This window comes from Pezoporus wallicus, unplaced genomic scaffold (assembly GCF_028554395.1).
Source record: "Pezoporus wallicus isolate ANWC-B61680 ecotype Strahan unplaced genomic scaffold, APGP_CSIRO_Pwel_v1 contig_8490, whole genome shotgun sequence".
Classification (NCBI taxonomy): domain Eukaryota; kingdom Metazoa; phylum Chordata; class Aves; order Psittaciformes; family Psittacidae; genus Pezoporus; species Pezoporus wallicus.
Window position 1 is genome coordinate 503189 of NW_026642793.1, and position 60948 is coordinate 564136.

At 42.8% G+C, this 60948-nt stretch overlaps 2 long non-coding RNA genes across 2 annotated transcripts; both read right to left on the reverse strand.

Annotated features, from left to right (window-relative positions):
• Window positions 1-8675: 8675 nt before the first annotated feature.
• LOC130611518 (uncharacterized) lies at window positions 8676-12422 on the reverse strand. Its single transcript, XR_008975252.1, has 3 exons — window positions 12149-12422; window positions 11022-11073; window positions 8676-9451 (listed from the first exon to the last, which is right to left on the reverse strand). It is a non-coding gene; the product is annotated as an uncharacterized LOC130611518 (long non-coding RNA).
• A 10417-nt stretch (window positions 12423-22839) lies between these two features.
• LOC130611517 (uncharacterized) lies at window positions 22840-60471 on the reverse strand. The gene is made up of 3 exons (XR_008975251.1): window positions 60379-60471; window positions 33862-34109; window positions 22840-23253 (listed from the first exon to the last, which is right to left on the reverse strand). It is a non-coding gene; the product is annotated as an uncharacterized LOC130611517 (long non-coding RNA).
• Window positions 60472-60948: the final 477 nt, after the last annotated feature.

Sequence of the window (60948 nt, forward strand, 5' to 3'; positions counted from 1 at the left end):
AGCAAGTTTTGCACGGACAATGAACAAAGTGCTTTAAAAGGACAAAGAGGAAGGGGTGGGATAGAAGGGCTCTGCAGTACAGATCTTCCCACAATCCCAACTTTATGGAAGGGTAACACAGATCAATCTTGAGTTCTCTTAATATGGGACAGAAAGCCGAAATTCAAGCATCAAAGGGCACGGCAGGTGCTAAGAGCCACCCAGACCGACAGTGTCTCCTGTAGTATAAACAAGTAAACTAACTGATTTCAAGCTCCAGCTATTTTGCTCAGATACCCCTTGTTTACTGAGTGCTGAATGGCACTCAGCATTTACAGATGTAAAGCCCCTGACTGGGAAGGTCATTAAAATTGGCGCAAAGATTGGGTAAAATCTGAGAAAATCCACAGGGGAGCCCAGCTAATTAATTATGGTTTTGTAATGCACCTAAGAGAACAATGTCCAAAGCTCTGAGCTGTTTGAAGGGGCTGTTTAAAAGCAAATTAAAGCAGAATATCTACTGTAAATGTACAATTGAGCTGTATGCTAAACACACAGGCAAAGTTGTTTACCCAGCTCCTGGACCCTCTTGAGCATGGTAGGTTTGAACATTTGAACACAAATGTCACTGGACTGGGAGAGGCTGTGAGAAACGAAGCAGGCAAGGGAGGAGAGAAAACATCCACTGGAACAAACAGGAGTGAAATACTGCAGCAAAGAATGAAAAATAAATAGACACAAAAAAGGGGAAAACAAAATATTGAGATAGAACTGAGTCCTCTCAACACCCTCTACAGAATCTGTAGCTCTGTCTCTGGAAATATTATCTGTGAGGAGTCACTGTTAAGGTTTTGAAGAGATGATGCTGGGCCCTGGTGCTGGGCAGGCTGGGCTCCCATTCAGAGGTGGATGTGGGAAGCCAGGGCAAGCACTGATGCTCTGCACCCCACTGGCAGCCCATAGCATGGCAGATCTGTATCTGCCACATGGGTACCATTTGCCTGGGATCCAGCAATGACCAACCTCAGATTCGGGGAAAACAGGTGGACTGTGGTGAACAAACCATCAGAAGGTTTCCAGCTACCATTACACCCAGCCCTTATTCAAAGTATTGCTGAGCCACCCCAGTGAAAGAAGCATCTGCCTCCCATCTGCTCTCCCTGTTTGCAGGGGCATATTTTTTCCATAAGCAAAAGATTTTGCCTTGAGTCAAAAACCTGCCTTTTGGAACGGGCCACAACCCCTGCGCTCCTGGAGCTCAGTCACTCCCCATGGATGAGAGCTTGACTCCAGCAGTGAATGTGGCTTTTACATCTGACAGCGTAACCAGATACCTTTGGCAACTCCGGTTATGTCAGGAGGGGTAAAAATATAGCTCTTTCTGCTGATAAACTCATTGTAATTTGGCACAACCTGCTAAAGACTTTCCAAAAGGTGATGACACGTGATGCAAGACAGGTGAAACTGGCTCCTTGGAAAGCACATGTGTGTTCAAGCTTGTAGTACCTGCCCTTTCTAAACTGCTTGGTGGGCAGGGAGCAGTAGTGGCCCTGGAGGACTTCACAAGCTGTCAGAGGCAATGTGTGTGCATTCCTGTGAGGGGCTCAGATGACACCGAGTGAAGAGAGAAACCATTATGTAACTTGGAAGATTGTATTATACAATAACTTACACAGGCAAAAAAGACATATCCCAGCCAACTGCTCCAGTGTGAAAGATGAGATTCAGAAGATTAGTAAGGCCTCCTATCTGCCAAATCTTGCTGAGCATTACACCACATGGTGGAGTTGGGCTAACCCGGTGCATTATTATGACTCAGCTTAGTGGGAGAGGTAGGGCAGGGCAAGGCAAACTTCACTATCAGCATCTGCTTAGAAATCGAGCTATATTTACAACACCAGGGCTGATAAAATGCCTGTTGTGTTTGACTAACACCAAATATTGCAATACACTGCTTACCAGAAAGGGGCTGGATTGGCAGCTAAATTGTTTAATTAAGATCGAATTACCAGAGGGCTAGATGTGGGTTTCAAGATGTAACACAGAGATTTACTAGTAAGAAATGAGTTTTAATGTAAAAATAGCAGCTGCCACCAGGTACAACACGTAGCAGCAGGTGAGAGAAAACCAGTCTTTTCAACAGTGATCTTTGCCATCACCCATCACTAGCCTGGAATTGGTCCTGCGTTCATGCAAGGGACAGCCAGAGCAGGACAAAGGACTGGAAAGCAGGATTCGATGCTGTCCTAGGCTCCCACCCAGTTGCCATGAGTGCCCCGTGCAAGGCACTTTTTCCCCTGTTCTGGTGTTGAATGGTCCAACCTAGGGAAGGGGTGGTTCTTTTGCTTGTCTCTGCCCTGGGAGGTCAAGCCAGCCCAGTTTCTGAATGGGAATATACATGGCGAGAAGGAACATCACATCATCCCTCCCAGTAAAGGGGCCATTGAGTAAATTGATCCCATGCTACACATCCCCAGTCAGGAGAGGGGTTAACAGGCCTAATCTGCATTTAGGTGATCCTCGGAGTCCCTCCAGGCTTCCCACAAGGGACTTCAGTGCAGCAACAGCACCAGCTACCAGTTGCAAGCACAGGAATGAGCAGAGCCCAGTGCCTTGGAGTTTTGCATCCTTTTAGTATTTCTTTCTGTGAAGGTGTGAGCCCGCATTGCTCAAATCCCTTCCCCTTTTGGACACAATGAAAGGTTAAGTGGCCTTCGTCTGAGACCATAGGACTTCTGGCACCCTTCTTTTATTTGGCAGCCCCTATCCTTAAGTTCTATTTATTCTTGCAATGTATTTCTTTCTGTGGAATGTGAATAAATTTGACCAATGGATGGAGGAGTTACAAGGCAGGGTCAGATAGAGACAGAGACATGAATATGGGGTTTGTTTGAGCTTCATTTTCACAAGGAACCAGACTAAGATCCACCCACTAATGAAATGCCCTGGTCCTGCTTATCTAGTGAGACACTGGAGAGTCTCTTAACTTCCTGGTGCATTAAGCTTCACTCAGTGCAAAATCTGCCCATGACCTGGCATCACCTCTGCATTTCCTTCTCTCATAGCACCGCACGCAAAGTATTTCAAAAGCAGGATCTCAACTTCGGGACCCAGACCTCTGGACCCAAACTCTGCCTAGTTTTACCCACAAGTAAGCAGCCCTGCAGCTCCGACCAAAGCCAACGGGAGCTGTTGTACATGAGGCATGTTAGGTTATGGCAGTGTTTCTTAATGAACTGTTGGTTCTTTTGAGACTTGAGTTTCTTCGTTGTAGCTCAGTGCTCAGGAGAGAGGGAAGAAAGAGAAGTGTGTTGGTCTAACGCTGAAACAACTAATTTATGTAGTTACACTGTGACTTAAGAAAGTTCTGCTTTAAGTGAGTTTATTAAGTGGAGTCAGGATGTCTGACAGCTAGCAGAGCCTCTGCAAATAAGACAAGGCTGTTGGTAGTAAAAAGTAGGAATCCAGTTAAAAAATAGCTCCTCCAGTTACAAGACTGCTTGAAATATTGTACTCTGGAAATGTTTGTGTTTTAAGCTGTTTTAGTGTACAGTATAAGTCATTGATTTTTTTTTTCCCCCCTTGGTTTTGTTGCTGAACCGATGAAGGGAAATGTTTTTCTCCACTTGCTGGACAGCAGCCATGAATTAGTAATGACTGACCATGTTTCAAAAGTGCGTGTGTATTTTAATCTGCATTGAAAGCCATGTTTATCTTCTTTCTGGAAGCTTAAGGAACTTTTAATGTCTGTGCTGCTGGCAAAATGCAAACTACTGCAAGGAGGCAAGCCTGGTGCTGGGCTGAGCAGCTCCCACATGTGGATACCTTGCATCCCACTGTAGAGGTATCGGCTCGGCCTGCACGGCTGACAGGCAGCTCTGCTCTGCATCAGGCTTCATGACCTCGTCTCACTGCAAAAATTAACCTCATCCTGTTTAGGTAGTCTCCCCATTTCAGAACAATCCATCTGCATCCCTTGTTTTTCTATGTTTTCATGAAGGAAATGAAGCACCTCTATGCTGATGGGCTGTCATGGCCCTCTCATGAGGTTTCTCATGAGGAAATCACTGACGCTTTGAGCAACAACTCTACGGTACTTCCTGTCCAGCATCCTAGACCAATGTATTATCTGAGAATAAAGGTGCTTATTTCAGAGTGCTTGCTTTATGAATTTATTATGGCTGAGTCTGCAGCAATTATGTTGGTTCCTCTATGGAGGTAATTTCCTTTGTGCAGGGGAAACCGAGGTAGGGAAGGAGAACCATGTAGAAGCTGAAGTGCTAATCTGAGATTTGAGAGACCTTGTCTTAAACTGAGAAATTAATTCCCTCCACAGACTTCCTTGGATATACTGCAGAGTCTTCTACCCCAGCCATTTCCAAAATAAATGTTGGAGTTTCATCAAATTTGCCTTCTGGGGCAGTGAGCAAAACACTTGTGAGATAAACTAAGGTAATGGGGCTACATAAGTACCTCTCAGAGAGATCTAGATGGATGTGCATGAAGAGATTAAGCTCCTGATCTTCATCATCTTTATAGGAATGTGGACTGGGGGGATCCCTGCTAATGCAAAAGGAGTATGAGAGACAAGTGGGCTCCCATAATTTAGAGACATAAGGTCACGTAATGATTTCTCTTGATTCTCAGTAGCCTACTTGAAGCAGCAGAATATTTTTCCTAATTCCCCTTTGTTCAATTACACCAACTGCTTTTTCTGGGGACCAGACAAGCAGAAATATTCACCCCAGCCCTTCCACTGTTATTTCTTCTTCTCTGACTCTGCCATCAATACTCTGCTGTCACTAGGGAGGGCAGTAATAGCAGCAGCATCTTCATGGCTGCTCTACAAGTTTCACTTGTGTAAAATGTACTGTTCATTGTGAATAATTTATTAAGAGAAAAAAAGTCAAAGCTTAGAAAAACCCAACTTTGGGCTTTAAAAGTGCAATGAAATGATCACTCTTTGGCTACATCAGCTTCCCAGTAATTCCCTATTTGGGTGGAACAGGATAATCTGTGAAAGCCACACCCAAGTAATTCCAGTATTTCTGCTAATGTGTGTACACTTTGCTTCTGTAACCTGAACTAGCATGTTCCCAGCTAGCTCAGGTATTTCTGCATGGCACTTCATGGAATAAACACATCCCTAGGCCAATGTCCTCTCTTATGACCATCATTTATACCTAGCAAAACCATTTCTTTCACATTCTACCTCAGTTTTGTTCAGGTCCTGCTGAAGTTGACACTCTGGGTGATGGGTGATGGATGAATAGAGCAAAGGATGAAGACACTGTATACGAAGAGAAGTTAAAAAGTGGCCTCCAAAGTCCCATGGAAATACATGGGAAGAAAGGTCTAGGAGCACAGACATGGAGTCAAGAAGGATTAGGATGTTTGAGGAAATGCTTTAAGTTGATTAAACATGAAGGTTTTCCAGAGAGACCTTGAACAGTAAAATGGGGAGAAGCAAGGAAATTTGAGATGTCCAAGGGTGCAGCCCTCTAGCGATAATAGCAAAAGAAACATCTTAATAAGTGGAAAAAAAAAAAAATTTCACAGTACCTTGTAATCTCTGTCCAGAGTGAGAATGGATATAAACTGTTTTCTTCAACTGCAAGTGCAGTACTGTGGAGATCATGCTTTTGTCCTATGTTTGCATGAAACTAAGGAGCCCCAGAGATGTGGGCAGGACTGTATAGAGTCATACAGAGCTATCACATTCAAGAAAACATTGGACACAGTAAACTATGCTATAAAACACAAGATGTGTTTTATACAGAACAGATCTTTCTGTTCCCCAAAGTAGCTCAACTGACTTCATCTGCCATCTCTTGGATAAACCTTTCTGGGTTCCATCTGAGTCCAGTACTTGCCTGGGATGAGGACAGCTACATCACACAGATTATCAGTGACAGGTAAGGCTGAACTAGTGTGGTCCTCTTCACTCCATGCACACAAAGTTTGGAAGACCAGAGAGACAGTCCTGATAACAACAGAGGGGTTTAAGATTCTTGTAGCTTTCAGCAGCTATGATCCCAGAGCAAATCCACATGCTTCCTAATAATGATATACCTTGAAACTTCACTGTACCTCCCAATAATCATATTGATTTGGGTTGAGCCTTCAGGATTAGTGGATTCTGAGGTTTGGAGATTGCTGTTTCACAGATGTGTGTACTTAAAAATTGACTTGACTAGAGGCAGACTGATGCATGGCTGTATTTCTCTTTTCACATTGTTAGGTCTCATAAGTGTCCTGTTGATCCAGGTGAACAGAGCATGGTATAAAGTGGTTTCCAGCCCATGCCATGCAATCGGGTAATTCTGGCAAATGAACCTTGAAATGGCCCTTGGGGGTGTTTGCGGACAGCCTGGCACCAGTCTTGAGCTCTGGAGCTTGGTGTGGAGATGTGTTGTGGCTTGACTCATGACAGAAATGAGGGTAATGGCCTTCAGCTTGTATTGAGTGGACAGTGGCTTGCACCATAAAACCCACCACAAATATTTTATTACAGCCTGGTAAAAAGGACAAGTTTTTACTCGTGCAGAAGCTGGGGTTTTACTGAGCTGAAAACTGAAATACACCTCAGATCAGGAGTGTCCTTCACAGTTCCCACCAGTTGTTGTTACATTGCATGTAGCTCTGTAAGCTGCATGATCTGGATATTTTTCATGTCCTTCATCTTTCCATTTCTAGATGCTTACCATTTAGTGGGCTAAAGCTGAGACAAACATATATGCTGAACAATATCCCTTTTTCCCATTGAGTTTTTTGTTTCCTGTTTGGATTGACTAGTATATGGATGTTTTCGGGCCACCAAGTGAAAAAATAGAGGTGTTAAAACACCATAAAGCTTCAGCGGAAAAAAATCCCAAAACAAACAACAATTAAACAATGGACTTGTAATACGGCTGGATTTGACTCAGACTTCCAGTGTTCAGTGTTAGCCTCTCAAAAAGCTAACATTTATTCAGAGTATCTATTGCAGAGCCAAAAGCTAAACCACATGGTGGGGGAGGGCAAAGGGAGAGGTGGAAGCATTTTGCCAGTGGAAGACTGTGTGCATTATTCAGGCTTTAACATTGCTTGCATTCATGAAGCAATGCCCTTCAGTTTGGGAAAGCATCACAGGCACAGCTCCTGTTTGGCAGGATGAATGAAAGGCATCTTACAGAATCTGTACGTGAGACCATTAGCCTGACGTCCGAGCCACAGCAAAAGCTCCACTGATAAACCACACCTCTTGAAGGAGACTGGTATCCTTGCACCACTGACACAGGCAAAGCCCTAAAACCTGGGCAAATAAGGCCTTGTCTACTGGCTGCTCTCCTCGCCAGGACTTTCCACTGTTGCTACCCAAGGGAGGTAAATGCAGGGAATATCACAAAAAAAGAATGATTCTGTCTCATCATTTAAAAGGTAATTTCATGACTGGGTGTGGGTCTTGGAATTAGTGCCCTGGCAGAAACAAAATCCCAGTCATTTCATTGCAGTTCTCTTCAGTAGCTCTTTGAGTGCTTCTACAACAGAGAGCTGTACGGGGGACCCTCATTTTCTAGAAGGGTATGTGGAGGAGAAAGGCAACTCAGTCAAGGTTATGGAGCAGGCCAGGATTAAAACCAGGTCTCTAAATTCATAGCCTTACCCATGGACAGTACGGCCTCTCCAGAGCATGTTTAATGCATCTACAGTTGGAAAAAAATGAGTCAACAGCGTGTTAAAGATTCCTCTGACTGCCTGTAACCTTGTTGAATCGAAGTCCAATGTTGTGCTGAAGACATGGACGTTCTTCACCATAGTGGAACCCTGAATGCTCACAGCCTGTAAGTAGTCAGTTGCCATTAAACTGACTGATATTGGTTCACTGGTGGAGAAGTAGCCATTTTCAGACAAGTTTTGTAATGCAGAATTATATACCGGCTTCAACTCTTCTAAACATTTAAATACAGACACTGTTCGTGACCTTATATTTTATTGCTTTGTGGTTTTATTTGTGTGTCTTAAAGTCTTCCTGAAGCACTTTGGATCAGTAGCCCTTTGAAGCACAGACTTGCCAAGTCCATCTTCGAATAAACCTCATCACTTTCAGAGCACTGGTGTGGGTGTATTTGGAAGCAGTCCAAAGCAAATCCCATCTGAAATGCATAATTCTGGAGTAAAAGAAAAATATATGGGGTGGGAAGAGTTTATGGCGTTTGAGTAAAGGAGAGTAGAGGGAAGAGTGAATGAGAGAAAGCTTGTTAAGCGTAAATATGATGTGATCATAAGTCAAGCAAGAGGCTAAACAGAATGCTGTGCATCCAAAAAAAGAAAACTTTGTAATTTCTAAAATCAAAATAGGCTTGAAAGTTCAGGCTTCCACACTCTCACAGGATAATTGGTTACTGCAGGTGGGAAGCGATGTTAGGAGACCTCTAGCTCAACCACCTGGCCAAAGCAGGGCCAAACATGAGGTACTTCATTCTGCTCTCCCCTTCTTACATCTTTACGACTTTAAATGACACTTTCATGACAGCCCCCCTCTTCATGGTTGCAACAGCAAAAAGGAGGAGAATAAAGAGTAAAGCATTAGTGATTGAAATGATTTAGGGACTGTATTTTTCTTTCTCAAAGACAAGATGAAGTAAAGCACAAAACTATTCTTTAAGTTAACAACTCAAAAAAACTGTCAGTTGCGTCCAGTTGGGATATCATGGGATACCTGTTGGAGAATGCTTGCCTGAGTGGTCTGTGAGTTCTTCCACACTTGTGATGGCCTTGCCCTCACACTTTTCACCCACCACACCATGAGATAGCCGGAGAAACTTAGTCCAGGAGACTAAATGCCACTGACACTTTCTTTCCTTACCCATCCTGATAAGAGATATCACAGTTTGGAATCAAAATACCAGCAAAGTTTGCATCTCCCCCGCTGCGTGACCGCCTCGAATGTTCCTGCGGCTTAAATACACATCAACACAATTTGAGAAACCCAAGATAGAGAGGAAAGCATGTAAATTCCAGCTGGGCTAAGGGACACTAACAGATGTATGGTACAAATTATTTCTTAGCACCCTTGCTGTGATTGCTAATTCTGTCCAAGATTTCTAGGCCGGTATGAAGGGATAATTATTCACATAACCATGAGGATTCTGGGCTGAATACACCAGGACTGTAGTGCCTCTGTGTCCCAAATGCATGCCTGTTTGATGATCTAAGCAGTGGCTGGGTTAGTCAAACTACAGCTTTGAAGATATTCATGCACACCCTCGTGTTCCCAAAGATACTTTTTCAGAAGAGCTCGGATTGTATTTTTAAGACTTTTAATGCGAAGATGTGACATCCCAAAGCAAGTAGGTGCTTTCTGAAAATTGGAATGGTAGGGTGAGAAAAATCTCCTAGATTGTACACCCAGGCATTAGACTATGATCTTCTGATCACAAAGGAAAGCTTCTAAGTTCCATGAAGTGTTTGAATGATATTTGAGAGTAGCCTATAAACAAAGAAGAGTTTGGAGGCATTAATGTACTGTATGAGGAGGTTTTTCAACTAGGGTGGGAATAGCAGGGTCTCACAAAAATGAAAATTTGGGGAAAATTTACATTATAAAAATGACTGGTTCAGGAAAGACAGACTTACATCAGAAAAAGCTGAAATTTTCGAGTTATTTTGTAGCTTCTGTTGCTACCATAGTCCTACATAATTTTTTAAAAGTCCATGAAAGATACCTAATTCCCATTAGTTTCAGTGTCAATTAGATACCTAAGAAGCACCTATTTGGACCTTTCAGGTGCCTAAAGACCTTTATCAGCCTAGCATTTCAAAATTAGTCTGGAAAGGCTATGAACTGAATTTCAGGTATCCAGCTGTTATTCCACTACTGTACCAAATATATCAGTCTGCATTCTGAAGAAGATGGAACCTTGGAAAAAAGAAAGACATGTTATGAAATGTCAATGCTTGGAAAGCATTATAATTTATATTTACAAAAATTAGGTAGCCATTAGGGAAAACTTCTTGATGTGGGGCTCCTGCTAGGAAACAAGTAGAGTTTTCCACCCTGGAAAACCCAAACTGTTCTTCAATGGATTATCAAAAAGTCAACAGAAGATAATATTGATGCAATTTCATGTCAGTCAATTAGCTATTGTTCCTGCCTTAAATAGAATGATTATTTTCATGTTATGCTTGTTGCTAGCTAATAACTGTGCTGACAGATGTCTAGAAATAAGGCAGCACTCAGGTAGTTTCCAGGCAGAGTGATTCAGAGGGCTGTTGGCAGAGCATTTCTTAGGAGCTACTAAAAATATAACAATTCATTCACATTTCTTTACATTGTATTGCTTCATTGGTTTAGGAGGGTTTTCCTTAGCGCTGTTGTGGCAAATAATTTCTGTTTCTCTGATACTTTTTTGAGGACAATAGCTGGAAGCACCTCGTTTCCTTCAGAGGAGTAACCCTAATTACCTTAACACAATATGATTCCCGTCTCTCTCTGATTTGAGTCTCTGTAAGCCCCAAGCCATCCAGGTTGGCCACTTAGAAACAAACATGGCTTTTTTACACACAGTCAAACATGGTGGCACTTCCACCACCCAACTTTTGACACTTTACAGCCAGCACTGAGTGCCCTCAGCCCTGCTGCCTTCATTGGGTGGACCAAGTGGAGATCAAGCCCTTCCTCACACAGGACCTCACAGCAAAGTCATTTAATGCATCTGTTCCTCACCTCAATACCTAGTAAAACAGAGGTGGTAGCACTCCTTTGCATGTATCTGACACTTCCTATTATATGCAGTACCACTTAACATGATAGGAGTTTTTTTCCAATGCTCTTCATAGAAGTGGAGGCAACTCAACACCATTCAGCTTCCAGCAGGATACGTCTTTTCCTCATAAGTGCTCATATTTATACATTTTCATGTAATCAGACTGAGAAATTAACACCTCATGAGTCAAAACTTCCAAGCCACAGTATTCAAACTGGGACAGATCATAACTGTTTAATCCTCTTTATAATGATTCTGTAGTTATCCATAAGAGGACTAAGTTGACTAAGTTACCTTTTAATAAAAGCTGTTAAGTCATTCCCCTACGTCTGACCACATTCTTCTTCTGTAAAAGGAAATGGAAAAAGCGTGAGAATTTGAGTGTGAAAAGACCAACAAATTTACATTTCTAGGCTTCTACTTCGGGTTCTTCTTTTGATGTTGGTTTCTTTTCTGAAAGCTGAAAGGGCTGGTTTGTCTTTAGTCCCTGGTTCAGTTTTGCTTAAATTAGAGGTGATTTATTTGGGGTTTTTTGATGTGGCTTGTTTCCTATGACCTGGACTGAGTCCTCAAAATGAATTCTCTTTAGATATTTCACTCAAATTGAAAAGCCTTTCTGTTTAGAAGGGAGAAATTACAGAGATGGAAGAGGGGTTAAGTTTTATATAGTGCTCCTCACGACGTTATCCTCCTTCCTTACCCTCCATCCCTTTACAAAATAGCGTTTTCTTCTTGCTGTCTTGAAAAGACTGATCCTCATTCCTGTCACACATTCCTTCATTTCATATAAATACCAGGAAAAATACTGCAGACCTCGCATGGGCAAACCTCCCATTGAAACCAATGGAAATGTTACCTGAGTAAGGTTCTGAGAGCTTGGCCCTTCACTAGTAACTCAAAGAAATGGAAAAAAGTCACTGAGAAACCAAAATACTCTGTTCTGACTTATAAAAGAGTGGGCAGGAGGTGGAGGAAGGTTGAGGTAGGTTTTGGGGGGGGGTTATATTTAGAAAAAAACTTATTTTTGGTGTTGCTGCCAATATGAGCACATGGAGTTTCAATTTGTGGTTTCTCTTTATGCAGTACATTTTGAAATTGGAATTTGAAACAAAATATACATCTCCATGTCTGACTGTGTATATAACAATTTGTCATTTCTTGGCAGGAATTTGAAGCTATTTTTAGTGTTCAGAAATAGTCTTCTGTCCCTTTCCTTCACCTGCCTCCCCTCATCTTGCTTCCAAATTACTCTTTAATCAATCTTACAAGATTTTTAGAACTTTCTAAACTCCTGAAGTAAGGAAAATAGTGACAGGAAATTAATAATTATTGAGAAATGGGTCTATATTTTCATTTCCTGGCCCTTTGGAGTTAAATGTTGAGTTAGAGCCATTTGTCAAAAAGTTGAACAGAATGTTTACCTGTAGATTCATTTTAATGCACTCCATTGAAGAACAATGCTCTCTGAAAAAAATACATATGTCAGTAAGAGAATCAGGAAATCCTTGTAAAGCCAGAGCACTTGTACTTCAAATCGATGCTTGAATAAGAATAGAATCCCTCCAGGGAGAGAGCTGATGATGGAATTGATGCTCCGCTCTTCAAAACCTCAGGTTTTGGGACATCAGTATGGAATCCTTTGACCATGCGTAAAAGCTGCACCATATGCTGAACCCCAGGCATGGGAGAGCCATTACAGTTCTGAGCTGGATTACTTAACAATGGCATTGTGACCCCTAATGATGGTGTTGTGACTCTCTCAAAGCTGGTCACCATTGTTTCTTAACCCACCTCCACACCTCAGCAGTGGCCACAATCTCCCAAGCCACTGGTAGGTATCAATTGTATAAATCAAAGCTGTTTATTTTATCTTTGTATTGGTGCCATACCATACCTTGGAAGCTTCTTTATACATTTTCTAACTCTAGATTAGGCAAGACAAGGTTTTTAGGTAGCTCCAATTAATCTTTTTAATTAACCTTACTTCTATAGCTAGAAATACGAAACTGGCTTTTGGATCACAACAATTCTTTACTGCTTCTTTTTAGATCTTGAGAGAGTTTGTGTGCTCAGTAGTGTGTTTATGGCTTTTTTATGATTCTAGCTGGTCTAGAAAAGATATCCATCTACAGGTCTTGTTTGTGTACATCCACTTGCAACTACAGTAGAAGCTTTACCAGACACTTATTAAGATGGAAAATCTTGAGCAGCATGCACTATTCAAGATGTGTTTGTGCCAGAGATTTACAAAATAGCATAAGGATATTTTCTTTTTTTGTTCTCATTCCTCTCCAAATAGCTCTGAAAATCAAAGGTAGGGATTTTTTGACTGTTACTGAACATCGAGTTCCTTTTTATAGAACTGCCTGGCCCTTCCAAGATCTCTTTACTAAAGGATAATAGCTAAGAGCACATCTGAAGAGCATATCATTATGTATGTTAATTGAAGAGGGTTTTTTCTTAGGTGCATTACCTCTGATTTATCAACGCTGAATTCCATCTGGCTTTTTTTTGTGAGTACTTTGGAACTGATTTATTGCTTCTGCAAATCTTCACAGTAAGCTTTCATTTCTACCCTGCATAGTCCTGTCTAGGCTAGTGAGCAAGTTTGTACTTCTGCTGGACATCAAGGTCATTTATACGCATGTTGCACTGCCCAAGCACAAGCAAAGATTACTTTGAAAGCTCACTGGCAAATATTCAGGAGCTGACCACTATTTCCTACTCATTGTTCCTATCTTTTAGCCAGGTATCTATATTAAAGTCTTACCTATCTCACAATAGATTCTCTAACAGGCTTTTGTGAAGGACTTTGTTGAATGTATTTAAGAAATCCAGACATATTCTCCCTTTTCTACATTCTTCTGACTCCTTCAAAGAACACTAGTAGCTTTATCTTCCTGTTACAAAGTTGTTTGGATTATTCCCCTATAAATTAGTAAGTTATATTTATTCATGTCATGATCTTATCCTTTATTGTAAGCTCTACCAAGCTTCCTGGGCACACATTTCTAAACTTGTTCCTCCTTGTAGAATTTTGTTAACAATTACCATCACCATTTCTCTAATGCAAAGGCAGGTGTAAATGAGAGCTCACACACCACAGCTAGAAGATCCATTATTTCAACCTTGCCTTTCTTTAGAACCCTTTGAGGGCCAGTATGGGACATTGTCTTTTTTTTTTTTTTCCTGATATTTCTTAATTTGTTCCACTTTTGACACTGGAAATGAGGCAGCCAAAGTATGTGTTAAGGCCTCGTGGTGAATAAAAATGGAAAATAAAAAGTCATTTCTCTTTTACTCTGTTTTTACCTTTTTTCACTGCTACTTTCACACCTTCACTGTCTACTGGCCTGCAAAATCTCTGTAGGGCATTCGTAACATATTAGGTAATTCATTATTGGGTTTATGCCTTTCTTAAGTTGATCCCAAGCTCCTTTTTAGATTCATCTTTTTGCATCTCATATGTAATTTCTTGGAGATTGTTCTCTTCTTTTTTTCTTCATTTCAAAACAACTTCACCTTTTTTAGGAGTATGTCTTCTTTGTTCTAGCAGCCTCCCTTATTTTGTTGCTTAGCAATCCTGTATTTTGTTTATTACTTTGTTCTCTATATGGTTCATTTTAATAGGTAGTATGCATTTGATTTGAGCCATCAATAAGAAGTAATCCTCACAATTCTTTCATCTTCAAATATACTTTATGCTAGCTGGTGTTTCATGCCTCAAATAAACTGGAACAAGCATGTCCTTCACCAGTTGTCTCCTAGCCAATGCAGCTTTTGTAATTCTTTTCTTGTCAGTCTGTCTTTACATTTTTGTTGCTTTTATTTGAGTTCCTTCAGCTACTCATCTGCCTGTGAGGACTTGTATTCCTGATGAATCTTATGCTGAGGTTTAGCTCTGCTTCTGACAAATCCTCTGAAATCCAGGTAAAGTCTCAGCAGGTTTGAATAGATGTCTACTCACAGATGTCAATCACCAGCATGGCTCAGGTCCATATACTCCTGTTCGTACCTCCAGACAGCACCACAGTGCCACATGACTATATAAATAAATTTAAGAGAACATCTGAACCCATTCTTTTTCCAAACTCAATGTAAAGAGATGTTCAAGCAAGAACAATATGGACCAAGGTTGTCACTGGAGCAATTGTCAGAAGTATCCGGTGCCAAGAAACGCAATTTCATTTACTTCTCCATTTTTAATGAGTTCCTTTGTATTTCTCTACTCAATTAGTATCTAGTTATATCTTAGAAAGCAGAATATTTCTAACAGGAAAGATTGAGGAGGAAAGGCTGATGATCGTCCAACACACAGATGATCTGGGCTGAACACCTTGATCTGAATTAGGCAGATGGAAGGCCTGGGTCTCTGTCATTGCAAATGAGGTCTTTAACAACTTTAGTGCTATTGGCAGTGCTGGAATGTGATGGGGAGGCAGGGACTGATCTCATCATTCAGTTGGAAATTTCATCCACAACCTGGCAAAAAGTGCAGCTGGAACTTACATTGGAAAGTTTTAACTGACAATTCAGCATGTTTCTATCAAAAGCACCCTGGTTAGCAGTCTGGTTATCAAGTGACCTGGGAAGGTGGATACGTATCTCAAGAGTCTTGAAGAAACTACTTATAAGGTTTTTCAGCCTGGTTTATTCTTAATGTCAGTGAACCTCATAGCTATAAAATAGGACAATTCAGAGACAACTACTGGCAACTCAGGGGATAGTAAATCCATGCTATGTGATGAAATTTACCCTGCGGTGTTCACAAACGTGGGTCAACAGGAGGCTAAATGGATTCATAGGGTTTGGCAAGTGAGATGGAAACTCTGAAGATTACTGATGGGCTAACATCGTAATATCAAGAAATGACTCTTTGGAGTATCCATGGAAAGTGTACAGCAAACTCCTGGAAAATAAACTTTGATGTGAATCAGCCATCTGTCCAAAGTCTGGATTTATGTTTCAGCCGAGCTTTACTAAGTGTTCTAGGAGCACAAGCTCCGATGTGAAAGTTTAGGTTCCTTCAACAGGTGTTGGGTCTATTGGGTGAAGATCATAGAATCATAGAACAGTTAGGGATGGAAAGGACCACATCTATTGTGTTATATGAAGACATTTTAGGGTTCTCCATTTTTCAGTACCAGTTCTGAGATTTAAGAACTTACTGATCATTTTGGGGTGCCAAAAAAGTAAGTAAGTCATACTTTTAAAATCTCCTAGTGATAGAAATTGTCGCACAGTTTGAATCATGTAGCATAGATTATTATCCCCATACTACAAGAACAAAATTCCGTGGCTGTTTATGAATTAAATCAGTTCTCTTCCATGATATCTTTTCACCATCAGAGCTACTTTGGAAAATCTTTAATTTGTAACAAGCCTTTTTGGTAGAAAGAGAAGCATCACCTGACATTTTGGTCTGAGAAAGGGTCAAATCAGCCATGGTTTTCAGAAAAATCATGCCCTAGAAATGTGCACACACCACTGGGAGCAAAGTCAACACCCATGGGTGTCAGGGTCCAGACGGGAAGTGAAAGGGCTCTCCTCTGCAAAGAAGAGCTGGTGGTATGGGTCTCAAGACTCAAGGTCTCGCCAGTTCATACGCTAGGTCTTAAACAGCTCAAATCACTAAATATTGTTTACTCTCTCCAGTGAATTCCCACCTTAGCTGTTGGTTTGGGAAGTCTGGCAACTGCTACTAAGGACAAAGCCAGGATTAAATCATGGAAGTGTTGCTAAACAGGTTATGAAATTGTGCTCTTGCCTGCCCTCACACTGCCAGAAATCATTGCATAACATTTCTAATAGTTTCCTGGTTTGTACCGCTCAGATTATTTCTTTAGTTCCTAAACTGATAGCTCTTGGTAATAATGCGTCATTTACTTTTCTTACAGGTATGAAAAAGACTGTTAGCAAATATATTTTATACTATGATACAAATGATACTTTGACTTTAGAGGTACCCAGGTTTTAACTTTTAAACAGCTGATCTGGCAAGCTGAATTTGCTCAAATGTGGCAGCAATAATGTATAGGCTGAGGGAGTGGAAGGGATCTCCATATCCCTCACAACCTAGATATTGCTTGGTGTTGTGTCAGTCTTGATTTTACAACACTGCTTCTGTCATAAACACATCTGCATATCCTTGTTGGAGCACTTTGCTTTGGTGCTCATTTTAAATGAATATAACCTTGTGGTGTTTGAGAAATCACAGTGACAAAGCAAAAAACATAAAATTAAGTATAACTGAAGTGTTTGTTAAAACAAAACTGAAGCCAGCCTGGCACACTTGCATTTTACTCAGCCCTGCTGCTGGAATAGTTCCCTTTAGAAGAAAACCAAAAAGGTCTGAACCTCAAGAAGGAAAACAATTCAGTCCAGACTAAGAGTATTTCAGACAGAACTAGAAGAAAAACTCCATGTGAAGGGAGTTTTTTTAAGCAACAAGGGCTTTAAGTTATTTCCACGGAGTTTCAGGACTGTCACTTTCTATGATGACATTTATTCCTGCTCAATATGCCAACTGTTTCAATGTTATGCCTAAAGTCAAGCCTTTTCATAGGAGCCTCTGCTCCCAGCACCTCCAAGAGCCAGAACTGCTTTCATGTAGGAACCGAAATCCATACTTTTGTGTGTCAGCATACCTGCTTGTGAGTGAAGGCATATGATTGTAATGCTGTTTTCCTTGCTCAGAGGAAATGTATTGTTAATACCAGAGGGCCAAACTGCACAAAGTGAATTTGCAATAATTCAGCAAGGCCACATCCGCTTTCTGACAGGAAGAACCTAAAGAAAGGAATTAGCAGGATCGGATGTGGTACTTTCTGACAGAGACAAACCTAGGAGGCCAAAATAAGAAGGCAGTGTAAAAATAGATTTATGCTTAAATTGAAATGTGCACAATTCCTATCTCTGTCACTGCGCCCTGGATTAAGCGACTATTTTATGATAGTTTATAAATTCAAAAGCCCTGGGTTCAACAAACCACCCATTTCACCATAAATTAAGCTGCATTCGAGAATGCTATAAGTGGCAGCATTTCTAGTGGTATTATGCCTGCTTTCTTCCCCAAAAGGACAGGGGTGTGCATGAACTTGCTCAGTGATGAACATCCCAGGCCCTGCTTTGGAGCACCATGCAGCTACACCATTGCAGGCAGCCAACCCAGGTAAGTCTCACCACAGATTTCCCTCTCTCTTGACCTCAATCACCACCTTGCCCAGCTATTAAGAGCAGGGTGATATTCTTCAGCCTGGAAGGGAATTGTTCCCATTGCCTCAGATGGACCGTCAGAAGTGCACAGAATCCCTTTTCCTCTGCATATGAGGCTCTGCTCATGCAGACCACATAACCACAGCGATAAGTACCTGCTTCCTGAGGTGGGCAAGCAAATGTCTTGCAAGAACAGTGTCAGAACCCACATTTGGAAACTCAGCCTTAAAGTGCTGACCTGTGCTGAAAATAACCTTGACAGATTGCAGGGGCAGATTCATTGTTTTATCAAGCATCTCATGGCCTAAACTATTCAGCTGGTAAATATTCAGCTGGCAAGCAAGCTTCTCCTTCCAATCTGTCCCTTATTGCCTGAGTAGGGATGGTGCCTTGGAGTGAAGCCCCTTGTTCCAAGTGCCTCATGTTTAACCTGATCCTATCTTTCCAGGTCAGGCATCCCCAGAAGCAAATATCCTACAAATGGAATATATTTAACAATACTTTTAATGAAGGATCCAGATTAATTCCCAGATATTTGCCTAAGAACTGCTTCATCAGGGCCAACAATTTTCTTCAGTGTGTTTTGGACATGCTTAGTGAGCTGCTAGCTTCAAAACATCATTGCTTATTCAGTTCTGCCCCTGACCATTGTTACAAGGCACCATAGAGGGGTGCCATCTTTCAGCTTTCTTCTTTTGAAGAGCAGGGGAAATTCACTGAATCAGAAGTTGATCTACATGAGGACAGGGAGCTGAAACAGGCACCTGGAAGTGTATCTGTGCTATCCTAGGGGACATCAGGTTTCTGTCTACCTACAGTGGGCTTGCCATCTCTTTTCACGTCAGCTGTGGGAAGCAGCAAGGTGGCTGCTGACTACACATGGGACAGTTTTACCAGTTAAGAAGATGCCATTGGGACTTGTAAGCTTCATGGTAGCACTGGGAATAATTAACACTATCATCACTTATGCTATCTGCCCATGCCCAGGTTGCAAGTGCCCCTGTGTGTCTCCTGGGAGCCCCCATCCATGGGCTGCACAGGGCGTGCAAAGCTTCTATTCTTCTCACTTACTCCAAAAGGTCACTGTTTCTCTTCCATGAGCCAGAGCAGAATGAAAATAAGAGGGCACAAATTGCTGCTGAAATGGGGCACGCAGTGGCATGGGGACAGTGCTTCTGAGGTAATTGCTGATGTGGCGTGGCTTTGGCAAGACGTCAAAACACACAGATGGCTAATATAGACCCCTCTTTTCTCCAGAGCCACCTCAGAAGCAGCTATTGACTCTTAAGGCAGTAATATTCATCTGGCATCTCATTCATTCCAAGTTAATTGCTTAAATGGGTGGAAAAGGAAATTTGTGAAACGAAATGTGCTGCTGCATCAGGCATAAAGGAAACTTCGTCCCTATTAAGCTGGAAATGCTTCCCAAAGACAACACATACGCTTTACCGTACCGAGGCACTTAAGTTCAATTCTTCAGTGGGACCACTGTTTAAAGAGACCATTATTAACTCGGTCACAGCAAGCTTCTGTACTTCAACTTCCCAGTCACTCAGTTTACTCTTCAGGATGGTTTCCCCTACAACTTAAAAATATGGCCTTGGAAAGAATCACTAAATAAGTAAATACTTGAGTCTAGCAAGGTTTTCTTCCTAGATCCAAACCCTGGCACAGGTTGAAGCCTTGCAACTATGTCCTATCTGCTGAGGAGCCTTCTGTTGGTATTAAGTGGCATATTGTTTAGAGAAATAACACATTTTTGTTAGGGAAGGAGAAAACATTCCAAATAAGCTGCTGGTCAAACACATTTTTATGCGTGTCAGCAGCTTGGGAAGAAGGAGAAGGGAGCAGTTTCATTTTAAGGGTTTCTCTAAAGAAAAGTTCCGGTTTACATTGCCATGGATTTCTCCTTCAGAGTGCTACTCATTTTCAGGATGCAATTTTGTGCTTCCTTCTCACAGCAGACTTTTATTCACAATCCATATAGCAGCACTCCTGTAAGAATTGCCTGTTTCACCTCTTTAAACAAAGCTTCTTCAGTACCTTCATTAATCCCTTGCATTTGCCATTACTACCGTACAAAATGTCTTTTCTGCAGAGATAATAAAACTGCAGCCATTTATTTAACTATTTAATGCAGTTGGCATCTTTTAAAGAAGCTTTTATAATTATTTTATTCATTATTGGTTTCCATTTGTGACCCTCACTATACTGGCTCACTGTTAGGTAAGTCTAGAAAGGTTTCTTTCCCCTGAAAGTAAGGTTTGAGGAAGGTCTCAGCAGCGTTTAAGGGATTGGCCCAGGATGTCTACCAACATCCTGTGTCTGTGAGCAATTTTGTCCAGTAAAATAGCATTCAAATGAGATTTTAATCCTCTGTGAAGTGCTTTTTCTTCTTCAGCTCTGGTACTGCTGTGTGATGAGCCATTCTCTTTACACCAAAGCTATCAACAGCCCCAAAAAGCTAATGCGATGACTGCCAAAATAGAAACCTGTTTGCATGCTCCCATGGTCCTTGAGGCACTACAGCTCAGCTGCAGCAGGGTAAGCTGTGCATTGCTGTCTCCTGTGGCTTCACAATCCAAAGACCCTGCTCCCAGGTCTTGGTTGAGGGACACAGTGTGATCTGAGAGTGCATCATTTTGATTGAGAACATTTCCAATTACAAATGCCTGCTCAGCTTAAGTTTTCAAGTTCTCTCCAAGAAGCCTGAAAAAGACTTTATTTATTTATTTCCTTTAATCTGAGGAGAATTCCATACTGTGGTGTTTGCACTTCTGCTAAAGGCGTGAGATGCAAACCACTGTGCAGTCAAAGTCAGCAGGTGACTTACTTACAGTCGTGGTAGGGCTGATCCAACAAGATACGGCTGAGTAGCCAGTTCAAGAGTTAAAAGTTTCAGGCAGCTGAAGTCAACAGGTGAGTGAGAAAAAAGGGAGGAGGAACTGCAAGGAGCTAAAGAGAGCTGTCAGATTTTGAAATAGAGCAAGGTGAAACTGGAAGAATCGGGCTGAGAAAAAAGCCAGGAATTTCTTGAAAGTGGCAGAACAAGCTCGGCGCAGTTTGGTGCAAGTCTGTAGCTGTGAATTCACCAGCCTTCCTTCAGGCATTGACAAAACCAGCAAAAACTCTTTCAACTCTGTATTCTCTCATACCCTGCCTAATCATAGAATCACAGAATAATTAGGGTTGGAAAGGACCTGAAGATCATCTAGTTCCAACCCCCCTGCCATGGGCAGGGACACCTTACGCTAAATCATATCACCCAAGGCCTTGTCCAACCTGGTCTTGAACACTGCCAGGGATGGAGCATTCACAACCTCCCTGGGCAACCCATTCCAGTGCCTCACCACCCGAACAGGAAAGAATTTCCTCCTTATATCCGATCTAAATTTCCCCTTTAAGTTTGAACCCATTACCACTTGTCCTATCACTACAGTCCCTAATGAAGAGTCCCTCTCCAGCATCCCTATAGGCCCCCTTCAGATACTGGAAGGTTGCTCTGAGGTCTCCACGCAGCCTTCTCTTCTCCAGGCTGAACAGCCCCAACTTCCTCAGTCTCTCTTCACACGGGAGGTGCTCCAGTCCCCTGATCATCCTCGTGGCCTCCTCTGGACTTGTTCCAACAGTTCCATGTCCTTTTTATGTTGAGGACACCAGAACTGCACACAATACTCCAGGTGAGGTCTCACGAGAGCAGAGTAGAGGGGCAGGATCACCTCGTTCGACCTGCTGGTCACCCTCCTTTTGATGCAGCCCAGGATACAGTTGGCTTTCTGGGCTGCGAGCACACACTGAAGCCAGTTCATGTTCAGTTTGTCATCGACCAACACCCCCAAGTCCTTCTCCACAGGGTTGCTCTGAATCTCTTCTCTGCCCAACCTGTAGCTGTGCCTCTCACGAGCAATTGAACATGATAGCTGTTTTCTCAATACTCACTTGACTGCTCTGGAAGGAGATAGCTGCAATGAGATAGATAATGACAGTGATACTTGATGCTCAAACAATGGGAACACCTTCTCCTTGCTAGGTGGCTGGCTTCACTAAGAGAGAGGAAAAGGAAGCTTAACCTGAGTCTTTGCAATTTAAGCCCATCCTTTTTCTATCAGGCATGGACAAAAACAATAAATCATTCTCTCCCTCTCCACATCAGCAGCTTCCTTATTCATGGAGAAACTCTCCCTTTCAGTTCAGTGGGTTTTCAGGTTCAGTATTGCTCCCAGGATTTAGGCCATTGAGGATTACTGCTTCACTTTCTGCATAACAAAACAAAGCTGAAAGTTTCCATAAGGATCTCATATAATAAAAATAAGGAGGCTTACAAAAAATAAAGGTATTAATGCTCACTCATGTGCCACTTTTCCTCATCCTCTTGGCTCTTGTTTTACACTTGTTAGTGCAGTGTATGGGTTAGAAGTATCTAGTCTCTTGCTCTTTTTCAGGGCACAGTTTTTAAACATAGATTTCAACAAAACAACCCCCACAAGCAATTCATTTCACCTGAGGAAGGTGGAAATTAAACTCAAGAGAGAGGCATTTGTAAGAAAAAAAAAGCTGTTAAGAAGAAAGACTTTAAAGCTGTACCTTTAAATAAATATAGAAAACACTTTGTCTTTCAAGCTGATACACTGCTGCCTAGAGGAGATATCATAGAGTGTCATCAACATTACCTACTGATGTAGAAATCTGTGGTATCCATCATCGGCCCATGTCTGTCATTCCTGCCCTAAGGTAGATTGGCTGTGTGAAAAATGAGGCTTACATGTGAAACAGCTCAACACCATAACGGAGGGAGGCTCTGCCCAGAATCACGAGCTTTAATGCAGCATTTCAGGATCTCAAATAACTTTTAAGTGAACCTTATAGGAAAGAAAGGCTGATAGATACTTACTCAGAAGTTTATTTGTGATCTGGCTGAGGATACACTTCCAGAAATCTGTAACCGGTGCTCTGCACTCTTGTACATCAATGCACTGAGTGTTGTAAATGGTTATCGAATAACCTCCATTTCAGAGGAAGGGCGTACAAGTTCAACAAAACATCGGTGTCCAAAGGAGCCTGTGGTGAAGGAGCCCTCTAAAGAGCTATTAATCTAGCTAAAAAGAAAACCTTTTGAGAACACTTTAGCATTCATAAGTTTTTTTTACCCCTGGGGAGATGTGTAAGGACGGAGCTGAAAGATACAGCAACACACTCATATTTGCCTGTTTGTTTGCCTTGGTGTCAGGTATCTGGTACTTGATAAATGCAGGAATTGTATTCACTGAACTGCTAGGATGATGAAATGTTACTTTCTTCATCTGCTGTGGTTCTGCAAGAGATAAAGAATAACTAAAATGAAGTTATTAGGAAACTCAGTGGTTGAACCCTGGAATTTCAGAGCTATGCTCAGGTTTAACTGACCTCCCTCAAGGAGGAGAGCACCCACTGCCTTCAGATTTTAGGCTTGGGTCAAGTAACAAATTCCAGAATATACATGCAAACCCTCCCAAAGTTACATTGAGGCTTTCTTGTAAGTTTTCAAGTCATACAACTCATTTCTGGAATCCAGGACAAACTGGGAGTCTCACAAATCACACTAGTCCAGGTTTAGTTCCAGGAATAAGGGAAACGTACTGCAGAGCACTCGGTTATTCTGCTATTGCTTCCTCTATGAGAAAAAAATGGTCCTTAATATATCTGGACAAACTTGCTTTGCTTCATTTCTAGCCTAAATGAACATCTTGCTCTCAGTTCAGTTTCACTATACAACAGCAAAAATGAGAAAAGAGCCCAACAATACACTAATAGATTCCAGAAATGCTGTACAATGTCAATAAAGAAGTCACTGAGCCATTTCCAGAAACGTTGAGTATTTGCAATATATGATGAAGTGAAATTGTTACTCTTATGGCTCATAAAAGAAGCCCAATGACATTTTAAAAGAATTCCAATTATTATCCTATAAGAAAAAAATAATTGATTTGTATTCCAGCTAAATTGAAGCAATATATTGGAAAGATTGTTTCACCTATAAATAAACAGCTTGATTTGTAACATGTAATTTTCAATGAGACCAAATTTCGGTCTAACAGAAAATCCTCTTTTTCTAACTGGTTTCAGGGTCTTTCATGTAAATATCCTACAAATGCTCCTGGTTCTGCAAACCCAAAGTGAAAACCATTTTCTCAGAAAATGCAAGGAAGTCTAATCAAATTAGTAAAAGAATAATAGACCTAACAAGAGACATCTAATTAAAAGTAATTCAGAAGTCACCCTGGGGTTAGATATATGTGAAAACTGGTTTTCTACGTACTAAGGGAGGAATTCAAAGCCATTTCCAGGACAGGCAGCAGACAACTGCAGGAGTCTGAATTTTGGACGAAGGTTCCCCCAGGGACACTGGGGAAGCACATAGGCTTTTGTGGAGTTGAGCCCCTGGAGTTTTTGTTCTTCAGCTGTAAAATGGATGTACCAACCCTATTTTCCTTCCTCACCAGAATATTGCGAGTGTGATTCAGATTAAAACTGTCAACAGCCAGCTCTACGAAACTGGGGTCATGGAAGTGCCTGAGATGTTACTTTTCATTGCAGTGTCAAGAATGGTATCTGCTTGACCACCTGATAGCTAAAGGGCTTGTTTGCTAAGCAACTGCTAAGAAAAGAATGTGAGAATGTTGGATTTCCATTTGTCATTATCTTGTTTCCATTCTCACAGGGTAGCAGCTGATTTGAGATATAAGCTGCATTTATGGATTTACAGAAAAAGATTAGCTATCACTGACTATTGATATCACTATTTATTCAGCTTTTCAAGATGGATTTTTTATTGGCTAAAAGGGAGTGTCTGCTATTTCCATTTTCCTGAGAAAAATGGGAGTTAAATTATATATCTGAAAGCAGCCTATAGTCATGACACATGAGATCACAGACTTCTGACTACATTAGAGGTTTCAAAGAGAATTTAAACACCTAAAATATTGCAATGGGCTTTATCACACTGCCCTACCAGGGTCGTTTTAGGCTGGTTCAGGTAACTGAAAATAATTCTCCAAAGTCTGAGCACTACTGCTGTGATGGCAGCTTTTTTCATTGTTTTATCTTAGAATCATAGAATCATAGAATAGTTAGGGTTGGAAAGGACCTGAAGATCATCTAGTTCCAATCCCCCTGCCATGGGCAGGAACACCTCACACTAAACCATGTCACCCAAGGCTCTGTTCAACCTGGTCTTGAACACTGCCAGGGATGGAGCATTCACAACTTCCTTGGGCAACACATTCCAGTGCCTCACCACCCTTACAGTAAAGAACTTCTTCCTTATATCCGATCTAAACTTCCTCTGTTTAAGTTTGAACCCGTTACCACTTATCCTATCACTACAGTCCCTAATGAAGAGTCCCTCTCCAGCATCCCTATAGGCCCCCTTCAGATACTGGAAGGCTGCTCTGAGGTCTCCATGCAGCCTTCTCTTCTCCAGGCTGAACAGCCCCAACTTCCTCAGTCTCTCTTCACACGGGAGGTGCTCCAGTCCCCTGATCATCCTTGTGGCCTCCTCTGGACTTGTTCCAACAGTTCCATGTCCTTTTTATGTTGAGGACACCAGAACTGCACACAATACTCCAGGTGAGGTCTCACGAGAGCAGAGTAGAGGGGCAGGATCACCTCATTCGACCTGCTGGTCACTCTCCTTTTGATGCAGCCCAGGATACGGTTGGCTTTCTGGGCTGCGAGCACACACTGAAGCCAGTTCATGTTCAGTTTGTCATCAACCAACTCCTCCTTGCACCAAGCATGAGTGAATGCCAAGCACCCAATGAGGGTTAGCCATTAGTGTCTAAGGCACTAGCTGTAGAGTCCAAAATATAGAATCTCATTGCATTAGTTCCTCCATATGCCTAGTCTGGTTCTCATTTCCACTCACTTCAGCTTGGGACCCCTTGTTATGTGTCGGGTAGAAAGTGACCGACACCTTTATATGTGTGACTTATGGGGAATACACTCCCAAATTAACAGCTTAGTCTCCAAAGAAGAATCCGGTAAAAGAAAAAAGGTTATTCTGAAAAGTACCAGTGTTTCTAATGTCCCTGGAGATCACTATCACTCCAGAACGGCTGCAGACCTCACACTGGCTGAGGAATATAGGAAACCTTATGTTTTATCATGGAATAGCTTTTTAATATGCTTAAAAGAAGAAGAAACCTCTGTTGAAATTCTTGTACATTCAAAGGCAACTTGTAAAGGTGCCCCTAGAGAGCAGCCTGCTGGATGATTGCGGAAGAGGGGAAAATTAAATTCAGGTGAGCATATAACAAAAAACAACTACTTGCATGTAGCTACATGATTATAATTCATGTGGGCATCACTAACCTCTTCCTGAAGTCTCAGAGATAACAAAACTAATTTGTTGCAGTGGCACTAATGTTGACACGTCACACTCGAGCACAGTGTTTTTTCATTCTCTGAACTTTTATTCCCTTCCTCAGTTTTCTGAAAGGCTTTTCTACCTCTGCTCTCCCTGCTTATCACCAGCCACATTGTGGGGATTTCTAAGTTTTTTTCCAGCTCTTATTTCTCACTTCCTTTTTATTAAGAGAAAAAAAAACTCTGCAATTACAGAAACATTATACATCCCATTTTGTCTCTGGGGCTGTTTCCACAGCAAGAGCTCTTGGGTCAGGACTGACTCCACCAGTGGACACTGGACATCGTGATGCCTAATGACCTTTGTAGCTGCACAGCTTCACAACTGTGCCTTTAGAAGCAAAGGACAGATATCAGCAGGAGGAGTATGGCCATATATGAGATATCAGTGCCAACCTTATGGGGTCTTGCCCACCAAGAATGCCCTCTGTTCAGCTAATTGTAGGGCACACGTACACCGAATCAGCTAAGGCAGTCCAGCAATCAGAGGTTCCTTAAGGAATCCCAACAGGAAAACCTGGCTGTTTGCATCCTCACCATTAAATAAGTAGCCTGGTAACAGGATGGGCAAACTCCCTCCAGCTCGTGGATTAACACCTCATCATTACACTTCACAGAATCTAGCAGACTGTTATTATTTTCACAATTCTTACAGTATCATTCTTCCTGTTCTTTCCCTTTTTTCATGCTCAGCGAAGAAACAGTTTGTTTAGAAGAAGAATTCTGAGCTGCTATTAGAAGAGTTCCTTAACTCTTCGCTGACACATTGTGAAGGAAATAGGGACAACCTGGCAAAATGCATGGAGCTATTATAAAATTTTTTTTTGGTCAGAAACCTGTAGAGTTAGATTAAAACTTACTATCTAACTTCACAGGAGGAGGCTGAGATACCTTTCCTTTGCATGGGTGAGAAGTCGCTCTCATCTCCCTGCAGGAATGGGCAATGAGGGTGCAGAACCACCAGTCTCACACCAGCTCCACATCAAGCAACAAGGAGATTTCATAGAATCAAAAAGTAGTTTGGGTTGGAAAGGACCTTAGAGCTCATCCAGTTCCAAACCCCCTCTCATGAGCAGGGACACCTTCCACTAGACCGGGTTGGCAAAGCCCTTTCCCATTGTGTAGGTAATGGTTCTAATCACTTCCATTTCACATGGATCTTGTGAACTCACTCTCTGACTTAATTAGAAGTGCCCAAAACTAAATAAGCTAATTTACTAAATATTCTCAAAAATCAGGTTTATGTTGTCCTGAAAAAAATATCTTCCTGATTTTGGATATAAGCTTTTAATCAGTCAATTCTTTATCTAAGCACCCCAGGATCCACAGTGTAGTTATTCCTTCATGTGCAGAGAGAGTGCACATGCATTTTTGATTCCACTCATAGATGAACAACCATGGCACAGAGCAGAGAAAGGATTTGCCCAAGGCCATCCAGATACTTTGTGGAGGAGCAGGGACTTGAACCACTTTCCTACATTCCTTCTCTGGTTCAGTAAGAGACCAAGATGATTTCAGTCAGTAGACATTACAGGGCTCTTCATCTGACACTATCTCATATTTCACAGCGTAGCACTCAGGTACAATATTTCCTGCAAGTTTATTTAACTTTGCTAGTGTTCCCATTTATCTGCTTTCCTACCAGTGTGCTCAGTATTTCCCTCAGAATATTTTGACTGGGAAGCAAATAAAACAAGGGACTTTACCATTTGTCGAAGCTCTCCAAGTTTTGGAGTAGCATGGTCAGATTGGCACTTGTGATGGTAGTGTACGCTTCATCCAAGTCATAGACAAGTGACCTTTCTGCAAATCTTCTGTGTTTCTTCTTCACCAAGTAAATTGCTGGTACACATATAAATCCCTTTTTTCTTCTAGGGTTTCCTATTTAGAAATATGTAAGACCTGCTCTGTACCTTTCTAGGCTGTAGGAATGATGAATTACTCTTTGGATGGGAAATGTCATCTCCACTGGGAAAATCTAGAAGCTCTTTATATCTCGTAAAATTCTGGTGTAAGCAATACTCTAAATTGCACAATTAAGCTTACTTTAAAATGCTACCAATTTCTACAGTGAAGCCCAGCATTTCTCAAAGGTAATAGGAAGAATAGAGGGAAAATAATGAGATGATTCATTACTTCTATATCTTTACTGCGATGGCAAATTCTAAAACAGTGCACGTGAGAAAAGAAAAAGGTTTTGAGGGATTCCAGAGACCATTCTCCTTTCTGTATGTGCAAAACAAATCACTGTAAAACTAATTTGATTTATCGTCACATAACTGTTTGCGGTAATTTCAGTCTGAGGTTAATGCTTGTATGTCAGCAGAGATTGTGGGCATATATGTGAGGTGGAGAACAGAACAGCAGTAGCACTGTCCACCTCTTTATTAATTATCTGATAAAAGATTGCTAGTGAAAAAAATACATGTTATGCTGTCCTGGCATTCAATGCCCTTTCATGTATGAGCAGTTTTGCTAAGGCTTATTGGTTCCAAATATTTTTAGAACTGTTCCTGGTATTTTCCTAGTTAAATCTCATCTGTATCATACCTTAAAAGCTTCCCATTTTGCTCAGCTCTCCTAGATGGCAGAATTTTTAAGAACACTGGTTTATGAAACACAACTGGCATCTATATCCCTTATAACAATAATCAGGAGAGAGATTTCTGCAGTGGTCATGCAGGAATAGCAGAATTTAGATTCATTGCTGCTGGGAAACTGCTGTAATCCCTTCATAAAATATAACGATATACAGTGCTCATCCTACGAGCAGGGTGTTCTATACCAACACATGTATCTTATGTGAAATACAAAATCATTAATCAGTTCAACACTCGTGCAAATCACCAAACCTATCTCCAAAATGGGCACTGCGTGGCCAGTGTCAGCGTGAGGTCTGCTGCTCCTCTGCCTCAGTGAGCCTTATCCAGAAGGTGGTGGATGCTCTCACCTCATCGATGCATCAAACATGTGGGACCTCCCTTGTGTCCCTGCCCACAGGCGACTTCACGTCTCTGTGCCCCTGAGAAATTACGTGCCAGAGTGCCGGGCTCCTGTTGTGAATTCCCAGGCAGAAGCACCCACGGAGGGTTAAGGAAGGTTTCTGGGCAGGAGCTGAGCTAATTCCTGCTCTCATTTCCACCAGAATAAACCCAGAACTGTGTGACAGAAGCAGAGAAGCACATCGGCGCCTTAAACCCAACGTAACAGAGATCCTTTTGCGTCTGCACACAGCAGCACCTTCCTTGTGGACATGGGCACGTACTGCCTGGGACGGATTTGGCCCAGAGCTTGTGGAGTTTGTCCTCATTCCCCCTCTAGACGAGCTCTCCTTGTAATTCCAAAAACGTAGTTCAGTAGCTCAGCACAGCTTGGCTGATGACGAGAGGACACAGAGCAACTTTGGAAACACAAACTGGCACGGGGAGAGAGTCTTTTTGGCTTTGACAGGACAGCGCACATGTTCGGAGCCAGAATGTGTAAAGACTTTTGTTCACAAACAGAAATCCCTTGTGCTGACAGGCTCCGAACAGGGCTGACGCTCTTGCGAATGCAATATGAAAGTTACCTTGTATTGGGATTAGTCGAGTGAAGAGTTTGCAGCAAGTAATTGGCTCGGAAAATTTAGTGGGAGAAGATGGTCCTCCAATGTTAAGAAAAAACAGAAAACAAAGTCAGCTGTGAATGCTCTGCTGTTTTGACTTCATTCTCTCTTTAAAATCACCTAGCAAATGTTTCAGGAGCATACATCTAAGGGTGGCCCATGGTCTGTTTGCTACAAATCATTAGTCAAGGTGTTATACACAGTCTATAGGGTGCCCCATGCTCATGGCTGTTGTCTGCACCTCTGGTGCAAAGAACTGACCCTTGCAGCATCTCTGTGAAGTGGGGTACTCGATTCCTCCACCATACCCCCAGACAAAGGACGTTAATAGGTTCAGACCCTCGCCACCCAAGTCACACAGGGAGTCTACAGCCAAGCTGGTCTTGCTGTACCCCAGCAAGAGTTAGTGTCAGAGCCACATCTTTTTGTGGCAAAACTTTTATCTTCCTGGTACAGTATTCTTCACTATCAGACACGAAAAGGAAGTGCTCACATGGACACTGTCTGCTGGAGTCACCTCTCCCATCTGAGAAGGGTTGGGCTGTGCTCTGGACAAACTGCTGTTTCCATAAACTATAGATGGAGCATAAACAGACCAAGCAACTCCGTTACATGACTTCAAGATTGCCATGGAGGGAAGAGGCTGATGCCAGATTGTGCTGAAGTTTCTGTTTCTGATCAAAAGTCCCACATTTTACAAGCTTTTTTTTTCCCTAATTTCTTCTCAAATTAATTTCAGACCATTTTCAAAAACCGAATGACTTAAATGTCACTTTTCTCTGTGCACTTTCATATGTTCCAACTTCTCCAGAGCAAGTATTCTCCAAAAAGGTCACAAACAGACATAATAAAATCCCTAAATTATTTCCAACACTTTCCCCTCACTTCAGGCAGATGTTGGGGCTTGGTGTTGCACCACTGCTGTTTATTCCACCGCAATGTTTTAGTTCCTATGCATTGTCATTGTTAATTATCTTTAATTGAGCTAATTATTACTAGTTATCACTGGATAAGTTCATATACGTACTATAACTAACCCTCAGAACTGAAGAGCAGCAAGCTAAGCATAAAAATTAATGGGTTAAAAATTAGTGCCAAGGAAAGCAGTAGGTTCATATGATGAAAGTCCATTTGTTAGGGACTAACACCTTTGAGTGGTGCCCCTTGCATGTGTCAAGCCCTATGTATGTTACCATCAGCTGCCTGGGACTGAGGATTTAGGGGTTTTCCTTTTGTATTTCTTCCATACAAGTCACTGGACTGTGAGTCTTCTCACCCTGTGGGCCCTTCACCCCCCATCCCACCACTGAGGAGCCCCAGGGTGAGGGAATGGAAGCAGTTTTGTGGGAATGTCAAGCCCAATGGCAACCGTGTGAGATCCAAGCCTGAGCCCAGGGTGGAAACTTGATGGTCTTTGATATCACAGAATCACAGACTGGTTTGGGTTGGAAAGGGCCTTAGGATTATCCAGTTCCAGCCCTCCTTCCATAGGCAGGGACACCTCACAATAAACCATGTCACCCAAGGCTCTGTCCAGCCCGGCCTTGAACACTGCCAGGGATGGGGCATTTACCACTTCTTTGGGCGACCTGTGCCAGTGCCTCACCACCCTCACAATAAAGAACTTCTGCCTTGTATCCAATCTGAACTTCCCCTGCTTAAGTATGAACAAATTACCCCTTGTCCTAGTGCTACAATCCCTGATGAAGAGTCCTTTTACCTGCTCTTTTCTCAGCCACAGCGAAGTGAAGCAGCACGCTGTTCTCCCCTTTCAGGACATGCCTCCAAACACGTCTTTTTCTCTGTTTTCCACACCTATCAAATTACTTTTTCTCTTCATGTCTTTACTCACTATCTCAGCGTGGATGGCAGACTCTAAACAAGATCACCTGAGGGTGAATAGGAAGGACCCTTCCACTGCATATGTGGGGAGGAGTCACAGGCACAAGGGTTTTCCAGCAGCACTGAAAGGATTAATTGATGTGTTGAGCCAGAGCAGTAATTATTTTACCAAACAGTGAAGAACTATTCATCCCTCCCTTCTTACCTGCTACTGCTGCAATCAAGGCCAAATGGAGCTAGGATATAAAATTACTGCTGCAGGTCACCGATACTCTACATTTTAAAAGCAATTAAAACAGAGAAGTGCCCATGATTACCATGTAAGAAAGAGGGTTTTCATTAAAGAAATGGGTGTAATGCTCTAAAGCTCTGCTTCTGCTTCCCAGCAAAATAAAACATACAAGACTGGACTCAATTCTGACTTCCCAGAATGAATCCATTCACTTGAGGAGAATTTCTCCAAATTTACTCTGAGATCAGAATCAGACTTGTGCAAGGAGAAATGTAAGAGACACTTTTTCTTTGCTTCACTTTACTTTCCTGTGAGCATATTTTTACCTCTTTCTATTTGCAGTTCAAATACAGGAAAAACAATAAATGTCCCAAAGAAGAAACTAAAGTGGGGTGGAGAACAGGAAGTGAAAATACTTCAGTCTTCATGTTTATTCTTGCCATAGGAGTAAATAGGGCTTGGTTCAGCGCACAGCTCTGTCACAGCACGTTATGTTTGCTTCTCCTTATGCCGGTGAAGCTTCACCAACTGCCGTGAAATCACCACTACAGTGAGCAAACAGAAACTGGCTGATGCTCAGAGTGGACAGCAGCTATCTCCTTCCAGCTTTCAGAAACTGGAACTACTGAATGACCTCCTTTCTCAGACCTGTACAAAATAGTCATTGCCTTTATGCTAACGCTGAAGGGCCTTCTGCTTTTATCACTATGAATCTGCTCCATCAAATCCATGGCGGCAATGCATGTTTCTCCCACCTGCATTTGCACACTCTGCTTTATCAACCATCTCCGTACATCTTTGTTCCTTAATCCACTTTGCACTTCCAAAAACATTCAACCACCTTTGCTGAAATTTCCCATGTTTCATTTCTGACCGAAGGTGAGTTTGGATTTTTTAAAAAGCTAGAGGAATATTTCATTTGCTGAAATAAGTACCAAACCAAAGAAAGGTTCCCTCAGCTTGAGAGGGCTTCTGGCCACAACTCATTATGGAGTGCAACACCAACCATTCAACATAAGGGACTTGAACACAAACCTTATGAAGGTCTCACCCCACCTCTCATTAGGCAATAAAGAGCTACACCTGGACTTGCACAAGCAATGGCAGCTTGGAAACCAAATGATGCAGCAGGTTCCTTTACTTATCCAACCCAAATCCTATTGAAATCTGCAGGCATCCTTCCATTGATTTAACAACAACTCAACTGGACCTCAACATCAGGAATAACATGGTAAAATGTAGGGCTGCCATCTGGGCATTGTCTGTTTGTGGCTAGCTGGATACCTACTAGCCCAAAGAGGCTGTAAGCTCCCTGCATGCCCCTCAGCCTATATCCCTATATGCTTGTCTGTCTCCCTGTATCCTTGCATACCCCTCTGCCCTATATCCAACACTTTTTTTCCCTGAAACAAGTATTTTGTTCTATCAGCTGTACTGGTTCTCGTCTGAATTACCAAAAATAACCCTCTACCTCTGAACAGAAGAGATGGCTGGTAATTTTCTATGTTTCCTAGCCAGCACAGAGCTAGTTAGTCCCTTTCCATAAGAACCAAGTGATTTTCATCGAAAGAAGAGGGGGGACTATTCCATTACTGAAGGGATATTGAAAGTTTGGGGTTTTTTTTGCTAAGAATAAAAGTGAAGCTGCAGACATCTCCCACATCTAATAATGGAAAGCTCTCCTGAATAACCTTGCTTTGGAAAGTGTGAGGCAGAGCAACCTTTCCTACTACTTCATTTTCATTTTTCTTCTTTTTATTCCCTTTTTCTTTCTGCCCATTGCAATCTTATCCCCAGGCTTCCTCTCTGTGCTAATGCTATAGTGGTTTCTGACTTACCAGTACAGAGTAATGTTGTTCAGCCCTCAGAAGGAGCTCTCTGGGGTAGGACTAGAACATGTTAGGGAAGTTTGTTATGGCCTCTGTCTTGGCTGACACACTGAGATTGAAGTAGGTGCCTCCAGAGCTAAAAGCCCAGGTTGTTGCAGGCTGAGGTTCAGAGCCAGGCTGCATAGCTGAGAGCTGTAACAACTCCTATACTTTGCGGATTAACACAGAGGGGATCTTGTGAGTGGTCCATGTAATATCTGTTTGGGAGGTAAACAGAGGATTTCAGTCTCCTGGGCTGTCAAACCGGCTCCTTTGACAAGCTCTAAATTCACTTAAAGCCATGTAATTTGAACGTGCTGTGGGGTCCAAGTCTACTTCACCCTTGATACTGCATAAATAGGCCCATTAAGATTTAGCCAAGTTTTGTGTGGCTTGTTCGTAAACAGTCACCATGATGTCTCCTTTGGAGAGATAAGCACTACTTTGCCAGAGCACAATAGGGGCTGCCCACAGGGTGTGAATCCATGACTTCAAAATCATGGGGAGGGGAGAAGTACAAAACCAAATTGTTCTCAAAAGGTGCTGTTCAACTTTAGCAGCTTGTGTATATTTTCCCAATAGAGACCCTGTATGCTGAGCTGTGACTTTGTCAGCGCTTGAATCATAAACACAGTCTTGCAGGGCTTTTATAAATCAGACATAAAATTTTGCCACAGCATGCAACTTTGGACACAACTCCTCAGCTAAGGGAGAAATGTAAAACTCATCTACATCCTTCAAAGTGCCAGGATGTTTAGGTTCTCTATCTTACCGTAGAGACAATTACACACAGAGAAACATCACATTGCACTGACTTTTGATTAGATGTTTGAGGGGGTTTTTGGTAAAGATCTAGTGGTTCAAAAATACAGTCTTGGATATCAGATTGTTCTCACTATTCTCTGAACCAGTATCAGATACCATTTTATAATCATATGAACTAAAGGAAGCATTCCATAAAGCACTGCGTGTGAGTCTCAAAGAGGATGATTTGACAAACCTGTTCCAAACTGCACGAAGAAACTCAAGCTGGACACCATTGGCTAATGGTTTCTGCAACAAATATATCTTTTTGATTTGAGCCATACCAGCTGCTTCAAACACAACATTTATGCTTATCTTAAAGATTGGGGAATCTTTAAGATTCTCTTGTGGCATCGCTGGGTAGGAACCCAAATTATTACCACATGTAGAAAAAAACTCAGGTAAAGAGAGAGAAATTAGGACGCTTAGTCCATAGACGTTGACTGAAGTCACAGGGAAACATATGGTTGCAAGGCCCAGTGTTCAGGCAAGCTGCTATTTTCAAACCTCTTAAAAGATAGTATAATTAAGAAAAGATAGTGTTGAGAACTGTGCAGGTAAGAATTCACTGCTGGTCTTCCTTGTTGTCCCCAGTGTGGTAAAGTAGGACACAAAGAGAACATGCACACAACTGGGCTGGTGAGAGCACTCATTAGAGTCCTGGAGGTAGCCAAACCACAGAGGCCCAGGCCTCTGAGGAGGGCTATGGACCCATGCTTTTCTGTGCCTACAGCCCCTTGGTTAGAGCAAAGATCTGGCAGTTTAGACACGGCTGTCTTAGAGCATAGGAAGGTGAAGCAAAGTCATATTGTCTCAGACTCTTCCTGGTCCAAAGAGGGTTGGCAAGGTTGTGTTACAGCTATCTGCTATAACTGGTAATATTTGCTTTACCAGTTTTGTGCCTTACATCATCTGTATGTCTGTATGGCATGTAACAAGTTGCAGTAATGGGTTAAGCCTCTCTCTTTTTGCTCATATTATCCTTTGAAGGGCTATACTTGTGGTAGGCTGAGTACAGAGTTGTTTGGATGTTACATCCCCACTCTTAAGGCCAAGGAAAGGCTCCCACTGATTGTTGTGGGGCTGAATCCATCACTGTCTGTGCAAGAAGAAAGCCTAGATATACAAGGGGGCAGTCCTGAGCCCCTGGAGCTGGCTTCAGTCCAAATCCCACTTTTGTAGTCCACCCTTAACTCCCTGAGCCTTTACAGCTCTCCAAGTCCCTCATTGCTCCATTCTCCTTCAGGTATTCTGAGTGCTTCTGCACACAAACCTCCTTCATCGCTCCCCAGTGTTTTAGCTCAGCAGTATCTCTTTGCACTATGAGACAGATGGAAGGAATGCCATCATTACCGCTGGAAAGGAGACAATATCACCCTGCAAAACAAGCAGACATCTCAGCACCCAAGCTGCTGGTTGCAAGACTGAAGGAAGGGGTGTCAAGGTGTGTCTCTGCTTCACTTCAGTGCATTTGTGAGCCTTCTTTAACCCCTTGGTGTTGCTTTAATGTTTTGTTGTATGCCTGCTGCTCTGCTCATTGCCTAAGCTTCCTACTCTTCAATGTCTCAGGTTTTCAGCCTTCCATGTGGAAAGGACTATTCCTCTTACACCGAGTGAGTCTTCAGGGAAAGTGAATGAACAGGAGAGAGCACTTAGAGCCCAGACGCTGAAAGGCTCCTTACACAAAACACAAAAGAACTTTTCTCCTCATCAGTGTTTTCAGGAGACAAAAGAAAACACATTTTCTGGAGTGTTCCTTGGAGATATTTTGTTTTGAAGTGGTTAAAGAATTTCAAATGTGAGATAAGGGGGAGACACTGGCATAGAGCAAGGATAACAGCTTGTTCCTCTAAGGGCTAGGATTAAATTGCAGGGAATGCTGGCACTCAGCCCAAGCTCAGCTTCCCCAGCCTGACACTTGCTTAAAAAGGTAGAACTTGAAACATGTGCTTTGCACTCTCTTCTTATCATCGCCCTCCCTGCTTCAACCATTGTTCATGTGCTCTGGCATTCACAAAGCCTGCATCTAGGTTTCGCTCAAGACAGCGTTGATAAGCCAGATGATGAATGTGGAAAACTCCTCCCTGAGAGGGTTTGACTGGGGCTGTGATTGAAACTGCTGGCAAAGGACTCTGCTGTTGTTTTTTGTTGTGCCCAACTTTGAGCAGTCCCGTTTTGCAGAGGGCTGCACGATGCGAAGCAGAGATGCTCTACTTGCAGGTGACTCATTATCAGGTTGACAGTGCTTAATACTGGATTATGTCAGCTCTGTTTTGACACAACACAACTCAAAATCTGTTCCAGTTCCCACTCTCCTTACCTGCTGCTGCTCTTTTCTTCAATAGCAAAGACTTGCTTGTGGACGTTATGTGTGCCAGAAACTCTGTGCAAATCACTGACAAAAAGTCCTCCCTTCTCAGTCTGCAGGCATTGCTGACAGGTATGAGATCTTTCACCTGTGTAAGTAACCCTTAACACACGCGTTCTCACAGCAGATGGGTGAGTGTGAATTTTCATGTACTCTAAGTCAGTGTGGAGTCATAGATTAGTCAGGTCTGTGAATCAGAAAATACAGCAAGGCCCTTTTTGTGCACTGAGAGTGTTAAGATCTGTGCTTGCCTACATCCATTTATCATGGCTCGGTATGTTCAAAAATGTTGTTATTCTTCATTAAGTCTTTCATCTGTAAAAGGCCAGAATCTTCATGCTGCCTTTGCTGCTGCATTCCTGGGTCTCCCAGGTTAATTGATTAATGAAGTGGAGCTGCTGGTATCTGTGGAAAAGAGGGCATCTTGATTTAATGTAGATACCACAGTGATGGTCACTGGGGGCCAGAGGTAAACACAGGAGCCTGGTATACATAAAGAAAGAGACAGTGCCCTGAAAGCCTCAATAGCAAGGCAGAGTAGGATTTTGCTCTTTCAAGTAAGGGAGGAGGTGGGAGTTGATGGAAATTACACAGTTACTTGCCTAAGATCATGCAAGGAGGTAGTGGGACATCTAAAACCCCAGGTGTTAGCCACAAAGAAATCAACTTACAATTTTAGGTGGATATGTCCTGTTAGGTACATGAGCTATGTGTAGACTGCTGTCTTATTTGTTCACTTCTGGTAAGAAATGAAAAACAGTCCCATCTCTAATCAGGCAGAATGCAAGGATGCACACTAAGCTGCAAAGCTCCCCAGCTGGCTGCTAAACCCAGCTGCTCTAAGCAGGTAAACTTTGTGCTGCTCCTTCTCTCATTCTCCAAGAGCAATTTTGACATGCCCTAGCCTGTCTGGGTTACAGGTGTTTCAATGTTCATAATTCTGCTTTGTCCCACCAAAAGGTCAGGTCCAGATTCCAGCATGTGTAAGCACAGTTATAGTGCATGGGTTAGATTTTCCCCAGGGATAAAAGAGACTCAAATCTCACTTCCCAATTAGGGTGTCAGAATATACTGGGGCTGAACTGGGGAAACAGATGCCCTTTAAAAACACAGAACCATCAGCTGAACCTTGATCTTCCTGTGGTTTGGAAGGAGGCTGCTGTATGTTTTGGGTTGAGTCAGTTTCATCTGTTTAAGAATTTTTGGAGACAAAATATGGATTTTAGCCTATGCATCCTAAGTAGTTGTATCATAGAGTTTGGCCTGTGTTGTCTCTGACATATTGTATACATGCAGCTTTATTTAAGTAACAGCTGGGATATATGCACATATGTCATCTATCAAACATTGGAGAGGGAAACGCATGAGCTGGTGCATTTTTGTATACTCGCTGTCATCACATTCATGTAGAAAGAATTAAGGCTCACAGAAAAAAAGTTGCTCCATCTGACCATGGAAATCTTCTTCCTTTAACCTTATGCCCTGCATGGTTGAGCAACTGTATGGAAAAGTTTAAGTAAGTGGATAGTACAAAGATCAAAAGAACTCCATCCATTATAAATTATGAGTCTCCTGCAAGTCAAAAGAAAAAAAAAAACCTAACAGAGTCAGGTTCTGTTTGTGTTCCTGTGGGTTGTTGTTGTTTTAACCTGTTAGTGTTTGTTTCTTTAACTTCTTATTTTGATGCTGACTCTGCCCCTCATCCAAAGCCTAGGAAAATCATGAAAACAGGGACTGTGAGCTCTGTGGAACGAGGACCCTTTGTTTGTCTCTCTTGGAGTGGTGAGTAGCTGCTCAAGGATATAAATAAAAGTGATTTGGGACCCTTTCATGGGTGGAAAAATAGTATGTATGTCTCTACTAGGGCTTTGTAGAAGGTATCAAAATCTTACATCCCCAGGTAATATGGGTGACACAGGTGCGATACGGGTGATGGGAGGGGAGATCAGAGCACACCTTTGTGAGATGGATGAAATTCCACTGAAGCAAGATGATGCCTGGCTTTGAAATGTGTCATTTTAGTAAAATCACCTCTCAGCAGAAGCACAAGATCCAAATACTGGTTACAGTTTTCTTTAGCTTCTCTCAGACAGCAGAGGCAGCTGGATGTTGAAACACTACATCTAGGTTTGGATAGCCTTTGTTCCTCATGTCATATTAGAGAAGTCAGTGAGGTGTAAGGGAAAGACATGCAAATTGTATTTATCTTATGCATATCTCTTCTACAGATCTACAGATTGTCTCCCCCCATCCTCAGAATACAGAAGCTGATGTTTTAGAAAATACCCAATGCTGATCTAATCCAGTATCTTGACTCTGACAGTAGCCAGTGGCAAATACTTGAGATAGCTGCATTAAATCATCATGACTGCAGGTGAATTTGAAATAATCTTCTCTCTCAGAGTACCCATCCTGCACTGAAATAGTTAAGGAATGACTTCAGCTCTGAACCAGAAGGTGTACTAGCCCTTCAAATGTATATTCTGTTATGATGTATAACTTACACCTAGGTATACTCCTTATTACTAGAAACACAGTTTTCTCAGTATGGTTGAACATCTCCCTACAGCAGTGAGTGCCTCATGCCTTCATGACTGGTACCAGGAGATTGTTCCCTTCTATATTTTAATAGTTCCTCTGAAAGCCACAGTGCTTTTGTGTTGTGTGTTTGGAGAAACACTTTAGGATGTCTCTCAACAATTTATTTCTATCACTTCCTTTCTCACTTGATATGACTACTTCCATGGGCCCCTCCAGCTTGAAGAGCTTTGCCCTTAAGAGCATTCCTTCCAGCAGCAAAACCTTATACGGAACTCAGCAAACTGACCTGGGAGAAACCCCCAAAGAATGATTGAGATGCCATGGTCACAACCTTGGAAGTGCCATGCTTTCTCTGTGGCTGGAGGGAAGGTTGAGGTTCCCAGTGCCACGTGTCTTGAGTTGGGGTGGAACAACGCATGTCCTTCATGAGTTTCTGCATCCACCCCTACCTGCAGTCCATCTGCACATCTTCTGGTTCTTGTCTTGATTTAGTGGAAACACCCTCTGAGAGCAACAACACTCCTGAGAGCAAAGACCTTCAACAAATGTTAGGGCTTACAAACCTACACTAAATCAGTTACAGATTGCATCCAGTTTTGGTTTTAAAATGCTACAAAGCTCAGCAAGTAATACCAGCTGAGTTTTGCATTCACAACCTTCTTGTGTCCTGAAATACAGCATGTGCCAGATCATGTCTTTCCCTTTCTAAGCTGCTGGGCGGAAGGAGAGCTGTCATGCTGCTCCCCATTAACACCACCACCAGTCTGCTCCTCACACCCAGCTTTCTCACAAAAATCCAGTGCCTTGCATGAGCTGTAGGTGGATTTATAAGACCTAAATTTCCCAGGAAGCATTTTCATTACTCATAAACAACATTTTCCACTGGCCTATCTGTAACTCACTCTCTGAAAAGGCTTCACATGGATGCCAGTGTCTCTGCAGGCTTGCTCCTGTCCTGAGCTTTTTTTCCAGTAATCTGTTACAAATAACATCATTTCACTTTCATGCAAGATACTTCAGCCAAAACCTTAATCTGAACTCTGCGCACTGGTTCCCCCTCCCTTCCAGCATGTTGATTTTAATCCCCTTTATGGAAAATGCTGTTAAACCCGTATGGACTGATTTGGCCATCAAGAGCACTGTTCCAGCCTTTATCCTACTGTGAAATGCTGCCAGAGGAGGAGAGTCGTGTTTTACTGTCATCCCGCCTGCAGCAACTGACAGCACTGGACAGGCAACAGTCTCATGGTTCATGTTTAACTTAATCTATGGCTGTCAAAATTATTGGATATTATCAAAAGACAGGAAGAAGAGAAAGGAAAATCTTAGTTCCATAGGGCTGTGGTCAACTGAGTGTTGAAACTGGCATAGTTGAAAAGAGGAAGTCAGTGAGGCAGCATATAAACAGGAATCAAGGAAAATGAGAATGAGTTGTAAGGATAACCCAGGTCTACTGTGTGTCCTGCAGGCCAGCCTGCAAGACAAAGCTCCTCACAACATTAGAAGAGCACCAGATGAGCCCAGACCTGGGGCTAAGGGCACCAGAGAAGGCTGAGCTCTGCTCTTCTGTCCCAGTGCAAATGATGCCGTGGGCAGGGATGTGATCTGAGTTTCTGAGTCTGCCTCTCTTTGTAGCTAATATGAGACTTATGGAAGATGAATTCATTTTGAGGAAGAACCACTTCTGTCTAGCAGAGGGCACCTCTTGCAAACCTTAACTTTACAAGCAAGGTCTGTAGGATGAAATACTTTGAGACAAGGGCCATATAAAGCCATGTATGTATGGCTATATATCATCTTCTGCGCCACAGTCAGACCTCAGCATGTTGTGCTTGGTTTCATACCTGTACCCACCCTCAAAAGGTGCTTCCTCATGGCTTTTTGTGTTTTAGCAAAACGTCTGGGCAAATGGTGAGCGATGATTTCCTTCAATTGTTGCCGCCATCCTCCACCACCCTCAAAATTATTCATTCTAAAGGAAATTTATAGAAGCTTTTGTTTGAGAATTCCCTCCCTCTAATTGAGTGCATTGTACTGAGATCAAAGCACTGTTTTTAGTGGGTCTTTAGTAGGCAGGAGTTTTTCTGAACAGACTCCAAGCTTTTGGTGCAGAATGGGTCAAAATGACCTTTGCTTTCCCCCTCCTTCCACATTCATACATCACATTCATACATTACTGACTGCTAATTCACATTAGCTGGCACGGACTAGATTTAGATCAATTATTCTTAAAGACTTACAGTTTTCATACAGTGTGGAAGAATAAAAAGTGCTCCTAAACTGCACACATTTGAATCTTAGACTGCTGCTCTAGCAGAGAGAATATCCTTCTCAAAGGCTTTTTGATGGATACATTTCACTTCTACCAGCTTTCCGCTTATGGGACCAAAAGTGGAGGGAAGTGGAGGGAAGACTGAACCCACAGCAAGCTTCCATCAGAGAGATCCAGATTTCATGTGTGGGTGAGTTTCCTTATGCAGTACTCTCATAATTGGGCAAAGCAAATAATAGCTCATTTTATTCCCCTGAACACAGGACTCAAATGTCGAACATCAACACAAACATTCATCACAATGAGGAGCATGGACTGTTAAAGACCTAAAGAAAAATAAACAAGCAAAATTTATACATCACCTCTAGGGAAAACCTCCTCCCACACACGGTTGTCAGATACTAGTCTTGGCTTGACTGTTGCCTGAAATGTTAAATCACTAAAATGGGAAAGGAGATGGAACCATACTGTGGCTGGTTTCAAAGCTGTGTGTAACTAATGACCTTTGGAAGAAGCCATTTGTCACCTGCAGGAAGTCCTGCATTTAGAAGGGCTAACAGGTTATCATAGGAAAGCAGTGGTGGGATGGCTCTAGAGAGAAGTGCTTAATGAAAAAGGGCAAAAAAGAAGAGCAGAGGAATATAATGTGAGGATTTACTCATAAACAGACGCATTTCATTGCTGCCAAATCAGCAATCTTACTAATGAGGGTTTAAAGAGTCTCTTGCCAGCTAAGTAATATTACAGTGTGTGAAAAAGCTCAGGTTTTCTAAATGCTTGCCTCTAAATCTCTAGCCAAACCCCACTGAATGCTTTCTGATTTAATACTCAGTAAACTGCTTTATTTCAACGTAACATAATGCATTCAGTGTTTCTATTACACTGAAATGCAATTTGTATCATTAAATCCTGAAAATACCACCACTTTACAGGTTTATTCAAGCTACTGAATACATCGTATTGCCTACCGCTGTTATACTGGGGAGTATTTTGAAGAGGGACAGTAGTCCAAAACAGTATTTGTGTTACAGTAGTTTCCTAGTCTCAGGCAATTTTTTTCCCCTAATTTTCAAAGTCTGTAACAATCCATCTGGAATTTTACATCCATGTTCTTCTGGAAGAACAGGCTTTTCTTTCTGGAAAGTTTGAAGTAAAAATGGACAAAGCGTCTTTGAGACCTGGAGGTTCAACAAATGAGGTGTTTTCATGCTTGGAAAAGTTGGCCAGTTTGTGTTTATTTTGGCTCATCTGATCGTATATGGCTACAGCTATGGACAACCGAGGAGGATCAACGCATTTCACCAGCTCTTAGTAATGTTGTTTAGAGACAAGGAGTGGAGCTTTGGCCCAAGAGATGCAATTAAAAAAATGGGCCAACATGCTTGAGTTTAAAGCTGAAAATTTTAATGTGAAAGATCACCGAGTGCAAGAAGCAGCTAAATTGCATTCACCTAAATGGATGAGATTCCTCATGTGGCACTCTGAGGTGATTTGAAAAGGAGTTGAATTGTCAAACTCAAACACAACACAACTTCTCCATTGGTTCACTTGGACCTTTCGCCCTTGCAGAGATGTCTCCCAAAGCTGTAGGAGATGTCCTGCTGGGCTGCAGCTCTTGGTGCCATCTCCTGTTTCCAGCAGCGTAGTTAATGCTCTGGCTCCACTGCAGATCCTCAGCTATGCCCACAGCCCACCTACAACCCAAGGAAAACCCCAAGTTTTCCTTGACTTTATACCTATTTTCTTCACCTCGTGACTCATTGGAATCAAATGACTTTTGACTTTTTTAGCAGTTGGAAGTCCATTTTTCCCCCAGCCATGTATTTGTGACTGTTGTGGCATTACATATCTGCAAAGATGCAACCAGGCTGAGGAAGTCTCTGAAGAACAAATTGTTGAATCTTTCCTAGGCATCTGCTACAGGCCAAGGCTCGGAAACAGAATAATGTGCTACCAGGGTTTTTATACAGTCACAGTGTTCCTGTGCTCTCATAACGCATCATTTATGTTATACTATAATAGCTGTAAATCTGTGAGTGATGAGGCTGTATTATTTTCAGGAAAAGGATGTTTCTTCTTTTAGGTGGAGCACTGATCCGTGTGTGTTTATAAGCTATTCTTTCTGTCTTATCCACAAAGGAAACGAATCTGGGACTGTCAATGCAGCAAAAGGTGTGACTGCAGTCATGATAGCTCAGTCTAGTCAGGCTGTTAACAACAGCACTGACAATATGACGATGCTGGCTTTAGCAATGACCCTGTGAGTAAATAACACAGTCCCAGGAGAGTTCATATGCTGTCACCAAAGCTTTTACTGTGGGGTCTTTGCTGCTACTACAATCTACTCCCAACATGTGCCATCTGGCTCAATTTTCTGCTGGAAAGCTAAGCCTGGTTGTAAAGACTCCTGCTTTCCAAGTGTGATAACCAGTGTGAGCATCTCAATGGTTGAAGCTGTTCTACACTTCTTTACGTAGCTTGGTTTCTGGAGTGCAACCTTAACTCATCCTATAGACATTGGAAAAATGAAGGCCCTGCTGAAATGCCATGGCTTCACTTCCACAAGACTGCAACAGGAAGTTTGAAAAGCCCTATGCTCTTTGCAATGACAAGATGCTTGTCATAGGGGTCATAGGAGGCTGAGCCAACCCCTCATCCTTCCTTGTCCCACGCTGCCAGTAGAGGATTAGACAAAAGTTTGCTGGGCCATATTGCCCAAACTATTGAAGGCTAGCATGAAACAGCACATGGCAAGCACCCCTCTAGCCAATGACACATGTAATGATCCAAGAATTAATGATAGGAAAATTAAGCAGATACTTTTCTTTTCTAATGCAAACTACATGCATGCAGCCACAATAATAATGATTGCCTGAGCTTGGCCAATCTCCTTCAATAAATATCATGCAAAGTGCCTCCTAGGAAGAGTTCAGGGACTGAAGACTTTGGAAATTGACTAGGATAAATCATAAACACAACAGCCTTCCCTCTAAATTAAAAGCCAAGCTAATGGAGAGGTAGAGGTCCCAAATGTGGCCCTCGATGATTACAAGCTTGCCTGTGTTCAGTTATACACACACGAGTACCAGTGAAATAGCGAAGCATTTATGAGGAGGAAAAAAAATCACTTCAGGTCCTGGATGGGAGCACACATGGGAGAGAAGCTGCACAGTCAAGGCTTGTGTCACTTGATCTGCAGCCTTCTAGGCAATGTAACTATTCTTTTCGATTTACCACATATGCCTGGATAAAGAAGCTGTTTCTCTACAGGACGAGGGTACTCTCTGTCTCTGGAAAGTCTCAGTCACTTGGAAACAGAAGTGGCAAATGCTGGCGGTGTTAGCATAGTCATTTTTCCATCACCCACACTGAAAGTTGTTTTCTGTCTCCAATCTCTTTGACATGAATGGTCTGATTCTGACAAAAAAATGTGTGTACGCAAAGGAAACCACTGAATGCAATAGCAAGGAAACCTGTTTAATGTGCTCATTGGGTGCTGTCATAACCTGGGTCTTTTCAGGGTTCACATCACTCCATAACTGAAAAATTATAGATAAAGCTTTGCAGAATCCCGAGATCATCTTAAAAGATCATGAGATGGTTGAGGAATTAGCAACAGATTTACTAATTTGAATTCTAAAGATGAAATCATCGTGGTTCGTATTCTCACCCTCTTCTTTGCAGCAGCTGCCTGTATTTTTGTTTTCATTAAAAGGTGAATTCTTGTGTAGTTGCCCATAGGAAAACAGTCATAAAAAATTCATAGAGGCGAAGGATTTTTGTTTAGCCAGACACTTTCCCAGGTACGTGCAGACAAAAATGTCATGGTCTTACTACAGGACTTTCAATGTTCTGTGTTTTAGCTAAAGGCCCACCGGCTGTTGCAAAGAGGGTGAAAATAAAGAGATGTGTATGAAAATTCATCTTTCAGTTGAAAATAAATAAATAAGAAGCTTCTAGGCATTAACATTGCAGAGAAATACTCGTGTGTAAGGCTGATGCTCAGATGGTGATTCAGATCTTAAAGGTATGACTTTTACAGTGAGATGTCTACATTTCCAAGCAAGACTCTTGAATGTAAAGGCCCATCTCAGGGGTTAGACCATGGGGTTGGAATATAAGTGATACTCAAAAAATGCTCAGTTGATCTGGGGAAAATGTAGTCTGGAGTTCAGTGTGGAGGCAGGACACAGTTTGTACATGTGCCTCTGTTACAGGACAGACTGTAAACACAGACCTGTCTATGCATATTAATAAAAACCCTGTGTATGAACAGCAGCAAGTTCTGGGAACAGTGAGAACTGAGTCCATTCCCGATTGCTCACACCACTGTAATGGTGTGATGCAATGATGCTCCTGGCTTGCAAACCTGGGATGCAATGGCTGCAATCAAGAAATGCACAACCTGGATTCATCTCAAGCAGTGGTGGAGTCTGAATCCTAAAGCTGCCACGTAAACAGCAGCACATGGAGTGAGTTGCCAGCCAGACTGAGACTGCAGCAAACTCCCGTTCCTAAAAAAGGAATGGTCCCCAGACCCCAAAAGATCAGATTCAATCCTGAATAAAGTAGCCTGGATTCAAAGTGGTCCTCCCAAGTAAAATGTTGGGCTGTTCATTGTGTCACTCTCAGACCCATCCTGCTCTTGGAGGAGGACTAATGTTACACACCTCTGAGCCTTGCTGTTTGGCAGGTTATTATAGGAAACCAAGTTCTGATGCTTTTAGAGCATCCAGACACCAAGACAAAAATCACCACACCTACACACCCCACATCTGACTCCTGAGCCCAGGTCTTGAAGTAAAAGTTCACACAAGTGGCAATGATAAACTGAGGGCTAGCACAGCATCTTTGCACATAAAAGCTGAGATTTTGTGATGTATATCAAACACCCACAATGAGCACTTCAAGATCTCTGAAATCTGTTTCTTTTTACCACTAATATGAGTCACTAACCAGATTTAAACATTAATCCTTTCTCTTCCTCCACCATAAGTACCTGTTCCTTGAGTTACAGCGCAGGTAGCATCAGTCTCCAGTGTCCCTTCCATCACGGAATGACACAGGCCTATATGTTCACAAGATTACTTGAAGGATGGAATATTATACCAAGCACTGTGATTCAGGATATGTTTTCCTGGGTCACTGAGCAAGCTGTGGACAGCTGGAGCGGTGCCTCTGTACAAAGGAAATAGGAGCCACCTCATCTACAAACACAAGATGAAGAGTTAGCTCTTCTGCAACAATCGCAGCGATTCATCAATCTGTGTGCAGCATGAACATGGGTACGTAGCCCAACACCAAAAGAAAAGTCCACCACCAGGCTCCTGAGGCACCAAATTCAGCTCGTGCTTTCTGAAAGCTGTGGGACAGAGCGGATGAGCCTGGCTGCAGAGGGCCAGACCTTTGCTGAGCTCTGCCCACAAGGACCTCAAGAAAACTATCTGTTAACCTAGGTGTCAAATGGGTGAGTGATGGGCAGCTCCTCCACAGGGCAGAGGCATGAGGTCATGGCTCTTAATGTGGCTACAAACAGCACATCAATATTCACTCCAGGCTGCAAAAGTGCTGGGACTTGCACTGTCTTTGAGCACATTCCTCCCAGCTACAGCGTGGCTACAAAGCCTTTTCACAAGCAAGCTGGAGCTTCCCTGCACAGCCTCAGGCCTGCCAGCAGCAAGGCCAGATCCTGCTGCTGAGGAGGAATGGAGTCAACATCCCTGGGATGGAGCAGCCTGGATCCCTTTTCCCAGCTTTTCGTTCGGGATGGTTTTGTTTATCCAGCTCACACATTTGCATTTGCTGCTTTGCCATTTCATCTCACAAGAGCTTGCTAAGCAATTCTTCATGGCTGCGAGCATTGGCAGGGTGCAGCCTTCCACCAGACGGTTAGTGGGACTTTTCTCCACCTCTACAGAGTGAGTCAATCCAGCACTCTCCCCTCCCCTCTTTTCTTTCTCCCTGTGCACAGAGACATTTGTGAGACACAAAAGGATAAAAGTCCTCCTGTGAACTGCTGGGTGAGTGCTGACATTTCTTGCCATGAAACTGATAGGACTGAGCTTATAAAAATAAAACTCCTCAATAAAGAGCTCGGGGGACTGTAAACTCAAGCAGATCCATTTGCTCAGCTGGGGAAGTCTTCTGGAAATCACCTCCCCAAGGCATTCAGTATTCATTTGAAAATGCCTTGCTTCCCTCCACAGTTTGTGCTGAGGGTTAATCAGCCTTGCTGTTTTAATTGTTTTTTACATGCTTTATTTCCCTTGTGAATTTGTCTGCCCTTAACTTCCAGGCTGAGCTTCTTACTGGTTCTTGTTGTGTCGCTCTCTGGCTGAACATGAAAAGCCCTTGTAGTGTCCAGTATCTCTGGAATGTACTTAGACACTTCTTCAAGGCAACTCTCTCAGTCTCCCTTTTATTGTCCTGTTTATCAGGGGACAGGAGGGAAATCAGGAACAGTGGCTACCCCAGGAAAATCACAGGTAGCTGAGGCTGTGTCCAGCTAAGGAGGGATTGCGGTGTTCACTTGTGGCTTTTTGTTTGCAAGACAAGTTCCCAGGGGCCATTCTGCTGAGAGCTCCTTTCTTCACTGACTCTCTCAGGAAACTATTCCTGCCCCAGAGAGCATGTAGGTGGTGTTAGGAGGAAATGAAGTGACATGGTAATATAGCCACTCAGTGACAGAGGAAGGACTGTGAGTCCAGTGTAGGAACCAGAGCACTGTACTAGGAACCGATGTTTCTTTGTTTTCATTACTTCATTCCTCTTCACACAGCCAACCATCCATTTTCCTTCACATTGGTACTTTTAGCCTCAAGGCTGTTGCCTTCAGTTTCTTGCCCTTTCTTTCTGATTTGGAGACGGCAATATCCTGGGAGAAGGATCAGTCTTACTACATCTACATGGCAACGTGGCAAAGTTGTGTTCCCAGCATGAGACCTGCTACTTGATGGTGGACAAGCCCTTCTCCAGTGCATGAGTCTGCTCTTCTCTTCATGAGAGCCCTTCTCTTCATATGAGTCTGCTTCCCAACTTGTCCAGCAACTACCTGTTGAAGTAAAGGTCCGTGCCTCAGTTTTCCCAACCAGCAAAGAGCATTTCAATGTTTATCAGTGTTATTCATGGAGGTACACACTCTTCTTAGGGGAGTAGGACTAGACATGTGGTGAAAAAGTGTTTTGAATGGTGGTGCTCAGATATGAAATTGCTCTGGTTGCCAGCAATCCCTCTTTTTCATCTCTTGCCTATGAACTAATTGGTTCCTTAGATTTTATACTGAAAGTAACAGCCCTCACCGGTAGCAAAGGAGGCATTTTTAGCAGCAAATGAAGAAAGCTCCCATTTTGCAGCTTATTAGCAACTGAATTTCACACCCTTTCACTCTCAAATGGACCTAAGGTTTCTTCCCTTAATTTTTCCCGCCTCAAAATCCAGGTTGGTTTGTTGAAATAAGAAGTAAACATAATGACTTTAATGGGATGAGCTTGCGGGGCTGTTGGCTGACAGAGGCCACCCAGCTAGAGTTCAGTGTGAGACAGTCTGCACCTTATAAGGCTAAGAGATGAAGGCATTTACAACAAAAAAATAAAGGATCTGAACATGTTATTTAAATCATGGTGCAGGCAACTTTTATCTAATTCCTTTTTTTTCCCTTCTGGTTCATGACAAAACCTGAAACATGCAAGTGAATATAACGTCTAACATTTGTTAAACCCAGACTGAAGGCCAGCCAGATAGGACTGAAAACAAACTGTGAATATTTTAAATGGAGTGAGATATACACAATGGAGTAAATAAAGGGCACATACCACATAAGAAATATTGGGCAAAGTTCAAATGCAATTCATCTTGGAGAAAGGCTTTAGAGCAGAGCAGTGCAGCGTGGAAATGGTCGCATGTGCATTAGGATCCACTATGGTCTGCCCACTTTCTGGGGGCAAGGGGAGTCAAATCATTACAAAGAAAAAGAGTTAAAAAAATGACATCCCAGGTATTGCATGCTATTAGGTAATCACAACTCTGAAGAGCTAGGAAAAGAGAATAGGGGTTGTATTAGGCAATAGATGGAAATGATCCAACATGTCAAGAGTTCAATGCTACTTCTAGGTCTTAAGTGCTAATAAAATAAGCTCCTAAACAGCAGAAGGCACATGTCCAGCCCCAAATGCTTTCCAGTTCCTCAGCAGCTATTATTTTTTTCTGTCTGGTAAAGCATTTTTAACTCTACTTCCCCAAGCCCAGAGATTGTCACAGATTTTGCTTGTTTTGTCTTTCTTTGGGTGCTTTTTTTAGTTGATGCCACTTTGGAAACTGAAACTATTGAACTGAAATTCCTGCTGTGCATAATGCCACTTTTCCAATGTTTAAAAACATCTCAATCTACTTGTGGATTAGGTGGGAATCCCAGCTGTGTAAAAAGGGCAATGTGCACAGCACACACAAGATGGAAAAAATTCAATATAATATACCCATAAATCAGGAGTTTGCTCTGTTCAAGCAATTGGCTCAATTCTGTGACTGGACAGAAGTTGCTCACTAATAAAAACAAAAAGGAAAACTCTAAGAAGAAAATTAGTATTTTTGGAGCGGTTTGGACTGGGCTCTGTTGCTGTCAAATAGAAGCTGGTAGCCCAACACCCTGGTACCACTGGTGGAAAGTTTGAAGCTCTCAGTAGTATTGAAACAAGATGTCTAAGGAAGTTTGAAAGGACATTTATTCCTGTGAAAGTTGCAGGTCAGCAGGAGAGTTAACAAAACTCTACCCATGATCTCCTCCTGCTCCTGAGCCATCCTAGCATCCCCGTCCCCAAAACCTGGTGCATCAGTCTTCTCCCTCAGCCAAAAGCTGACAGCTCTTGGCAGCCTGGCTCAGCGTGGCTGTTGGTTTTAATCACATCATTGCTTCGTTTCTGTTTTCACTTCATGCTCATGTGTCGGTTGCCCATGAACTCTGCATTTTAATAGCAGCACGCCAAAAGAACTGTTTAGATGCACTTTGGTGTATGAGCAGGGAACTCCCATTTGTCATCTCCCACAGTATTGGGCATCTCAGGCCTGTTTGGCTATCTCCACGGGACCTGTTTGCAAGGGTGGAAGGCGACAATATTTTTCCAAAGACTCTTCTCTCAATCAAATGACAAGGGTCTTTGTGCTACCTCATGGGAGTCCCTCTCACCCCACACTGCCCTTGGAATAAAAAAGCAGAGAAGCACTCTGTTTAAATATGCATCTAAAACTCTGCTGCACAATAGATTAACTGCCATCAGCTTTCTATTTAGTGCAAGGGAAAAACAGTAGAGATTTTTAATTGATAATTCAGAAAGACACTCCATTGAATGGTGTTAATAATTACATCTGCCTATTCTGAGCTCTTCATCTACGCAGGGGTAATAGAGCCTTGTCCCTCAGAGACCAGAGCCCAGCTGAGAAGGCGGGACACCAAGCAAAGGAGTTGTAATTTGTATTTTGTCAACAAAAGCTGCTTAATCCTCCAGAAAGGCATCCTTCGGAGAGGCAAGCCTTTGTCCCAGGGTTTTCAGAGTGGAGGGGGAGGATGGAGAGGGAGGGAGAGAGGGAGAAAAGGGAATTACTGGCCACATGTAATTTATGGTTGAAAAGGTTCATTTATAGCTATCCCACTGTTGTATGCTTAGCCTGAGACCCTACTAGCTTCTCATTCTCTCATCAAGTTTGCCTTTTGTGGCTATACGAATGGTAATGATTTGAGGAGAGGTTGGTCATGGTTGTTAAGAGTCATCTAGCGTGATCAGAACTGAAGCCTCAAATTGATATTCATGTTTAAATACATTTCAACAGCATGAAATTTGGAGTCCCTGCAATAATCAGGTAGCAGTAAGCAGTCATGATGCAGTACTTGTGCATGTATGTATTTATTAGCCACGTTTCAGTTTGTTTTCAGATGACACAAGGGATCTTTAACATCAGGTAGAAATGATTAAGTGTACATGAGGAATAAATAAATAATAAAAAGATCAAAACTGGAGCTGGAGCCCTCTGAGCTCTGGTGATCAGAAGATACTGCCTGCTTTTGCTTTCAGGTCAGATCCAAACCAGAAGACACCTATTTCTTGTACTGTAGTTTGGGTACAGTGAGAAACTCAAAACCTGAAGCAAGAAGTCCTGTAACAGCAGCAGCTACATGACATTTGTGCCACGCAAGGTTGGCACCTCATGGGAACGGACTCCAAAGTGGCATTACCCTGTTTCTCCATCTGACTTCCAGCCTGAATGGCCTGCAAAGGTTCTCAGCCCAGAAATGAGGCAGAACAGTTGTACACCTTCACAGCAGGTATATCAGTGAGTTGACCATGGGCTAATAACAGAGTTGGGTCTAACTGCAGCTCTGTCTGATGTGCTCACCCTACACCTTTCCAAGGTTAGATTACCCACACTTCAGCTTATGCCTCCAACCAGTGCAGTAAGGATCCTCTGCCTCAGGAGGCTTGCTCTGAAAGGTGTAAAATAGCTCACAAGTGATTAACAGGGAGTGATCTGCAAAAAAACCTGGGCTGAAGCCAATGAAACTTCTGCCATCTTCAACATCAAGTGATGAGCTACATTGCCACAGCACCACTTCAAAAAAGCTGTTTAGATGCACTTTGGTATTATGTGGATCATCATCTATCTACCCATAAGTGCCTAGCGTGTGAATAATATGTCCTTTTTCGCAATGAGCTACTCCTGGCTTTGGATCAGGGAAATGGCTATGGGATAAAGGCTAGAAGAGGGAGATCCTTCTCCTTCAGTACAGGCCAAAAACACGTTGGTAGAAAGGGAGGTCCATGCCACCATGGGGCAGTAATGAAAATAACATACAAGAGGATTTGATTGCGAAGCACAGCTTGGCCAGCAAAGTGTTTATTCTCTCCCATTCTCAAGAGGAAGGCAACCTGTTCTCCAAGGTTTCAGAACAGGATGCAAGGAGCTGTAGTTTGATTGTTCAGGTATCTTGTTCCTTTGAGTGTGATGCTAAACTGTACATCTAAACACACCCAGATATGGCTTTCTTTCCCTTCAGCTTTCTCCTTTCTTCCTACTTTTTCCCTCCTATTCTGCCCATTTTGTCTCCGTCTTTCTAACTGAAATTGTACACCCTGTCTCGTTTCTAGACTGTGGCCTTCTTTTTACTTCAGAAGCTAATTGTCATAGAAGCTAAGTAAGATGAAGTCACAAGCCTAAGTTCAAGAGTCATTTGAGGGTTTCCATTCTCTAAAAGAATTTCATTCTAAAGGATGAACAAAAGCAGCAAGGGCATTTCTGGGACAAAAAGAAAAGACACTTTGCAAACTAAATCAATAAGTGTTCCTGTAACAGCCGTTGATTCATACGGCATTTTATCAGTGCACCCGTTCAACAGGAAACTCACTAATCAGGCAGTCATTCTCCTCTGTATAGTGCATAGCATGGATGATTTCTTCACTCAAAGGCATTGTTTGGGAGTTCAGTGGGACTAAGCAACTGCCATGCAGCTCTTATTGCACCACCTTCATTGAACACCGCCCCCAAAATAGCAATGAGGTTTCACCTAGCTTGCAGACCTGAAACAGCATTGCTTCTTTACATCCTGGTAGCTACCCAGTTTGTAAGCATGTTAGAGTGCTTTTTCATCTCACTTTTTAGCAAAATAGAGAGTTTAAGGCCATCACCACATCTCTATATTCTGTGTAGTCTTTTCTCAAGCTTCACTGCAGATCTGAGTTTCAGAAATGCAAACACGACAAATAATAGTATGTGCGTATGGACTGGGCAAAAATCATCTCCAGAGTGAAGCCACTGAAGGCAAATACTAATGTGAAATCATGAGCCAGGAAATGAATTTGTTTCTTCTGCATTACCCCTGCTAATACATGCAGTAAATGTCTCTGAGTAAATGACTTTCAGCAAATGTTTCTTAGCGATGAGTTGTTGTGCACTCGTAACCGTGTTTTAACACAGCAGCTTCCTTGCCCATGTCTTCCTAAACATCTTTGGTCTCGCATTTGAACCATTAGGGCTAGGCTACTAATTATCTGGTTACTAGTCTTGGGTCTGATTAGTTTCTCCATGGCATTATCAGAGTTAACAACTGAATCATAGGAAAGGAAAGAGAACGTGATGTATCATGTAACCAGGGTGGATGCCTGTGATGCTTTTGGGTTGCTGAAGTACATATGGCATTGGCTTATGCTACAGCATTGACTGATATTGATTCATGCTGGCGTTGACACGCTGCCGTCCTAGTACCAGGGGTTATTTGTCTGTTTAGAGGTGTCATGATTTGTTTAGTCCCTTTGGTCATTTGGTAACTATTTGCATTACTTTTCTTTGCCTGTATTATTACTGACAGGGGACCAGTATGTTCTTAATTGTAAAAAAGAATTGGGTACATACCTGAGAAACCAGAAAAACAGGATAGGAACTACATCTGGAGAGACTGCTCTTATAGAGCCACCAGTGACTAGGTAGAGGAGCTGCTGGGAATGGGATCAAGGTCTTCTCAGTTATTTCCCTCTGTATCCTGGGGCCTCCATGGAGCACAAGAGGTTTTCCTGGTTTGTAAACAAAACCAGAACCAGAGGCCTATATTTTTTTTAACAACTCTTATCATTCATAAGAGGACGACTGAACGTCAGATCACTTAAAAACCCATTAACCAAAAGCCTTTTGCTCAGGCAAGAACAGAATCAGCCTGACCACTCTGCTCTGTGCCTGCGTTTGTGAGACGATGACTCCAAATGACACTTGGGGTTTCCTCACAAAACAAAAACAGTGTGTGTCTGTTGAGCCAAAGCCTGCTTCAGGATTTCATACGCAGCAGACAAGCTTCAGCCAGTCTGTGCCAGACTGCTGAATTTGCTTAAACTTCTCAGTTTGTCTAAATCAAAAGGGAAAAAAGGCACTTTCAGCAAGGGAATTAAATAGCTATGCTAATTCACCCCGTGTTCCTTAGGCAGTGTGTTGAAGGGAAGTCTTTGCCCATTTTTTAATTTTGTCCATGGAGAAGGCAGGAGACAAAGGGAGCTAAATTCAGTTTATCCTGCCATAACTCACCAAACGCAGCCTGCTCATTGCTAACAACTGATGCGGTCCCTTTGTAGACTTACAGGATATTTGTCCTATATAGCTTTTCTGGAATTTGCTGCATTTCATAGAAGGAAACTCATATTGTCATCAAGAAATAAGGTTTAGGGCCATTCCCAGCTCTGCTGGGAAATCATTTCACTGCTACTCCACATTTCGTTATCTGTTCTCATCTTGCTGGCTGAAATCTTCTCGCTGGTTATTTCTACTCCCTGAGACATTATTTGCTCCAGGAGCAGCATTTTCCCAACAAACTACCAGCATCATTACCATTTTCTATCTTTCCTTTCCTCCTCACCTGCTGCAGAATATTTGTACTGACAGGTAGGACTGAGCAGGGATCTCCCAGGACTCTGAATTTGGCCCCCAGCTTTCAGGACATGCCATCCATGCCAGAAACTGCCCAAGCATAGTATGAACTAAGCCCAGCCCTCGCTCCCTCCACTGCTGCTGGAAGCCTGTTTCAGAGCCGTGCTGCTCAGGTGGCTGGAAAACATCTTCTAATTTCCTGACTGTGTTTATTAGTGACCAGTTTATATCCATTTGTTCTTGTGCCAAACCTGCCTTTTGCTTTAATAGCTCTTTTCCCTCCTTCGTATTTACTTCCCTGATGTATTTATAGACAGCAATCATGTTCCCTTCATTTTGCTAGGCTTAACAAGCCAATCTCTTTTAGTTCTCGCTCATAAAACAGGTTTTCCAGGTCCTGATTATGCTCCATTCTAGCTGCTTTTCTCTGCACCTGTTCCTGTTTGAGTTCATCTGTTCTGATGAAGTCAAAACAGCCTAAAATCACTGAAATACCCCACTGACTGAAGGACTGGGTTTGATTATTTTTCTAGCCAGAAGCATTTTAATAGACCTTGATATTATTTTGTAAGGCCTATGAACAAAGGCTATGTATTTCTTGGGTATAAGGAAGAAGTTTGGATATAAGGAGGAAGTTCTTTACTGTGAGGGTGGTGAGGCACTGGAATGCGCTGCCCAGGGAAGTTGTGAATGCTCCATCCCTGGCGGTGTTCAAGGCCAGGCTGGACAGAGCCTTGGGTGACATGGTTTAGTGTGAGGGCAGGCAGGTTGGAACTGGATGATCTTAAGGTCCTTTCCAACCCTAACTATTCTATGATTTTTTTCAATCCAGGTGTAATCTAATTAGTACTTGAAGGACCACGATACTTAATAAAATGGTTGCTCTGACTACCCAGGAGATATGGGGCCATGATTGGCATGAAGCAGATGCTTGCTCTGCCTGCAACTTTGCCCATTCAGTGCTGGGGGAGAACCTACTTGTTTAACTCCACCAGTTAACCTTTATTTTTTAAGGTTTGCCATATCATCCATCAAACTGGGATGGATTTCTTTTCACAGGTGCAAATGAGCCATCATATGTTTGCCAGCTTGGAAAACAGTTAGAAAATTAGGGGCTAGAACTGGGAGAGACAGAAGAAATCACAGGTAGCCTCACAGCCGTTGCTGGGATGCAGCTATCCTGCAAGAAGCAGAGATGAGTTTTCTTCCATCACAGGTTTTGTGCTGGTTTCTGAGATCCTTGTCAGCAAACGTCAGCAGCTCTAAAGCTGAGCCCATTCCATAATGAAACAGTTATCCCAGCCTTAAAGGCAGGATTAGCTACCCGAAGTGGAGCAGAGAGCCCCTCTGCACTTTTTAACACCTCATGAAGAGATCTGGCTGCCAACAAAAGGAAAATCCTAATGTGTAAAAAATGCATAATAATAAGGACTTTGGCTGAGTGGAATTCCATCACGGATCAGATGAAATTGCCTTGTGCAACTTGCTGAGGGCTTCAAGCTATGCTAAATGACCTTTGTACCATGTAAAATGGGCACTGCTGCAGGATGCAGGGAGAACCAGGGGCTGGGCTGCTCTTTTCTTTCCCCCCCCATGGAGTTCCAGCTTGTCAAGAATACAACAAAAAACAGAGGGAGAAAGAAGGGGAAGAAATGTCCCATTGAATTTTGTCAGAGGAGAAAGAACATCTGTGTTCACATCTGTGAAGGGTCCAGGGGGATACACAGCAAAACTAGGATGCTACTGCCTGGTCCTGGGTAGCCAAGGATATGTGCAATGCCCCATGCAAGGGGTAAAATCCAACCTGTGCTGCAATATTTAAGGCTACAGCTGAAAGCCACCTTGCCTTTGCCCTCTTTTCTTGCCTGAGGCTGCCCACTTTACACTTATGAAGGAGCAGTGATTCTCAGAGGCTTTGGGGCTGAGGTTTCCGTGGGTGCACTCAAAAAATTACGCCCTTGCTGCCTCCAAATGATGATAAATCCATGAGTGCACTACTTGGTGGTGTGTCCAAGAAGGGCTGTTGGGTGAGCAGGCAGAGTCATGTCCCTGTCCACATGGGACTGATCATGACCCAAGGCTGTTCATGAGTGTCTGCACAATCTGGGAGGAGCTTTCTTCTTTTTTCCTATGGTTTCCTCACCTGCCTTACAGGCACCTGAGCTGACAAGAGCTATAAAGGCAGGCAAGGACATAAGAACTGGTCCTCCTGGAGGTGTTAAACACTTCCAGGGTAAGAATTATCTTGGATCACACACTCTGGGCTTCCCTTGGCATCAGATTTGGGACCAGGAATCAGTCTTCCCTGGCTCAGCCTGGCAGGAGCTGCTGGGCTCTTTCCTTCTCTTTGCAGTAAGGGCTGTGACCCTCTTTGTAGAGTCAATGGGGAATTTTACTTGACCATTTCTTTCCCACGTCATGACAGAAGATGCCCTTAAGATTTCCTGCATCTTACAATACAGTTTTGAGTCTTTGACATAAAGTATTAAGTTTGTTATACATAGCAGGGCAACATTTTTTTCTGATGGAGGTGAACACATGTGGAAGAGCTATTGAGTGGTGGCTTTGGGACTGGACATGAGCTGCCTGTGATAAAGGAGGACTGAGTTCAGCATCAACATGCTTACTATCAGTTCTGCCTCCATCCTGCTTTCTCCACAAAGAACTGGGACCAATGTGCTAGGAGCTGTACAAACACAATTCAAAAGCTTATACCTGCCTACCCAGAAGTATTGCACAGAATGTCCCTAACAAGTCAACAGCACGGGGTTCTTCCCTAATAAGAGAAAAAGAAAGAAAAGGCAATGGACACCCAAAATTGATGAGAAGAATCCAAGGTATCTCTAGAGACATATTGTACATGTCTACAGAAGCAGGATATGGTCATGTGTTATCATACACCCAGTGGCTTTGTATTTGATCTGGATGTGCCTCAAGTTTCAAACTTCCCAAGAGCTCACCATTCAAACCACAGTCAGATTTCAAAATAGGTGGTTTTCACCAGAGATCACCACGTTAGCATCCCCTAAAAGTTTATCCAGGGGGGTGAGAAAGGGTTTTGAAACAAATAAGCCAACTGCAGGCACAGAACACCCAAAAATCAGTCCTTGAGTTGCTGTCAAGACTTGTATTTATGATCTTGCCTTCGTCTCCCACATAATCCCATACTGCCCCACACATACACACCCATGTATCCCGAAGGGTGAACAAGCCTGAACAGGCAGAGATGAGTATCTGCTCAATGGCATTAGATAACTAAATTGCTTCAGTCTGCTGACGGCTCTCCATGCTGCCTTGCAGGTCTTTCAATAAGGATGCCCCAAATAGAGACACAAAGCCCACAGAGCACATGGTATTCCTGAAGGTCAAATGGCACAAGGCAAACAGAACCAGAGAGGAGAAATGGAGCTGAAGTCCTGCCTTCTTTTTCTACCCACTCCAGTGCCCTTTTGCATGACTTGAAGCTGTTTATTCACTCTACCTCCAAATCTTGTTTCACCTATCTGTGGAATTCATGCCGACCTGCCAGGAATTTCTCATGAGTTAATTTGGTCTGGGAGCATTGGAAGAGCTGCTACTGAAAAGCAAAGGGGATTTTTTCTTTTTATATATTATTATTATCATTTTGTTTGGGTTTTTTTTAATATTATTGTTATTATTATTGTTAAACATTTTTCCTCCCCCTCCTTCTCCCTTCGCCCACTGCTCATGGCCAGAAGGTAACTGCACCTTCTGAAAGCATTACAGAGCGAGTGCTTCCACATATCTCCCTTGAACTTTTCTCCTGAAGGGCTGGTATCATGCTGTCAGAGACCTGATCCATCTGGAGATAACAGGAGCAATTTATCCTTTGTGGCAGCTCATCTTCTTGCCCAGACACCCTCAGTGCTGAAGCAGGGTGGAGGACAAGCAGGAGAAATTTCCCTTGATGCCTCTTTTTCTGGTGGTAGCAGCAACATTTGACTCTGATGATGTCCAGTTCCTCTTCCCTAGATGAGATGGCCACTGAACAGCCACAGAGAGCATGAGCATTGGCCTTGCAGCTCTTCCTCCCATGCTAGCATCCCTTTTGGATGGGTTTTGGTTTGATGCAGAGTTGGATTTCTGGGCAAAGACTAAGGGGGATGGAGGCCCCCTCTGTCCCGTCAGTATGGTGGGTGCCTTACTCAATATACACCAGGGCAGCAGAGCAAGGTCTCTCCAGCTCCCAGGTCTTGAACAGCCCTTAGACCTCTTAGAAAGGACCATTCCCCAGGGACATTCGTGGGCATGCAGCCCTGTTATGCACTGTCGTGCCAGCACACTGCAAGTATCACACTGTGCCCACAGAACAGAATTAATGGTGCTCTTCCAGACCGCAGGACTCCATGGGCATAGCACGTTTATCCACAGGCACATTGCAGGGCAATGCTCCACGGTGCCTTCCCCCCATACCGACCAGTCTCCACACAGCAACCCCTTTCTTCTTCAGTTCAAAGTGCTCTGGCACTTCATCTGGAAAATTCTTTAAATCTACATTACCTCTGCCTTATTTAATCTTTTCAGGAGCGCTGACATCCAGTGCATGAAAAAGAGATTTTAGGCTGAAAGAAAAGCTGCTCCTGATGGCTTCTTGGGGCTAAGATACAAACTGAATTGGAAACTGAAAGGTGAAAAGAATATGTTACCTTTTAAGTGTCACATTCTCCTCTGCAAAAATGCCTTTTAACTGAGCTGTTACAGAAGGAGTAGAAATAGTATCAAGCCACAGCCTTAGATTTTGCATTGTGTTTTGAATGCTCCTAAGCAGGTGCCTTTGGTGTCTGTCTTTGTTCTTGCACAAATGGGGGCCACTGGGCACATACTTGGAATTTGGGAATCCCTCAGACTGGGGAAGTTTTATGTCTCTGTGAGGAAGCACTGAACTGCAAGTGCCCAGTGCTTACAACACCTCACAGCACAAACCAGATTCACCCTCAGCATCAGCAGCATTACAACAGCCCTGGGCACACTGCAAATATCAGAAAGAGAAGCAAAGAGGAACTTGTAGGCAACACCAAAGCAGCTGAACATCATAATTCTCTGTGTATTATACTAGTAACTGCAAACCACAATGGCCCTTGGAGCTTACCTGGTTTTAGCTTGAGGTGTTGCAGACTTTGCGCATCTGAGTTGAAGGATGTGCAGCAACTTATTGTACAACATTCTCTCCATGCTGCAGGACCCAGGGCAGACAAAGCACTCACATGATCCTGGCTGGATCCCCATCAGCAGAGCTATTTTAGGACACAATCAGCAGGACATAGCCTTAGGACACCATGTCTCCAGGAGGCACAGCTGCCTCCAGCTAATTACTGACCAAAACCATAGCCCCAAAGTGCCTTCCTGCATCAAAACATCTATTTACCTATGGTGGAAAAGTATCATCAGCTGCCTCTCTGCCATTCCCAACCAAACTGTTCATCCACTTGTCCTGGTGGATGTAGGATTTATAGGTGATAGAGAGATGTGCTGGGACAGGACAGAGAGATGCAGGGTCTTGCAGTTCAGGTCAAAAGCAGATGGAGGGAGAGGAAAGGTTGGCTGGAAGCACCTCTCCAGGGCTGTTTCTTCCCTGTGTATCTTCCAAATGCCATCATCTTCAACCTCTGCACCTATGTAATGGCTGTCTCCTGGGACCCTTACATGGGCCACCCTGTGC